General features: G+C 53.0%; 1 protein-coding gene across 3 annotated transcripts; it reads right to left on the bottom strand.

Annotated features, from left to right (window-relative positions):
- Positions 1–37,071: 37,071 nt before the first annotated feature.
- On the bottom strand, positions 37,072–53,384 carry LOC119107670 (galactosylgalactosylxylosylprotein 3-beta-glucuronosyltransferase S). Of its 3 annotated transcripts, none has more exons than XM_037231191.1 (7): positions 53,300–53,384; positions 44,553–44,932; positions 42,279–42,480; positions 41,689–41,854; positions 40,828–40,921; positions 38,886–39,089; positions 37,072–38,203 (listed from the first exon to the last, which is right to left on the bottom strand). In XM_037231191.1, the coding sequence occupies exons 2-7, from the start codon at positions 44,718–44,720 to the stop codon at positions 38,072–38,074; spliced, it is 966 nt and encodes a 321-aa protein (XP_037087086.1). In that variant the 5' UTR covers positions 44,721–44,932; positions 53,300–53,384; the 3' UTR covers positions 37,072–38,071. The 3 variants fall into 3 exon arrangements, with proteins under 3 accessions (XP_037087086.1, XP_037087087.1, XP_037087088.1); XM_037231192.1 differs by lacking the exon at positions 53,300–53,384 and adding an exon at positions 52,932–53,014; XM_037231193.1 differs by lacking the exon at positions 53,300–53,384 and adding an exon at positions 52,175–52,325.
- Positions 53,385–72,089: the final 18,705 nt, after the last annotated feature.

The raw sequence follows: 72,089 nt of genomic DNA on the forward strand, positions 1-72,089 counted from the left end.
CCTTACCACCCCCACGTGTAATGTAGTATGTGGGCCCCTTTCTGTACCTACCTGTTTTAAATTTCACCGACCCATCGCGAACCTGCACAAAAACACTCAGTGCGACTGGCCGCACGGTGATCGTCAAAATGATGTCGATATGGTGAGTCATAATACTTAGTTAATAATAGTTATGGTAGATGGCATTTACATTCATGTAGGTGTGAATGTCATTATCGCCATATAAAACAGCATTGGGCAGTCCCGGCCAAGTTTGACCTCTGTTGGCCCGACCACATGCTCTCGAATGCAATAATGTCTGACATCACTGACGCCAAATTAATTATGGTTATGAAACGGAAAATTAACATGGCCCGATTACAAACAAGGAACCTATAGCAGTGATTAGGCGAGAAACCCAACTGACATGAACGTCAGAAGTAGGTTGCATGTCACCCATTCAGAACAAAATAATGAAAAAATGACGAAAGGGGTAAAGCTGTCAAAGTCAGCGATTTAAACAGCCCGAATTATATCCCAAATGTTTTCAAGCTCCCCAAGAAAACCCCAGGGGAACTTTTAGCGAGTGAGGGCTCACGTTCACCAGAAGCATGATTGTGGCCGAAGACTTTCTCGTGGCTGGGAGCACAGGTTCCTCTGCTCGTGGCATCGCGATTCGGCTGGTAAGGCGCCGTTATGGCAAAGCCGCGCCGCCTGAGAGCCACTCGAGCGATCGTGCGCACCGTCAAGGCGAGGACGTTCTCAAGACATCCCATCACCGAGCGCGCTTCCGAGTGGCAGTGACCTCACTTCAGCAGGGCGCTCGTATTCCAGTACTCTTCCTGCCCACGCTCAGACGTGACAATCTGAACGATCGCCGTGCTAATAGAGGGTGGCCAGTTCCGGTGCTCAAAGAACAAACATGCAATGCGAGCACCATGGCCATTGCAACAGTTTCAGAGCATTCGTGATTTCCTCCCTGGCCACGAAACAACTGCCTGCATCTGCAGACGTACCGTGGCTTTGAAACATATGCTTTGTTCCAGTGCATGTAGATAAACTTCTGGCAACTAGACCCATCATTAAGGTGGCGTAAAAGACGCCGTAGCTGGGTGACCGTAAAAGAGTATGTACCTGTTCTTATTCACGCATTGAACTGACCACGCAATCCCAGAAAGATAAATGCAACCAGACTGAGCCGACAACATTTGCTGCTCACCCAATGCCTTCGAGGATGCACGTCCAGGAAGATGGCTAGCAGGCGCTTCCTTACCACACCACGAGCACGGGGATATCCCGCCCTTGGCATTCCAACGCACGTCGACGGAAGCACAAGTAGTTATGACGGATAGGGCGGGATGCACACAAGGTCAACGATTAGCTCGCACTAACCAAGGGTAGATCTTGACCTAACGGTGAACAATGCGCTGCTTCGTTTGTGCAAGACGCACGTTGTACTGCACCTCACAGAATCACGGACTTCCAGCCGGGCTCACGTTGGATTCCGTATACCAAGTGCGCAAGACCCTTAGCTGTCTCAGGGAGTCATGACAATATCACTTCAATGGTGACTTCAAGTCGATGGCGCCCATTTCAATGACACCTTGCTAGGACTTGGCCCTCGCCTTACGAGAGTTTCTCACCTTTGCCCTACGAAGGGGGGGGGGAGGAGAGGGCACCGGGAGCCGGCCGCCGCAAAATATCTAAAACTGTGCAAGCTAAAGCCATGTAGAAACGATCTTGGAGAGCTGCTGTCAAAGATGATCAAAAAGTGTGCCTGAACGATGATAACTGTGACCTTTGATAGGCGAAACGGGCGAAAGAAATAAAATTAGCATTTCGTAGACCCCTTCTGTTAACTAAAAAACCAAACAAGGAACAACAATGCAGGAAGCTCTGGGAAATGCTTTGCGGAATATGCCAAAATGCCGCAAAATCAATACTGAGGTGGTGATCGTACTTGAAGGGATTGTTTGGGAGCCGTTGAAGGACAGACAGCAAATCAGCGTTGATGGAAAATGAATACAGATTGTGAAGTGCTAATCTTACACATCAACTTCACCAACAGGTCATAGATGTGGTAAACAAAGTTTGTTGTTTCATGTAGACTTTGAGGACTGCCACATCCTTCACTTCATTGACAGCAGATCGAAGCACCAGCATGGTTTGCTGTGCCCTGCGTTCAAAGAAATACAGGACTAAACAGGACAGTCGATTGGGGTGGTCAGCTTGCTGGTGGGCAAACCTCAACACCATATTGGTACCGTCAAAAACACAAACTGGCCCTGACAGCTTTTGCAACGCATGTGCGAGGTGTGTGAGATAGCAGAAGCGAGAATTAAAGATGGAACCGATATTAAATGCCTCTGCGACATACAGCCATGTGTCAACGATCCTAACATATCTATGTCTTGTATTTCGCTGTTCAATGAGTTACCTGCGTGGAGAAATCCGCGCCATCGAGCTCCACAACCGCTCTCTGCGCGGGCGGTCCGCCGTGCTCACACCAGAGATGATGGAGCCGCTATCTTCCTCTCTATCTGGCGCTCTAGAACCCCACGGGGGTCGGCTGCGGTCGTGTCCGATATGGCACGGGTGATACCCGCTCCGGAAGTCTGGGGAGTGCGGGTCCACCGCTGGCACCGACCGCCGCGGCGTCGCCAATGGCCCAGATGGTCCCGCCACGCTCACGCCAGGCATCAGCGCGACTGCCGTTTTTGCTAGCGTTCGCGTGTCAAGTGGCGTAGGGTCTATCCGCCGTTGTTCCGGATCCCACGATGAGAGTTCAGGGACGCGATATCTGATAATGCTTCGGGGTCGCCGTCGACACACCGGGTGCCGCGGTAATGCTGCTGGTGTCCACGGGCCGGTAGCCGCACGTGTGGTGTCGACATACGAGACGCTGCCGAGTCTGCATCGCGTGAGGCGTGATGTGTTGCCCTCCGCTGTCTTCGCCAGTCCCATGTTCACAGAGGGAGGTGCACAGCACGGGCTCTTATCGCGCTCGGATATAATGGCTACGAGTAGGCACCCAGCCAGGTGAGGGCCTGTTTAGCCAGCTTCTTACAAAAGAAATGAATAATTATGAGCACTCAAGACCAGCTACGTATTTACACAATGATAATTATCACGGCAATAAAAGCAATAATGCATTCGATAACGCAAGTTTAAATTTCAGCTAACTGGCAATATAACGATGTCTTGTAGGCTAACGCACGTATAAATCACCTGGCAATGCCATGAGATCCGTGTTTATCAATTTTCTAATGTCGCAGTGCTCTTTAATTTAGCATATTTATCAATCACCCGATAATGTAGTTGCAACAGATACCTTGTCCTTCAACAGGTATGTTTATCAGTTCTTCACGACGTCTGACTTTCTCCAAGATATGCGCAAGCCGCCGGCCGGTCTGTTGCGAGGTGCCACAAACTCCTAAAAAAAACATCGAGGATTCGCGCTCACTTTCCTGCAAACTGGCCATTAAACTTTAATCAAATTACAAACAATTATAAAGCTTGCTGGTAAATAACATCGATAAAACGTCGCACAGAAATTCATATGCTGAACATCGCACATCAAAACAACCATTTTTTTTCTACGAAATTCTAGATTACATGTAACAGAAATTTTAAACAGACAATAGGAAATGGGTCGAACGAACCCAACGATCAGAGAGGTATGAAAATTGTAGGTGTAGGCGTACATTTTTAAGTCTCGTTGTTCTGCGCGCCACCCGCCCGGGACCGGAGGGGTTCCGCGCACAGAGCGTGGGAACGCGAACCAGCCGGCCGTGGTCAAGGGCTTCCCTCTCCCCTCCATCACACTCCCCCCCGAACCACCCCAAGAACCCCGCCGCGCCGGCGCCGCCGTCGCTCCAGATGCTATAGGCGTACATTTTTCAAGTCTCGTTGTTCTGCGCGCCGCCCGCCCGGGACCGGAGGGGTTCCGCGCACAGAGCGTGGGAACGCGAGCCAGCCGGCTGTGATCAAGGGCTCCCCGCTCCCCTCCATCACACTCCCCCCGAACCACTCCAAGAACCCCCGCCGCGCAGGCGCCGCCGTCGCCCCAGATGCCGTTTCGAGAGCCGCGCCACGTGGGAACTGGGCCAGTGGGGGACGCGCAGGGCCCGCCCGAGGCGAGAGCGGGCTGGCCTTGCGTCGTCGCCAGCGACACCACGCCCGAGATCTGGCCTAGGGGCACGTCGAGGGACGGACTCTGGCAGCGGAGCATGCCGGCCCGGCGACGGATTGGACGGAGGAGGCGAGGCGGCAAACCGATTGGGTCACGCAGGGCGACGGGGGCGGGTCGACCCGGTTGAAAGGCATCGGAATCTTATAAATTATCATGCGAGGGCCTCGTGAGAGGGGAGACGGACCGGGCAGTACAGAGTGCGAGGAATACGGACCAAGAGTTGCGACGTTCGACGCGGCGGGCAACAGTCACCGACGACGGCGCACACGATGTGAGTGCCCAGACCGTTGACCCCCCCCCCCCCCCCTCATTCCATCTTACCGGGCCATGGACGGCTGGCGCCCCGAGTGTGCCCTTCCGCCCCGCTTCCCACCGGGCGGCGTAAGCCGCGGTTGCCGCAGAGCCGGGGAAAGGGGGAGGGGCTCGGGGGTGTTAGTGTGGTAGGTGTGTATGTCGCGGTCTATGGGTGATGGTTGGCTTCGTTGTCTTTGCGTATAAATACAGGTATTGGATTGCGTAGCGATGGTTTAGTGAGGGAGCGAGGCTGGACGAGGTCGGTTCGGGCGGCGGGAGGACACGCGGCCCGGCGTTGGGCGGGGTCGTGTCCGGAGCCCGGGACGCATACTTGGGCGCAGCGGCCAGTTCGTTGGTATGCCCCGTAGGCGTCCGGAGTTTATCAATGGCGGAAGCCATGCAGAGGCGCATCGGCTTGTCTGGGCCCTCGTCTGGCCGTCGTCGCGGTCGGACGCGATGTACGGGCCGCGCCGACATGCTATGGCGGCAGGACGTGGGTCAGGCGGACCGTTCGCCGTACATTTCTCGTTTCGTTTCCTTTGTCAATAGTTAGAAGCCGGTTTAGTGTCAATAGTTAGAGGCAATAAGCTGGAACCTCACGGGTTGGATCCAGCGCGCATACTCGGCCTTTCTCGCGTAAGAGGTTAGCGCGGCCTAGCTCCGCGCATGCTGCGCGGATTCCCCCAGCGAGCGCGTGTATTGCCCGGCTTCTATCTCCCTCTGCCTTTCACTAGGTCTGGGTTGCTCTCTGGCCAATTGATGCCCCGCGCTACTGTTTCGTTAGCGAATACCCATCTCGTCCGAGATGGATCCGACACGGACGCCGGGGGTTCGGTATGGGGAGAATGGCGTCGAATTCGCCGAACCGGATGTAACCCCGGTATGTAGGCTAGAGGTCGGAGAGAGACCGCCTGCGCCGGGATGTTAAGGCATAGCGGTGAGGTGTGCCGGGCCCGCGGCATCTCGAAGGGTTTCCCGCAGTTCCGCGAGACCGGAGGTTACTCGCGGGGCGTCGCCCGGGCCGGCGTTCGGGAGGTGACACGGACGCCATCTGTCAGTCGCTATGGGCAATTGCGGTAGAGGGCAGCACCCGACGGTGCGCAATGGCGGCGCGGGCACCCGCGACCGGCCGGCAGATGACTGTCTGCCGCGGTGTGGGTGGACGGAGCAGTCCACCGCTCGTGGCCCGCCAGCAGGTGGGTAGCCCGGCGCGGCCGTGACAAGGACGAGGAGCCAGACGACCGCAGTCCTGCTTTTACGCAGAAAGACGTTTGTGGGTAGCGCGGCACGAGACAGTTTCGTTTTTGTTTTTTTTTTGAGACGGCCGACTCGTTTTGTCGTTCCCCACTTGACCCCAGGCGTGACGGCCTAAGGAGGCGTTGGTCATGAAGTGACCTTGGATCCGTGGGGGCCGCCTGGGATGCTCAATCGTGCAGGGCGGTAGCGGAGTCTATCCGTGGTGTCTCCGCCTTGGGAGAGGGCAGGAGTCAGTCCGCTCTCTTCCGACGTGGTGCACGCCGGGCCTTATGAGCGATTGGTGATGGGATGTTCGGGACGGATAGAGATCCCGTCATCGACGCTCATAGGGAAGGCGACGAGGAGTCAGGTCGTCAGACAGGCCGGTCAGGCCGAGTCTCCAGAGCGTGCCGGCCGGGGAGACCGTAAGGCGTGAACGCGGGTCGCACCGGGCGCTCGTCGTCTGCCGAGAGGCCCCACCGTCCCATGAGCGCGCTGTCTGCCTCCAGGCCTCTGAGGGACGCGCTATGGGCGGTGCCTTGCAAAGCCTGCTCCGGCGGACGGGAGGCGAGGGCGCAGAAGCGCCGGAAGCGACGCCTCCGTGCTGGACGAGGCGCCGTCTAAGGCGCATGCGCGGCAGCGGAAAGCTGCGAGCGGTGGGTGCGGCCGTGTGAGTGCGGAGCCGCCCATCGTGGACGGAACGTGGGAAGCGTCGTCCAAATAGGGAGCCGTCACCCTGGAGGTCAGGCGAGGGAGCGAGTCGCCGTTCAGCTTTGACACTCGTGGTCGGCCCAGCAGCTGCGTCGGTGTCAAGCTGGCAAATCATCGTGATATGTTTGAACGGGGCTTAAACGTGCATTTATGGCAAGACCGAAATGTGATAAGTGAATTAAAATTTAACGAGGACCCATGCAGACGGCCAATTATAATGTCAAGGTGCGGGGAAAAAGGGGGGAGGGGGGGTCCCACCCGTGTGCGTGCCAAGGATGAACGAGATGGTGTGGGCGCCAGCGTATGCGAATGCTTGGAATGAGTGTGATGGGCGCCGAGTGCGTGGAGTCTGCGTGGATTAATTAAGGCGGGGGGGGGGGGGGGGTCCCATGGTCATTACCTAGTAGGCCCTTGTCAATATAGTTCGCCAGTGCGGGGGACCATTGCCGGTAGGCGCGTTAGTATGCACGCATTCCCGTTTTTGCCCCATTTAAATGATATCGCTAGCTAAAGGGTGGAGGTGGATACCGTGGTCAAGGGCGCACAGCCATGGGCGGGGAGACAGCCGTTCATGGTGCCTGACCGGATCCGCCATCCCGCCAATGCCCCGGTCACCCGCTTCATCCTAGCTCTGTGGCTCACATGAGTGTGTGTTGACGTCGGGTGTACCGGAGCCACAACGTGTCGAGCCGTGCGCTAACATCATGGAGCTCGTACGCTGACCAATGGGCTCCTCATTATAAATTTGCTCTCGTGGGTGGATGTGACAGCGGCAACCGGCGGCGTGCGACATCCAGCGGCGGCCAGGAAACCCCGCCCCATCGCACCGCACCACCACCCCAACGGTCAACATACACACCCCCACAGAGCTTGGATGTCGCACGCCGCCGGTTGCCGCTGTCACATCCACCCACGAGAGCAAATTTATAATGAGGAGCCCATTGGTCAGCGTACGAGCTCCATGATGTTAGCGCACGGCTCGACACGTTGTGGCTCCGGTACACCCGACGTCAACACACACTCATGTGAGCCACAGAGCTAGGATGAAGCGGGTGACCGGGGCATTGGCGGGATGGCGGATCCGGTCAGGCACCATGAACGGCTGTCTCCCCGCCCATGGCTGTGCGCCCTTGACCACGGTATCCACCTCCACCCTTTAGCTAGCGATATCATTTAAATGGGGCAAAAACGGGAATGCGTGCATACTAACGCGCCTACCGGCAATGGTCCCCCGCACTGGCGAACTATATTGACAAGGGCCTACTAGGTAATGACCATGGGACCCCCCCCCCCCCCGCCTTAATTAATCCACGCAGACTCCACGCACTCGGCGCCCATCACACTCATTCCAAGCATTCGCATACGCTGGCGCCCACACCATCTCGTTCATCCTTGGCACGCACACGGGTGGGACCCCCCCTCCCCCCTTTTTCCCCGCACCTTGACATTATAATTGGCCGTCTGCATGGGTCCTCGTTAAATTTTAATTCACTTATCACATTTCGGTCTTGCCATAAATGCACGTTTAAGCCCCGTTCAAACATATCACGATGATTTGCCAGCTTGACACCGACGCAGCTGCTGGGCCGACCACGAGTGTCAAAGCTGAACGGCGACTCGCTCCCTCGCCTGACCTCCAGGGTGACGGCTCCCTATTTGGACGACGCTTCCCACGTTCCGTCCACGATGGGCGGCTCCGCACTCACACGGCCGCACCCACCGCTCGCAGCTTTCCGCTGCCGCGCATGCGCCTTAGACGGCGCCTCGTCCAGCACGGAGGCGTCGCTTCCGGCGCTTCTGCGCCCTCGCCTCCCGTCCGCCGGAGCAGGCTTTGCAAGGCACCGCCCATAGCGCGTCCCTCAGAGGCCTGGAGGCAGACAGCGCGCTCATGGGACGGTGGGGCCTCTCGGCAGACGACGAGCGCCCGGTGCGACCCGCGTTCACGCCTTACGGTCTCCCCGGCCGGCACGCTCTGGAGACTCGGCCTGACCGGCCTGTCTGACGACCTGACTCCTCGTCGCCTTCCCTATGAGCGTCGATGACGGGATCTCTATCCGTCCCGAACATCCCATCACCAATCGCTCATAAGGCCCGGCGTGCACCACGTCGGAAGAAAGCGGACTGACTCCTGCCCTCTCCCAAGGCGGAGACACCACGGATAGACTCCGCTACCGCCCTGCACGATCGAGCATCCCAGGCGGCCCCCACGGATCCAAGGTCACTTCATGACCAACGCCTCCTTAGGCCGTCACGCCTGGGGTCAAGTGGGGAACGACAAAACGAGTCGGCCGTCTCAAAAAAAAAAACGAAACTGTCTCGTGCCGCGCTACCCGCAAACGTCTTTCTGCGTAAAAGCAGGACTGCGGTCGTCTGGCTCCTCGTCCTCGTCACAGCCGCGCCGGGCTACCCACCTGCTGACGGGCCACGAGCGGTGGACTGCTCCGTCCACCCACACCGCGGCAGACAGTCATCTGCCGGCCGGTCGCGGGTGCCCGCGCCGCCATTGCGCACCGTCGGGTGCTGCCCTCTACCGCAATTGCCCATAGCGACTGACAGATGGCGTCCGTGTCACCTCCCGAACGCCGGCCCGGGCGACGCCCCGCGAGTAACCTCCGGTCTCGCGGAACTGCGGGAAACCCTTCGAGATGCCGCGGGCCCGGCACACCTCACCGCTATGCCTTAACATCCCGGCGCAGGCGGTCTCTCTCCGACCTCTAGCCTACATACCGGGGTTACATCCGGTTCGGCGAATTCGACGCCATTCTCCCCATACCGAACCCCCGGCGTCCGTGTCGGATCCATCTCGGACGAGATGGGTATTCGCTAACGAAACAGTAGCGCGGGGCATCAATTGGCCAGAGAGCAACCCAGACCTAGTGAAAGGCAGAGGGAGATAGAAGCCGGGCAATACACGCGCTCGCTGGGGGAATCCGCGCAGCATGCGCGGAGCTAGGCCGCGCTAACCTCTTACGCGAGAAAGGCCGAGTATGCGCGCTGGATCCAACCCGTGAGGTTCCAGCTTATTGCCTCTAACTATTGACACTAAACCGGCTTCTAACTATTGACAAAGGAAACGAAACGAGAAATGTACGGCGAACGGTCCGCCTGACCCACGTCCTGCCGCCATAGCATGTCGGCGCGGCCCGTACATCGCGTCCGACCGCGACGACGGCCAGACGAGGGCCCAGACAAGCCGATGCGCCTCTGCATGGCTTCCGCCATTGATAAACTCCGGACGCCTACGGGGCATACCAACGAACTGGCCGCTGCGCCCAAGTATGCGTCCCGGGCTCCGGACACGACCCCGCCCAACGCCGGGCCGCGTGTCCTCCCGCCGCCCGAACCGACCTCGTCCAGCCTCGCTCCCTCACTAAACCATCGCTACGCAATCCAATACCTGTATTTATACGCAAAGACAACGAAGCCAACCATCACCCATAGACCGCGACATACACACCTACCACACTAACACCCCCGAGCCCCTCCCCCTTTCCCCGGCTCTGCGGCAACCGCGGCTTACGCCGCCCGGTGGGAAGCGGGGCGGAAGGGCACACTCGGGGCGCCAGCCGTCCATGGCCCGGTAAGATGGAATGAGGGGGGGGGGGGGGGTCAACGGTCTGGGCACTCACATCGTGTGCGCCGTCGTCGGTGACTGTTGCCCGCCGCGTCGAACGTCGCAACTCTTGGTCCGTATTCCTCGCACTCTGTACTGCCCGGTCCGTCTCCCCTCTCACGAGGCCCTCGCATGATAATTTATAAGATTCCGATGCCTTTCAACCGGGTCGACCCGCCCCCGTCGCCCTGCGTGACCCAATCGGTTTGCCGCCTCGCCTCCTCCGTCCAATCCGTCGCCGGGCCGGCATGCTCCGCTGCCAGAGTCCGTCCCTCGACGTGCCCCTAGGCCAGATCTCGGGCGTGGTGTCGCTGGCGACGACGCAAGGCCAGCCCGCTCTCGCCTCGGGCGGGCCCTGCGCGTCCCCCACTGGCCCAGTTCCCACGTGGCGCGGCTCTCGAAACGGCATCTGGGGCGACGGCGGCGCCTGCGCGGCGGGGGTTCTTGGAGTGGTTCGGGGGGAGTGTGATGGAGGGGAGCGGGGAGCCCTTGATCACAGCCGGCTGGCTCGCGTTCCCACGCTCTGTGCGCGGAACCCCTCCGGTCCCGGGCGGGCGGCGCGCAGAACAACGAGACTTGAAAAATGTACGCCTATAGCATCTGGAGCGACGGCGGCGCCGGCGCGGCGGGGTTCTTGGGGTGGTTCGGGGGGGAGTGTGATGGAGGGGAGAGGGAAGCCCTTGACCACGGCCGGCTGGTTCGCGTTCCCACGCTCTGTGCGCGGAACCCCTCCGGTCCCGGGCGGGTGGCGCGCAGAACAACGAGACTTAAAAATGTACGCCTACATTAACGAACCTCCCTTAATTTCACGTCCCCGTGAAAAGTTCGTGACCACTTCTTATCCTAGGCCTCTTTCCCGCTTAGCTCTGTCGGGAAAGCCTCCCTATGCGCACTGCAGACTCTCATGGGTCCGAACACCATACACCGCAGACAACGGCACACCGTCGCTATGTACCTCACGGGCAATCGCACGCCACCACTACGTTCACCGCGGGCAAGCGTCACCACGCGCGCGAGAGACGCCTCGCTCCGGTGCACACGCCTCTCTGTCGAGTCCTCTCGCGTCGTCGTTCGAACTAGAATCTGCCGGCACCGCGCTATGTAGGCGCCGCGCTATACTCGCCTCTTCACCTCCTTCGCCTCCCGCGTCGTCCTTCGCGTTCTGCTGACCCGGGGTGACCTCGCCGACCCCTTTGCTTCTTCGCCCTTCCGTCCGGGTCCCTTTTTGTTCCTCCTTCCCTGTTCGGCTTGGTTTAGCTCTTGCTCTTAGATAGTCGCGACCCCGCTCCGCCGACACAACGGGATGTCCTAGCTGCTACATGAACTTTCTGAGGTTTTCCAGTTCACGTTCCTGGCGGCTCAGCCTTTCTTCCAGTCGCGACACCTTGCTTAAGGTCTCGTCGAACCTCGTCGTGTAGTCCTCCTGGACCGATCGCAGGGCGGTCGCTCCCTCACCTCGCGACTCCCGTCGGCACCTCTCGCGGCCGCAGAGGAACAGGGTCACCAGGATCAAGCCGATCACCCCCACGGATCCGAGCGTCATTGGCCCGTGCTCGGCGATGATGGCTCGCCAGCCATCCTGGTCGCGGTCGCCATTCATTAGCAGCCTCCCTCTCTTTAGCCCCTCGGAGATGTCCGCCAGGGTCCCGTTGAGGACGGCCTCGTCCGGTACTTCCGCGAGCCTTTCCAACAGCGTGGAACTCGGCGGAGGGCCGCTGGCGTCAGCTTGCGAAAGCAGGTCTTGCAGGCTCACGGTGGCGTTGTACACCTGCATTTCGTCCACCGATGGGTTTTCTATGACAGTTGACCCTCCTCGCAGGTGCGCTGGGACCACGAAGTTGTCGCCCACCGCCGCACAGGCTGGCGGTAGTACGAATACTCCGGCCCCTTGCAGGTGGAATCCGGACGATGGCGCGCCAGAAGCCTTCCGGCATTGGAGCGCAAAAGTCTCTGTCCGGGGCAACGCGTACGCCCAGCGATCTTGGCCGACGTTTCGAAGGGAGGCCCGAAGTGGGATGACCCTCTGGGTGCAAGACCTCCGAACGCCGTCCACGTCGCCTCGAAATGAGTGATACGCGCATCCTTCGCCGTCCGACTTGATGACTGGCGTAGCTTCCTCGCATAACGTAAGGGACGCTGTCTGCTTGCATTTGCTCATCTCCTCTCCGGTTAGCTCCACGTGTAGTCTCCGATCGGACGAAAGCGCAAAGAACTCCGCTTGGATTTCGGCCAAGACGGCTGCGGAGCGGCCTGCAATCCATGAAGGAATGGGGATGACCTGATAAAGATAGAACTGCCCATAATCCGTCTGACGTAGCGGTAGCTTGATGTGCACCTCCCACCCGTCGGCCAGCGGGACCGCCGAGGTGGTGAGCTCTCGGTAGAGGTCCCAAGGGCTGGCTGATTCTGGGGGGGCCAGGGTCCATCCTGACGGAAGGGCTTGCCGTATAGAAGAGAGAGCTCGCACCAGTTCTCGCGGAGGGATGATGTTTGCCGATAGGCGGCCCTCTTGCACTGCAGCCATCTCTTGAACCAGCTCGTCCGTTTCGTGGCGAAAGGTGGAGACGCTGGCGCCGGCCGCCCTGATGGCCGCACTCACGGCGCGGACGATGTCTATTTCTCGTCGGACATTGAGGACTGCCCCTCGGTCGCGGTTCCCGATCCGTTCCAACATTTGGATGACCGCATTGGTTTTGCTGACGAGCGCCTGTATGTTTTTGTGGTCAGCCCTTTCTCTTTTCACCAGTTTCCCCATCAAGGAGGCCTGCAATTCCTGAACGTGCTGGAGCTCTCCCGTTTCGGCCTGGAGGTGTTGCAGCCCCTTATGCAAATTTCTCGTTTCTTCTTCCGTTGCCGTGCCGAACAAGAAGCTGAGGCCCTTGCCGACGAAAGGCAGTACGCTCCTGGTACGGCGTGCTTGGCTCAGTTCTCTCCGTACGTTTCTCACCTTTGCTTGTGCAGCCGCCAGTTCCCGGTCCATCCACGTCCTCTCTTGCCCCCAAGCGCTGCTCATCGTGACCAGGAAATGTTCAAGCCGCTTTTGTTCCTCTGTGCTATTTCGGCCTTGACCCCCTCGCGTTACTTTACCTAGGCTGGTCGCCAAAACATCCGTGATGTCCTCGATTCTATCTTCGATTCGCATGCGTTGCGAATGAATCCGACTTGCCTGGGTCCTGAGGACCAGGGTCCATCGCCCTGTGGCGAACAGTAGCTGCCCTCTCGGCTCAAACAGCAGGCCGGCTGGCTGCGGCTCCAACGTCCGAATTCCGTCGCCGGTGGCGGGCGCTGAGTAGGACGCCGCCGCGCACAGTGCAAGCAGTCCGATGCGTGCCAACCTGGAATAGAGTGGTGGCCTTAGTCGGGTTCCACCGCCATGGACAGACCGGTCGGCCCGCGGGCCATGTGCTAGAGCCGGGATGATTTAGGGGCGATGGGGGAGTAGGTTAGGCCTTCCTTTCACTTGACGTTCCCTTTCTTGATCGTCATTGGGGGTTCGTCCACGCCCTGGCCGCCTCCACCCGGGCCCTGACGCGAGCCGACCTCCGCGGCGGCCTCTCCCGGTCATCGCGACCACTTCCCGCGCTTCCGCCAGCTGCGCTCGTCCCTCGGAGGGACGCCTGTCCGGGCGCTTGCGTTTCCCTGGCGACGTCCGGAGTCGGGGCTGGGGTGACTTGTCGGGCTTCGCTTTCGGGTGATCCTGGGACGGCGCTCTGGCCGCAGCCCGGGTCCAGCGGCTGATCTTCCTCCCACAGCCACGCCTCGTCCCGATCATCTCGCCTGAGGGGTTTGTGGCGAGCGCGCTCCTCCCGCAGCCATGCTTCCAGGACGCCCGATGGATCCCGTGCGGGGCTCGGGTCGGGAGTCCTCGGCGCCCATTTCGGCTCTTCCCGGGGCCAGACGAGTGCGGGCCGCGTCTCCTTCAGGCGGTCAACGTGCACCCGGAGTAGCCTGCCTCGGCGCTCGGGATGCTCCACGACGTAGTTGAGTGGCCCTCTCCGCGCCAGGACTCGGTAGCCCGGTTTCCAGGGGCGGTGCAGCTTCCTGGACTCGCCCTCGCCGACCCGCTCATCCAGAAGGTGCACTTCATCACCCACTTTAAATTGCCGGTCGACCGCCTTCCCGTCGTGCCACGCCTTCTGCTTACGGTGGGCTTCCGCTAGTCTCCGCTGCACGACCTGGAACGCGCGGTGCAAGCGGCGCACAGCTTCGGGCTTCGTTCGCTCGATCTCCTTGCCCGTCGTCGCATCGCCGTATCCTCTGGGAGGATCTTGCAGCATGATATCGAGGGGAGCCCTGCAAGGCCTTCCGAACATCAGAAAGAAAGGAGTCTCTCCCGTTGACTCTTGAACCGCAGCTCGGTAAGCGTGGGCCACATATGGTAGATATGTGTCCCAATCCCGCTGGTGGTCGGCCACAAACGCTCGCAGCATGGCGGCCAGTGTGCGGTTGAAACGCTCGCACAGGCCGTCAAACTGCGGGTGGTACGGCGTTGTGAATAGCTGGGATACTTTGAGCTGTCGGCAGATCTCCTTGACCAGGTTAGACCTGAAATTGCTGCCGTTGTCGGTGATGAGCCTCGCTGGGAGCCCGTACTCCAGAAACTTTTCCAGCAGAACCCTGGCGGTCGTTTCGGCCGTCTGGTTTGGAACGGCCACGGCTAAAACGTAGCGAGTCAGGTAGTCGGTGATCACGATGATGTACTTGTTCCCCCTGCGCGTTTGCGGGAGGGGACCGAGCACGTCTACTGCCACCGTGTGCCACGCCCCGAGTGGCTCCGGCAGGCGTCCCAAGGGGGCGCGCTTCTTCGGGCCTCGGTCCTTTATCTGGCAAATTTCACAGCCCTCCGCATACTCGTGCACCCGGGAGTACATGTGGCGGAAGAAATACCTCTTTCTGAGGGTGGCGAGCATCTTCTTTGTTTTGAAATGCCCTGCGTGGGCGTCTCGTATGGCGGCTGGGATCAGAGACGCCGGCAAAACGGGTCTGGCTGCGTTCTCCTCCGTCTCGTCGCATGTGACGTCCTCCAATACCCCATCGTCGGCGACACGGAACGCGTGGTCCTGGCCCCACAGGGGCATCGGGGTTTGCCCCGCCATCGAGTCCATCAGTTGCTGACAGTCCCCGTCCCGCGCCTGTTCTTGTTTCAGGTTTGTCCTTCCGAATTCCAGCGACGATGTGGCTGGCAGCCCGCCATCCTCTCCTCCGACGTCCTTTTCCGCGGGCCGTCTCCGGGTCCTCGTTGGATTCCTCGGTTTCTGGCTTCCTCTCGGCGTGCTGACGTGAGCCTTACTCTTCGCCACGGCGGCTACCTGCCGCGCTCCGATTCCTTGTTCGTGCAGTCCAGCTAGGGTGCCGTCCCCACGGGAGCGGTCTCCGTCGTCGACTTCTGTTGGAGTTGCTAGCTCAGCAAGTGATACCGTGAGTCTCTCGCCGACGTCTTCTTGGATCCTCGACAGAAAGTCCGCGTTTCTGTGGATTTTGCCCGCTCTGTGCACCACGGCCAGGTCATATTCCTGCAAAGCCAAGCGCCATCGTTGCAAGCGGGGATTCGGTGCCTTCAGAGACAGGAGCCACCGGAGGGCCCAATGATCCGTCACCACCTCCGTCTTCCGGCCTACCAGATAATCGCGGAAATGCTTCACCGCCCATACCAAGGCCAGGCTCTCCAGCTCGCAGGCCGAATAAGACGTCTCGGGGCCGGTCGTCTTTCGCGACGCATAGGCGATGACATTCTCCCGCCGCGCGTTGCCTCGCTGCCCCAGCACCGCTCCTAAGCCTTTGGCGCTGCCGTCCGTCATCAAGATGAATGGGCGGGTGTAGTCTGGCAGCGCCAGCACCGGCTCAGAGACCAGGGCTGCCCTCAAGTCTTCGAACGCCGCCTGCTGCTCTTCCTTCCATAAAAATGGCACGCCCTTCTTCGTCAGGCCCGTGAGGGGCGCTGCCCGCTTGCTGAAGTCTTGGATGAACGTTCGGTAGTACGACGCCATCCCCACGAACGACCGGACTTCGCGGAGCGTGCGCGGCGCGGGAAGGTCTTGAATAACCCGCACGTTCTCAGGGTCTGGTCTGATCTCCCCGGCCGATATACGGTGACCCAAATACGTGACCTGGGCGCGCGCGAAGGCGCACTTTGAGGGCTTCAGCCTTAGGTCAGCCCTCCGAAGGCGCTCGAAGACGAGGCGGAGATGGGCCTTGTGCTCCTCGAAGTTCTTGGAGAACACCACCACGTCGTCGATGAAGCAGTGGCAGAAGACCCCCGTGTATCCGGACAGTATGTGCGACATGAGGCGCTGGTAGGTGGCGCCACTGTTGCGGAGGCCGAACGGCATCCGTACGAACTGGTAGAGCCCCAGGAAGCACCGGAACGCCGTTTTCGGACGGTCCGCGGGAGCCACTTCCACTTGCCAGTAACCCTGTTGACAGTCAAGCGTGCTAAAAATGGTGGCTTCCCCCATGGTGTCCAATATGTCGCTCCTGGTGAGAGGCAGGGGATAATGGTCGGGCCTGGTTACTTCGTTGATGCCCCGATAATCCACGCAGAAGCGGGTCTCGCCGTTTTTCTTGGGGACCAGCACGACTCCGGCGGCGTATTCTGAAATGGATGGCTCGATGACTCCCCTTTGTAGCATTTCGCGTACTTCACGTTCGATGGTCGCTCGCTCTGCCTGAGCTACTCGGTAAGCTGGTCTCCGGACGGGCTTCGGTGAAGCCAGTTCTATGCGGTGTTGGATCAGCTGGCATTTCCCCAAACTGCCATCCCACGAAAAACAGCTTTCGTAGTCCTTCAGGAGCCATGTCAAGTCCTGTTTTTCCTCAGGGCTCAACTCCCCGATTTCCACGTCACCGACGTCCCACTGACGACTTTGCCGACTCGCCGGCTGGTTGTCGTTCGCCCTGGCTGCAGTGTCTTCTCGCACGCTCGCTCCGGACGCGTGCGCTGGCGACTGCGGGACCTTCACCCGGGATCCGGCGGCCAGTTCCATTGTCCCGGGCCCCAGGTTGAAGAGCTCTACGGCCAGAGTCTCGCCATCTTGCCTCCCTTCGTCGGAGACCGATATCACCACGCCTTCACCCTGCGCCTCTGGAGAGCTTCCGCGGGACTCACGCAGGTCTGACCCGCTTGCCTCTTGTCTGTTTGCTTGCACCGTCATCCCGGTCCGTGCCGGCACCGAAACTGCTTCCACGAGCTCCAGGTAGGCTTCCTCCTCTCGCGTCACCCGTTCTGGCCCGTCCGGTTTCGGAGTCGGCTCTATCCCGGTAACGCCGACTGCTGGCGCCCCCTCTCCCGTCATGACGCCTAGTGGCGTTTTGACGTGGCGCCGGTTGGACATGGTCCTGCTGGCGCCGTCGATGGTCAGCCCGTGTGCTTGGATGAAGTCGAAGCCGATGATCGCCTCATGGGGCAGTTCTCTGCAGACGTACGACCAGTGGAGGATGGATTCTCCGCACACCGTGAACCTGACACGCTTCAAGCACTGGACGTCGATTGTGTGGCCGGACGCGGACTTCAAGACTATTAGCGGTGCGCGTTGGTCGCCTCCCGTCCATCCGTCTTCGAGGGCGGAGCTCCGGACCAGTGTAGCTACTGCTCCCGTATCGATGAGGGCGGTATAAATACGGTCTTCGATGTGCACAGTGCATGTGCACACCGCTGGAGGCGGCGTCAGCGGCGCGCTCTGCTCTTGCCACGCCTCTTGACCTTTATGCCGAGTCGGCGGCGCTTCCCGGCTCCGTTCAGGTGATATCCCCGTCCGTTCGTATCTCTTCCGTGTCTCTTCATTTCCCAGCTTCGTCCGGTTCGCCCTCGGCCGATCCTGTTTGACGGAGAAGGCCTCGCCGCTCTGCAGGGCCGGTGACCCGTCACGACGCCGAACGTTCTGGTCAGCCTGATCTTGATATTTATTTGCCACGCGTGAGGGCCTTTCGTTACCGCTCGTCGGCTGGCCCCCTAATGCAGCCGACTCCTCCCGTTTCCCCTCCGCTGGGACTTCTCGGGGCAGCGGCGGGCGTAGTGTCCAGGCCGGTGGCAGAAGAAGCAGTTTCCCTCTCTGAAATCTTGTGCCTCCTCTTCGCTCCATCTGCCCTGGCTCGGTCGCCACTCTTCATCCCCGCCGTGCTCCAGGTGCGATCGCCAGTGCACGGACTTTGTCCGCCTGCCCCTTCCGGCGTGGCCGCCGTGGTATGCTCCCTGATACTGGTTCACTTCTCGTCGCCCGCGGGGCAGCGGCAGCTGGTCCTGGTAGGGATGGGAGTCGCCTTCTCGCCGTGATGGCCGCTGCAGCTCGGGGTCCCTCCTGGGACCCCGATGCTGCTCGTCCTCTTCCCTGTCGCGTTGGCTGCTCCTTCCTCCCACCGGTGATGTCTCCATCCTCTTTCTTCTTTCGTCTCGGATTTCCATCGCGGAGACGAGGGTTTCGATCAGGTTTACGGCTTCTGGCCCGCCCCTGTACGTATTGAGGACTTCTCCCTCTCTGTGAGTCGCTTCCAGCGCCTCCTCTTCTGCCGCGACCGTCACCGCTTCATCAAACGTAGCGCACCGCTTACGCCAAACCATCCGACGGAGGGTGGGGCGCAGTCCTCGTACGAAGTTAATACGCCTGATATAGTCCAGCAGCGGGTTCCGTCGCCCTGCGGACTGTGCCAGGCTGTCGCCGTATCCTTCGCGGTCGCTGCTCCCTGTGCCGCTGGGCGGCCCGCATTCCAATCCCACGCGCTTGTCTTCTGGGCTCAGGGAAGATAGCGATAGTTTCCTCACCACTTGGGCCCATTCGTGTACGGTCTTCCCCTCTTGCTGGCCGGTGTGGAGCAGGAACTGGTTCCACTGTTCACGCCCGGCCGTCTGGTACCTTTCCTTCAGGGCACGTTTGAGCGATGGCCAGGTCTTCGCTTTCCCTTCCTCTTGCAAATGGTCGATGAATTCGCTTGCATCTCCCTTGAGCCTGATTAGTGCCACCTTCAACATGGTGTCTTCTCCCCAGCTCGCGAAGTCGCTAGCCCGCTCCAGCTCCCTGATCCATTCCGCGACGTTCTGCGTCCCGTCATATTCGTCCACGGCGTGGAAGACGAATTTTTCCATCTGGAACACATCAGTCTTGTCAGCGGGCGGCCCCGTTTCCATCTTGCTTTAGGTGCCTCTCTCCCGCCCTGCCGTGCTCGTCCTGGGTTCGGCGACGTGAGTCGGTTTGCGGGGTTGTGGCTCCGTAACGCTGCCAATGAAAGCCCCACGTTGGGCGCCAGCTCTGTGGGGGTGTGTATGTTGACCGTTGGGGTGGTGGTGCGGTGCGATGGGGCGGGGTTTCCTGGCCGCCGCTGGATGTCGCACGCCGCCGGTTGCCGCTGTCACATCCACCCACGAGAGCAAATTTATAATGAGGAGCCCATTGGTCAGCGTACGAGCTCCATGATGTTAGCGCACGGCTCGACACGTTGTGGCTCCGGTACACCCGACGTCAACACACACTCATGTGAGCCACAGAGCTAGGATGAAGCGGGTGACCGGGGCATTGGCGGGATGGCGGATCCGGTCAGGCACCATGAACGGCTGTCTCCCCGCCCATGGCTGTGCGCCCTTGACCACGGTATCCACCTCCACCCTTTAGCTAGCGATATCATTTAAATGGGGCAAAAACGGGAATGCGTGCATACTAACGCGCCTACCGGCAATGGTCCCCCGCACTGGCGAACTATATTGACAAGGGCCCTACTAGGTAATGACCATGGGACCCCCCCCCCCCCCCGCCTTAATTAATCCACGCAGACTCCACGCACTCGGCGCCCATCACACTCATTCCAAGCATTCGCATACGCTGGCGCCCACACCATCTCGTTCATCCTTGGCACGCACACGGGTGGGACCCCCCCTCCCCCCTTTTTCCCCGCACCTTGACATTATAATTGGCCGTCTGCATGGGTCCTCGTTAAATTTTAATTCACTTATCACATTTCGGTCTTGCCATAAATGCACGTTTAAGCCCCGTTCAAACATATCACGATGATTTGCCAGCTTGACACCGACGCAGCTGCTGGGCCGACCACGAGTGTCAAAGCTGAACGGCGACTCGCTCCCTCGCCTGACCTCCAGGGTGACGGCTCCCTATTTGGACGACGCTTCCCACGTTCCGTCCACGATGGGCGGCTCCGCACTCACACGGCCGCACCCACCGCTCGCAGCTTTCCGCTGCCGCGCATGCGCCTTAGACGGCGCCTCGTCCAGCACGGAGGCGTCGCTTCCGGCGCTTCTGCGCCCTCGCCTCCCGTCCGCCGGAGCAGGCTTTGCAAGGCACCGCCCATAGCGCGTCCCTCAGAGGCCTGGAGGCAGACAGCGCGCTCATGGGACGGTGGGGCCTCTCGGCAGACGACGAGCGCCCGGTGCGACCCGCGTTCACGCCTTACGGTCTCCCCGGCCGGCACGCTCTGGAGACTCGGCCTGACCGGCCTGTCTGACGACCTGACTCCTCGTCGCCTTCCCTATGAGCGTCGATGACGGGATCTCTATCCGTCCCGAACATCCCATCACCAATCGCTCATAAGGCCCGGCGTGCACCACGTCGGAAGAGAGCGGACTGACTCCTGCCCTCTCCCAAGGCGGAGACACCACGGATAGACTCCGCTACCGCCCTGCACGATTGAGCATCCCAGGCGGCCCCCACGGATCCAAGGTCACTTCATGACCAACGCCTCCTTAGGCCGTCACGCCTGGGGTCAAGTGGGGAACGACAAAACGAGTCGGCCGTCTCAAAAAAAAAACAAAAACGAAACTGTCTCGTGCCGCGCTACCCACAAACGTCTTTCTGCGTAAAAGCAGGACTGCGGTCGTCTGGCTCCTCGTCCTTGTCACGGCCGCGCCGGGCTACCCACCTGCTGGCGGGCCACGAGCGGTGGACTGCTCCGTCCACCCACACCGCGGCAGACAGTCATCTGCCGGCCGGTCGCGGGTGCCCGCGCCGCCATTGCGCACCGTCGGGTGCTGCCCTCTACCGCAATTGCCCATAGCGACTGACAGATGGCGTCCGTGTCACCTCCCGAACGCCGGCCCGGGCGACGCCCCGCGAGTAACCTCCGGTCTCGCGGAACTGCGGGAAACCCTTCGAGATGCCGCGGGCCCGGCACACCTCACCGCTATGCCTTAACATCCCGGCGCAGGCGGTCTCTCTCCGACCTCTAGCCTACATACCGGGGTTACATCCGGTTCGGCGAATTCGACGCCATTCTCCCCATACCGAACCCCCGGCGTCCGTGTCGGATCCATCTCGGACGAGATGGGTATTCGCTAACGAAACAGTAGCGCGGGGCATCAATTGGCCAGAGAGCAACCCAGACCTAGTGAAAGGCAGAGGGAGATAGAAGCCGGGCAATACACGCGCTCGCTGGGGGAATCCGCGCAGCATGCGCGGAGCTAGGCCGCGCTAACCTCTTACGCGAGAAAGGCCGAGTATGCGCGCTGGATCCAACCCGTGAGGTTCCAGCTTATTGCCTCTAACTATTGACACTAAACCGGCTTCTAACTATTGACAAAGGAAACGAAACGAGAAATGTACGGCGAACGGTCCACCTGACCCACGTCCTGCCGCCATAGCATGTCGGCGCGGCCCGTACATCGCGTCCGACCGCGACGACGGCCAGACGAGGGCCCAGACAAGCCGATGCGCCTCTGCATGGCTTCCGCCATTGATAAACTCCGGACGCCTACGGGGCATACCAACGAACTGGCCGCTGCGCCCAAGTATGCGTCCCGGGCTCCGGACACGACCCCGCCCAACGCCGGGCCGCGTGTCCTCCCGCCGCCCGAACCGACCTCGTCCAGCCTCGCTCCCTCACTAAACCATCGCTACGCAATCCAATACCTGTATTTATACGCAAAGACAACGAAGCCAACCATCACCCATAGACCGCGACATACACACCTACCACACTAACACCCCCGAGCCCCTCCCCCTTTCCCCGGCTCTGCGGCAACCGCGGCTTACGCCGCCCGGTGGGAAGCGGGGCGGAAGGGCACACTCGGGGCGCCAGCCGTCCATGGCCCGGTAAGATGGAATGAGGGGGGGGGGGGGGGTCAACGGTCTGGGCACTCACATCGTGTGCGCCGTCGTCGGTGACTGTTGCCCGCCGCGTCGAACGTCGCAACTCTTGGTCCGTATTCCTCGCACTCTGTACTGCCCGGTCCGTCTCCCCTCTCACGAGGCCCTCGCATGATAATTTATAAGATTCCGATGCCTTTCAACCGGGTCGACCCGCCCCCGTCGCCCTGCGTGACCCAATCGGTTTGCCGCCTCGCCTCCTCCGTCCAATCCGTCGCCGGGCCGGCATGCTCCGCTGCCAGAGTCCGTCCCTCGACGTGCCCCTAGGCCAGATCTCGGGCGTGGTGTCGCTGGCGACGACGCAAGGCCAGCCCGCTCTCGCCTCGGGCGGGCCCTGCGCGTCCCCCACTGGCCCAGTTCCCACGTGGCGCGGCTCTCGAAACGGCATCTGGGGCGACGGCGGCGCCTGCGCGGCGGGGGTTCTTGGAGTGGTTCGGGGGGAGTGTGATGGAGGGGAGCGGGGAGCCCTTGATCACAGCCGGCTGGCTCGCGTTCCCACGCTCTGTGCGCGGAACCCCTCCGGTCCCGGGCGGGCGGCGCGCAGAACAACGAGACTTGAAAAATGTACGCCTATAGCATCTGGAGCGACGGCGGCGCCGGCGCGGCGGGGTTCTTGGGGTGGTTCGGGGGGGAGTGTGATGGAGGGGAGAGGGAAGCCCTTGACCACGGCCGGCTGGTTCGCGTTCCCACGCTCTGTGCGCGGAACCCCTCCGGTCCCGGGCGGGTGGCGCGCAGAACAACGAGACTTAAAAATGTACGCCTACATAGGAAAGGGTAATTGCTGGATATGCCACCGGCGAATGAAGACAAAATATCGGTGCGCACAGGTAACCTCTGAGCAGCACTGCTCTGGTGACGTTTTGCCGGATCCTGTTCCTCTGCAAGCGTACGTTGTGAAACTTTGCCTGGTGAAGAAGATACACCCGTTGGTAGGGGGCCACCAGCACCCTGATCGGCTCGGCGTGGTGGTTTCCAAACCGTCCTGAGTTTCCAGGAGGTGGCGGCCGGGATCTCACACGTCATCGGTACCGATGCAGCACACCACCGCGCTCTTCAGCATCCGCCAGGACACCGCATGGTAAGCCGCGTCCAGCTGCACAATGTAGCGGCGGAACTCCTCCTTAATACTCAGAGCCATCTCTTGACTGCGTCTACGGAAAGATTCATCAGCCAATCGCGATTGTTCAGCCACTGACGGTGATATAAGGATGTGGTGTTGTCGAACTTTTGACGGCTCTCCAGTGCTTCTTGCCGGGTGGCGCAGCCTCCTCTGTCCAGTGCCCTTCGGACGACGAATGCAGCGATATAGCGAACGGCATTGACAACCACGAAGGACAGCTGCGGTCGGTAGTCGTGGTCGCTCAGTACATCGAGCACCTCGGTGCTGTCGTCGTCATCCGTGCCGCTGGTACCCCGCTGACTGGGACTGGGACCCACCGCCAGGGTGGATGTGGGACCCAGCCATCCGTGCCGCTGGTACCCCGCTGACTGGGACTGGGACCCACAGCCAGGGTGGATGTGGGACCCAGCCATCCGTGCCGCTGGTACCCCGCTGACTGGGACTGGGACCCACAGCCAGGGTGGATGTGGGGCCTGGCCCGGTGATGTTCCTGCTGCGTCCCGTGCACCGCCTGAATGTAGCGGCGAACTGGCTGGCGTTCAGGCTGCTGTCCCACCCACCCAAGATAAATGGATGGTAACGGATGCAGGAGAAACGTCAAACTTGAGACCCGACTTTGGGGTTGTTTTCTGGGCTTGAAAACGCTGACACTTGTGCTGAAACAGACAGAGAAGATGGTGTGGATGTCCTGTTCTCAAACAGGTGAAAGCAGTCTGCAAAATAAAAAGCACAATCAATGCAATGGCCATGGATCACCATCTGAAGTGACTCTACCTTGGTGTAATGGTTATGTGTAGCTTTACAGTTTTGTTACATGTGTTGTTCACAGCAATATTTCTGGATGAAAGCAGGGGAAAATGCTGCATGAAACACTAAAATGGTAGTTTTGCTGGATGCTATTTAAAGCATTTATCCATCTCACGCGTATCAATATCTATGGAAACAATGCACAACATGGCTGACCAAATTATCTCTTAGGGGATTTGAACGTGAATACAGACCTGATTAGATCACATTCGACTATTTCAAAAGACATTCAAACCTAACATCACTTTTATTTGCAATGATAAATCCACAGTTCCAACATTCATGCTCAAATGATTGAAACAGTCCAAATGTCCAGATGATTGAAGCGGACCAAGTGCTCCAATGATCCGAGCAGACGTTTGAAACCTGGACTCATCATTGTAAACGGGCGCCGTTGCGAAGGCGTTGCGGAGACGGTACGCAGTCTGTGTGAACAGGACTTTATTCCGGAAAACCTTGAGTGGCTTCTCAGCCCCCTCCAGCGCTTTAGGGCAGGCACTAAAACGCTGCCCATAGGCTACGCATATGCCGCTGCAAGAAATATGTGTTTTGATAATAATGCAAGGCGAAGCTGGTATTTTCACTACTAGCGCGTGCGTACGCATTCTCTTGTTAGTAGCATCCGCGTGCGTATGTATTCTTTCGTACTACATCTCCTCCGCTCCCTGGTTACAATCCTTACTCGGCATAACAACTGGAACACTGTCTATAAGCCAGCCAGCCAGCGACAACTGAGCAGGCCGGGCAAGGCGTCTGCGCGCGCAGGCCGTGCCGGAAGAGCAGATGAGGGCCCCGTCAAAAACAAGATCATGTAGGGGCGAGACACTTGGGTGGAAGTAGGTGGAAGTAGGTAGTAGAGGGTGGCGCGGCAAGACTGCGTCTCACGCCCAAGTGCTATGGATATGCCCGGAGAAAAAAAAAACAAACCTGAGAGGGAGGTACCCGGCGGAATCGCGTCCCACGCCGCTCAGGTTTGCACCGCGCCAGGGCCAGCGGGCCGCCAGAGGACGGCCGTGAAGAGCGACCCATGCAGATTAGATATATGTTCGATTGCAAAGTAAACCAACATTCGTGTGCAATTAGGAGATGATTTGGCATTTGACATTGACTCGTGATGGACTCAACCGGAAACAGAAATTGTGCCTTATCGATAGATATAGCATAAGTCGCATCTAGGGCACACTAGCTTCCCTGAGTGGTTTAAAGGGAATGCTCCACATTTAGAGGTATTTAGGCAGGCATTGGCTACGATATATTAAGCTCACTTATAACTATTGGCTTTTAAATGGAAAAGACTGCTCTAGAGAACACAATGTGTCTTTTTAGTAACTACGCTCTTCAACATGTCATTGCTTGATCATGTCATTGTACCTTGCACAACATAGATTGAGGGCCAAATGACGACCGTCATATCTGGAGATCGTACTCACGAACGCCTGATCTGAACAAATCGACAGCTATATTTTGCTTGGCCTTGATCGCCACATGCCGAATGGAATGGAAAGATTTCAATGACGTCATTATGGCGTCGTGGATTCCTGGGTAACCTTGCTATAGTCTTCCTGAAGTAGTCTGCATATCCTTGCAGACGTGCAGCCAAAACTGGAGGGCTTAGGCCTTAAGAAGGACCGGGCTGTGAACTGCCACGAAAAATCTTTAAGGTGGCTTTTTCAGTTCAAAACCCTACCTAAATGTGAAGCACTCCCTATAACCTATGGAGAACGGTATTTAAGGGATTATTGCACATCTGCTTGATATTTTGAACTGAAAAAGCCGTCTTGAGGGTCATTCGGTGCAGTACACGATTTTTTGTTCCCACAACTCTGTATTACCCTGTAACTACCTGTTTTCCAAACGCACTACAGATAGGCAAAACGAAAAAGATCTTACCTCATCACGCGCCCGGGTGGCCGGTTGGATACCCTTCGCCCGGTTCGGGGTCAATTTAAACCCCTCCGATATCTTAAAAACTGATAAAGCTTGAAGTATCAAATTTGCAGGGTGGGCTGGCACGCATGTGAACTCACCTGTGTCAAAATTTGAGTTTTCTATATTATGGCATACGGTTCGAATCTTCGAAATCAAAGAAGTTCAAACCCTAGATTGGTGTCTCAAGTACCCAAAGCCTTCTCATGCAACCGCCGTGAAGCCATATCCCTGTTCTAAGCAAAATGTCAGTGGTTTTCAATTAAGGTCAGTGACCTTGCTCGACATTTTTAAGGTCAAGGTCACCACATACTTGTGAAATTGCCCCCTTTTTGTCATTCGAATAGGCGTCAGGGATTACGCAACGCGGTATATTCCTTTTTAAAAATGCTGACGCTGGTCATTTCAGATGAGTGATCTGCTCTGACGTTTAAAAGTCCATGGAACATGTCTGTTGCGGTCCCTGTCATTAACCAATTCGAAATGAGCACCATAACCTTCCTCGTAACTCAAACTCTCCAGAAAAAAGCAGGTGAGCTCTGACTGGTCTGACTTTCAAACCTGACCCTAGGTGGACAAAATCGGTTGTAACTCTAAATTGAACTGTCTTATTGCCTAAGAAACCTTTTCAGGTATGTGTAGCTTCTTCTAACGTTCTGTTGTCGCATCACATTGAACACTTCCCAAGAAATGGCCTCCGCCAACATCCAAGGTCTGACTTGGGCCTGCCATAGGTCAGTGACCTGATAAGGTGCCTCTAATATTGTCATATCAAGAGGTCCGCTATTCAGTTCTCTATGCCCATGCAAAGGCCGCGCCGTTCAGAAATCCTCCTGGAAAAACCTTCCGGTTTTGGGTCAAATTGACACCCACCCGAGAGCGTGTGCAGGTGCAGGTGTATGCCAGTAAGCAATGAAGTAAAAAGCCAACATTGATCACTTTTGGAAGTGTGCATATCATACGACGGGACCTGGGAGATTGAGCGTAGACGAAGACATCAGATAGTAATAAGTCACTGGTCTCAAACGAACGATGCTATGGCCTTTCAGAATTCCATACAGATCTTCGAAATTTGTCTCCTTGACCTAATTGATTAAAACTCCATAATTAGGGCAGTTACGGGCGGTAACCACAAGGTGGCGTTCATATCTTACTTTTCTTGATCAAAGTATGACATTCTGACCTACTGCCACCCTATAGTTCTGCTTCTTCCTCGTAAATTCCTCCGCTGCTCTACCCCTCCCAGATAAAAATGTGCATGCTCTGCGTGGATACTTTTCTGTGAGCAGCACTTAGAACACGGGGCTTGCTGCGCTGCTCCCAATTCTACCCCACCAAATAGACTTATCCGATTCATCATATAATCTTCCCCCCGCCATCTCCTTGCCAGGCAGGGCTGCGGATGGTTTTATATGCAGCGCAATACCCGACACAGCCTCGCGGGTCAGCATGATAGCGTTTGGCCAGCTGCCAAGAGACCATTCTTCGACGGTCGCGCAAACGATGCACCAGCTCCGGGACACATACCCAGCATCGCCGTATCGCGAGCCAAGCATCCTTTTGTAGGACCGCTGGAGGTGCCAGCTTCGAGCTCATAGTCATGCTCGCGTTGCGCCACAATTTCTGCACACCTATTGACATTGCATGCGAAGACTAGACAGATAGTGCAGTCTGCACATTTGCTAAAAGTTGGAAGAGTTATATGAGAATAAATGACGGAATGTATTGACGCAAAATACACCTGTGCAATGTTCGATTGCAATCCAAGCGACACACCATCGCTATAAACAGGAGGTATCGCATGCAAACAAAGCACACAACGGTCGCACCAGCAGTCAAAAAGTCTAGAACCCCTCACAGAGCCAAGCAAGTGAGTGCTATGTATCAACTAAAGTTTAATTAATTTATCCAGACTTAGCTCAGCTGGCTATTAATTCCATGTCATTGAGACGAGAAATTCCGTCCGTAGGCACCCGCAGCAAACAAACCTGTCTTGGGCAGCGCCAGGTGAAGTTGGTATATGCGCTATCCGCAGTCTGAGGGCCGCGCTAGGGGACGTTAGTATATGCCCGATCCATTAGCTCAGGGCTGCGCTAGGAGATGTTGGTACAGTCCCTTTTAATAGTCTAAGACGGCTGATGTTGGTATAGTCCCTACCCATAGTCTAAGATGGCTGTTGTTGGTATGGTCCCTACCGATAGTATGAGGCATGGATGGAGGCCAGAGACCTACATTCACCAAAAACAACATCCACCACAGACAACATCCACCACAGACAACATCCACCACAGACAACATCCACCACAGACAACATCCACCAAAAACAGCATCCACCACAGACAACATCCACCAAAACAACATCCACCACAGACAACATCCACGACCCATGCATCAATTAATTTTTGTCGACAGACTGCTTCTCCAGACTCATTCACGCAGCATTCCCCCCCCCCCCCCCCCACCACACACACACCATCGTGGGTGATTATTCACAGCGGAACTAAGGTACTCCGTAGCGAATGTGGATAAAAAAGATCGTCCTTGTCTCGAAGTTTCCGTTAGGCCGCCTGTTGTTTAGACAGTTAATACATTTCGTATTGCACATGCATGTGTAGTTTTACCCTAATCGACGTGTCCTAACGCATGTGGTGTTTTGCAGTACTTTAGTACTTACATAGTTAACCAGATTTCATTGCCCAAATAAAACAATACATGCACCATCTGGTGTAACTTTCGGAACAGTTCACAGTAGTTTAGAGCTTTGAACACTGGGATTTTGTAGGCTTAAACCAGAATGACAAATTTTTAAATGATCAAACATATAGCCAGATCAATTAGGGGGTAACGTTTTCAGTGTCATCTGTTATCATTCAGGATAGAAATTAACTCCTTTATTAAGTAACGGACGAGACGGTTTAAAATAATAGTACAGAATGGCTCGGAATAATATGAGGAATAAAATGGTTACTAAAAAGTTAACATTACATTATTAATGTTTGCAAGCTCAAACTAAGAAGCTCCGGAGCCCGGACCTGTTCCAGACGACCCGCTGACAGCCCGTCCCACACGACCAGAAAAACACGTGCCGCCGCCCCTGGTGGTCATCACCTGTATACTGCATTTCCAGCTAAGCTGGGTACCAGAGTGGCATCACCGAGGTGGCCGCCTACAGAAGCTTTTGCTAAGGAGGCGGCCATATCCCCCCCCCCTCAAGAACTTTAATGATTTTCACCACGCCGGTAGGGAGCCCCAGGTGACGGAGACGTAACATTCCGCCAAATAAAACGCAGGGCCCTCAAGAAAAACACGGGAGACAATATATTTATTTCTAATACATATATTATTTTATTTGTAGCAGACCCAAATTGCCAACATCAGGTCTCTAAAGCCGCGAGGAGGCCCAGGTGATCCAAAAAGGCACCATCACGTGCACGAGAGGCCCTATGAAATAGGACCACATAAAGCCCCATTAGCTCAAGTGGAGGTTCATCAGAACAATGGGCGGCCCATGAGGTGAAGAAGAGCTATTCAATAATTACAGACATTATATATATATATATATATATATATATATATATATATATATATATATATATATATATATATATATATGTGTGTGTGTGTGTGTGTGTGTGTGTGTGTGTGTGTGTGTGTGTGTGTGTGTGTGTGTGTGTGCATATGATATTTGGTACGTCCCGTATGTATTGTATGAAATGTGTTTAAGATAACCTTCTCAAAAAGGGGCGAAATTTGAGTGAAAAGGTTTTGATCGGAGTTGGAACAGAAAGCCACCCGATCCTCCTGGGAGGCCCTAGATTTGCTTCCCCCCCCCCCCCTCCGTCTTGGAAAAAGTCGGTGGCGCCGCCTCTGCGTGGGTTACGCATGTTTTTGCGCGGCGTTTTTAACGAAACAGAAAACTCACAGCGAGAATATCCTTAAATATCCTAGAGCAAACTTATGAAGTGGATCCTGGCTCCCAGCTGATCCCTAAAATGGATCCCAAATACCGGAAGTTCCGGGATCCAGGACTCAGTGATGCGCCCCTGGGACTCATTCCGAGAATCCAGACACATATATGTTGTCCAGTCAGCGATGGATAGCAGGCGTGCCCACCACCTCGCTTGGTTGGTGGACGGACGGCCAGCTGGGTCCGGCGCCGGCCCGCGTCGCCACACAAGCTGGCAGGCGCGCCGCCCGAGCTCTGATCGGCAGCCCCGCTGGCGCAGCGCCAGCTCTGCCAGACGCTGTCAACACGGCGCTGGCGGCGCACCCGCTCGCTGCACAGTCCACTGAGCTGGATTGTGGGCAAAACTCGCGAGTATTTGTGAATTAGAATATGTTTACGATTCCACGCTGCTTGCCTATGATAGCAATTCGGCTTTCAACACACAAAAGGTCGCGTTCGAAATTTCTTAGCCCATTGGAGCTCTGCAGTTCTACACTAACAGACGTAGTGCAGATAAAATGCCCGACTATTACTGAACAAATACGCTGATGCGAACATCGTAATATGAATTATATAAGTTAAACAACATAGCATGGCACTGCAAATCCACTAAGATTTACTCAGAATGTCACCACTTATTTGTGTTGCAGGTACATGTGAATTTTCCTGAAGCTCACAAGTTACCCAGGAACATTTTCTTAATGTATACAGATACGGAGCTGTGGAACTGTTTTGCTACTGCGCTCGATCTCATTGCGTTCCATTCAGCCAAAAAGAGTGTCATGTACATAACGCCATGAGCCTGAGTTCAGGGAGGCTCTCGATATGCGTTGCACGTTACGCATTGTTTTGAAATCAAAATAACTAAATGAACTAAAAACTACGCATTATTATGTCAGGTCCCTGACGTTTCTTCATCCCATAGGGCCACTCATTCCACTGATGTCATCAGCTCCTGTCCAATCTTACGGCTCCTGCGCACCTCGTGACGCAGTTTGCAAGGCAACATTATCGGGGGGAACGATGACGTCACGGCACCACTTCACTTAGCGGTCAAATTGCCAATGACCGTACCTTATATACAGAGCCTTGACTCTGTGCAACACTTCTAAAAACACTCAGACTGAACTGGAAACGCTTTTAGAAGTGTAGATGATCAATATGAACTTATTTACGGTATGCAAAAAATGTGCGCCTAATCAGGAAATCAATCAGTTCAACATAACTATCAGATCATGGCAGATCCTTCATTTTCCCGTGGCTCCGGATATGCTGCTGCTTTGGCGTCGGATATTGGTCACCAGCAAGCATATGGATATTGACCAACACTGCCATAGCCAGCGAAGCGCTAGCAGAACGATCTTAGCCACTGGAGGGCAACATCGGAAACAACAAGCAGTTCTTCCTTTATTTCTATCCCTTCATCCAATTAATCACCAAATGGCCGCTGTGTAAGGCGGGCGCACGGGGACACGCCCAGGGCCGCCACGAGAGGCCGGTCCGTCAGGCGCAGACCGCGAGTGAGCGTCACCGCCAGGCCGAGTGACGGCGAGGGCAAGACCTGCACCGGCAGATGAATTAACCCGCAGTATCCAGCCAAACGGGACAGCCAGTATCTGGACCGGCTCAGGGACACTTCAGGCTCCCCTAAGCCTTTATTTTTAAGCACCATCAACTTATCCGCGGTTTATATATTTATATAGATACGGCTGGGTCATCAGCGTCAGTTGCTTGACCCCAGTTTCTTCCGTCACAGCTCAGGCAATAGAGTTGGCGAATCTCTGGCCATGTCTCGTACTTTTCTAATACCTCCTCTTGAACAGCAGTTGTTGAGTTGCAAAACGCTGCTGAAAATGAATTCATCAGGACCAGCATCAGGAGAAATGGAGCTACAACCGTTTGCGCACAACTGAGGCACGATTACCCGTCCGATCGTTCGCCGCTGAGCAGAGAACACTATCGTTCTGATCCACACAGCCATCCCAGGTCAGGCCATCATTAAATTACCTTGTTTATAAAGCATGTTGCCTGTTTCTGTTCAAACGACCGTTGATGTTAACTAAACACAATGCTGAAAGCCCCAGCTCAAAAACAATTTCAGAATCGCATTATGCTTTTTGTAGAATCAGATCTATATCACAATTTGAATAACGTTTACATCAGCGGAGAGCAGCAGCAGATTGATGGCCTTGGCAGTGACGTCACCGTAGCCCTGAGAGATGTAGCCCCTGGTTGAATAACTGATCGTCTCTTGTTTTGCGCTGATATTAGGTGATTTTGTCACCGGCCCCTGTAAGCAGATTCTCATAGGATTTATGGACTGCGTACGATTTTTGTCGGTCAGGGGTTCTGTCCAGTTCAGCCTTCTGGTGTATAACCAAATCACGTAATTTCTCAACGCTTTGACAGATGCCGAGACGATGCCGGCCGGATGCCGCGGAAATGTCGTTGTTCATGCTCTCATTGCGATTGATGGTGAAATTTAACTCAAAATTCCTTTTTGCCCCGCGACACAAATCCATTTGGCCACGCACGCCTCGAGGTGGCGGGAGGAGCAGCTCGGCATCGGTAACATGAACCAAACCGGCTTTTCGGTATTTTTTTTTTTAGAATATCATGCTGCTCAGATGTGCCAATTAGCATATCACTAAGCTTACGCTCAATGTTGCGCCTATAATCAGAACGGTAGATGAAATCGTATGTGCTGGCTATCTTCTAGTAAAGGTTCCGAGCAAATCTGTTGAGCGGTTTCTGAGTTCGGACTTAGCTGCAATGCCTCGTAGTTGTTTCAGCGGTTTTTGAAGATAAAAATGGTGACCTGAGGCCACCGAGTCAGATCGGCTGATGAAATTGCATAAGCTCTATCTGTTGGAAAATATTCTGAGAAAATTAAACGAACGGTTTTTGAGTTTGGACTTAGCTGGAGGGATAGCGCCCTCAACTTGAAGGGCTGATGGAGGGCCCATTCTGGTATGTAAGGGTTCCATTCTGAGCTGTAATGGACTATATGAGCGTGCAAAAGCTCATTCTGACCTGTCGAGGGTTTATTCTGGCCTGCAGATGACTTATGCCGGTCTGTAGAGGGCTCGTTCTGACATGTAGAGGGCATATTGTTGACTATGGAGGGCCCATTCTGGCCAGTACATGGGCTCATTTAGGCCTGCAGGCCCATTCCGGCCAGTAAAGAGTCCGTTACAGCCTATCAAGGGTTCTTTCTTATTTTTAGTGCATAGTGGGCCAATCTGACCAGGAGAAGGGCCATTGTTAACTTTGGAGGGCCTATTTTATTCTCCAGAGGGCCATTCTGACCCGTATTGTGACATCCTGACCTTAAGAGGGCCCATTTTTGACTGGAGAACCCATTTTGGCTTGTAGAGGACAATTATTAGTTGCAGTGTTACCATTCTGAACTGTAGAAGTTCTAGTCTGGCCTGTTGAGGGCTCATTCTGACCTTTAGAGGGTTCATCATCGGTTGCGAAGAGCACACTTTGGTACGCAGAAGGCGAATTCTGGCCTAGGACCCATTCCGGCTTGGAGAGGGCCCATTGGGTAGGTTAGTAACCCGTCTGTACTTTACGTCCCGTCCACCCAAGCGCGCAGCCAGAGCCTTGGCAAGGGAGAGGGGGAGGGGTTCACAGGGTTGACAAAGATAGTCCCCTGATAATAACAGGTCCCCAGAAATCAATGCATACGGCCCATCTGTTAATGGGCGCGTATTTTTCTTAGATATGTTTTTATTCTTACCACCTATAACTGAAATAAAAGCCGGAAGCCACCACGGGATCAATTCTGCCTGAATATTATAATTATCAAGTGAGGGGTGGACGTTGAACGGCCGCATGCAGTAAATCGCCGGCGCTCTTTATTTCACAACGGCCAGTGGACTCTTTCTAAGCCAACATAACTCAGAAGCTCTGTTAGAATCTTGACCTAAGCTGTACAGAAATATTAAGTCCGCGAATGTAGAGCGGAATGAGTCAGCAGTTCATACCACCATGGTCAAGCCATGCTTGATCGGAAATGTTCAACATGCAGCCAGAATTTATTAGTGATACGAACTATGTAACGCAGTCTTGAGCACGCGCGCTCGCAAATCTAAGCAGCAAAAACCTCGATGCCAGGCGTTGCAGCCTCTATAGACCAGGCAGCATCGGCCCTGCGGCTGACATTAAGCCGTGGCTAACGAATGGATGAAAATGATTACACATTTGAAAGAAGTACCTTTGAACGCTTTAGAAGATACAATCGTACATTTCTAGGGAAGTTCGGGCGTATATTTCGCCTGCGCAATTTTTAGATCGATGATAGGAACGGATTAACCTTTACAGTACCACAAAGTGCTATCGGAACCCGATGGTGGAACTGGAAGAGTGGAAATAGTATTTCTATTTTTGTTTTGCTGTAACAGTTCACCTATCCAAAGGACAAGCACAAAGCTGCAACAAAGATGCATCCAGTCTCATCTTCAAACGGCGCGAATTAGCTTTGAAAATTATTCGAAGCCATTAGCTTGCAACGGTTGTTCTCGCACGCACGGCACCCGCCGCCTAGCGTTACCAGCAGTGGCCGGCGCCGCTCGGTTTTACGGAAACTGCAACGCAGGTCGTCGCTATCCTTGCGCCCGAGGTTGTGGGCGCGCAGGCTTAAGCCTTGTGATGTAATTTATGTCACGAGTTGATTCTGCAAAAGAATCTACCTTCTCACACAAACAAGGGATGGCTTCGTTCGTTTTTTTTAATTCATTTCGACACATTCCATTCTACACGAGGAATAAGGCTATTGGTATTTACACTCTCTCATCGATACGCCATTGTTGTATTACGTCACCGTACCTTGCATGACGTTGATTGAGAGCTTATTGACGGCCGTTTTATCTGGAAATCGTGCTTATGAACGCTAGATATGAACGACTCGATTATTACATTTTTAACGCCCTTGATCGCCGGATGGCTCATGCAATGGCAGGATTTGAGCGACGTCATTATAACGTCAAGAACGGCAAGGTGACCTTGAAATACTATACCTGAAAAACTCTCCCCGTCTTCGCGGGCGTGTAGCTCAGAGTCTGGAGGGTTTAAAATCTCAAACCGTGAAATGCACCAAATGATCTTCAAGATGGGTATTTCAGTTCAAAATCCCATAGAACCCCCTGCCCCCATGCACCCAAACCCATGCCGCCACTGCGTTGGAGTGCTCGCCGTTCGGTATTGGGGACTCTAATTGGCACAGGACCTTTCCATTGCCTCAATGTGAGCAATCATAATAAGTTATCATATTTATTCTTATTGTCAGTGGAGCTCCGTTTAACTCAAGGGGCCCTCTGTCGTTCGGGGTACCGTCCCCGCCTCTGTTGAGCAGATCTTCCCCTGACTGACTCGAGGCCCGTTGTTGACACAGAATACCCTTTTAGGCACTGCGGGGCCCTAACGATATAGGAGCACCGTTTTGTTCCAGGGGCCCTGACCAATGAAAATCGCGTGCTTGGTCTTGCCCCTGGTTGGGAAATGGACTCCAGAGCTCAGACCAACACGGAGCCGACTGTTCGGTGTTGGTGATCTCTGGCCTAAACAGAGGAACGCTCTGACTCAGGGATTTCCAATCGGTGCAAAAGGCCCTGTTACTGATATTTAAGATCACGGTCCTACGAGCGGAGTCCTTTGTGACCTGCAGCCAGCTTTTTGGGCCCTTCAGCCTTCCAGCCGAGCTTATGTAGCGAAATGCATTTGCGAGAAACATTATGCATATAGATCACACTGAGCTTATAGCATTATTCCTCAAAGAATGACCAGAAGAATGAAGAGATAGATGGATTAATATTTTGGCTACACGACGTTATCAAAACGAATATCAGTACCAATTTCTAAACTGGCTACCGATCCTACTCCATCTTTCACGTCTGCTTTTTAAACAGCGAGCCGCAATTTTCACAGGTCACCAACATTCAGGGATAAGACAAGTAGCAGTTGCCAGTCATTACTACGATACAGCACATATCTAAGCAAAATTACAATACGTGAATTAAACAAATGCGGGTCGGGGCCCCTGAATACGAATTCCGGTCGGCCTTCCAGGTCCTCAAATCAGGCCTTTAATCGTTGGTCCCGAGGCCACAAAGGGCCTCTAGGGGCTTTTCGGAACATAGGGGGCACGTGCCCCTTGTGTCCCCTCTCTGCCTGCACTGCTGTCCTCACCCACCAAAAAGGTGCACGTCACCGTCCCTGTTTTGCACTGAATCTGACTTAGAACACGATTTTTGACTAGTCGTTCTAAGCACTGCCTGTGTTCTGAAGTACCACTTTGTCTACTTCTGCTCTTGCCTAACCCCTAGGCATATCTGACCAGGAACACCACTGGTAGACTTGACCTGGTGTACCACTGGTCGACCTGGACCAAATGGGTGTCGTTTAATTCGCTGATCTCTCAGTGTCCCCTGCCTTGCGTGCACGTCTGTAACCCAGTTAGGGTTTAGTGGCGGAAGGCGCAGGCCTCCTGGGCTCAAATGCTGCTAACTATAGCTCACGCCCGGCGAGCGCACCAATGTGAGATGAAGTCCCTACGCTTGTGCACTCCAGCTTCCCCGTTATCATCCCCACAGTAATCCTACGCAGCACGGTCACGCAGGCTGAGATCAGCACGACTCGTTAGTAAGCAGCATCACGGCGCTAGTAAAAATTGTTATGCAAATAATGTCGTTACTCGTGCAAGCACGCCCAACTTTCTACATTTTCCCAACAGAAGCCAATTTATGGAAGGCCGTATGACGATTACGGAAAGCCGCGACGTGGTTATTGGATTTACAGGCGACTCAACAGAAACTGGAGTACCTTTATCGTGCTCAACGATCAGAATGCTCGGCATGATGTCCTACTAACTCATCTACAAGCCATGGAACACAATGGTGCCTTCTGCACTTTCATCGGGAAGGCACACTCTCGCTGGAGGTTCGTGTTTGCCTGCATGCCTACGTGACCCGCGAGGTACCTGTCTTACGGAACCCGGTCCATTGTCGGGCCTGCGTGGTTCTGTCGCCTGTCGCGTGACGCGAGAGGCGCCCTCCCACTGCATCCGTCTGCGTTCCGCTCCAGAGACGAGGCACTGCCGGGCCGACGCGACAATGCGACGGAGACGATTGCCGCGGGGAGACCAGTGTATCCGGGCACGTCATATAGTATATTCGTCAGTATATTTGAGCACGTCATGGGGCTATCTCTGTCTGAGCACTGCTGCTGGGGTGGATATTCAAAACGCAGCTGCCTTTCACCTCCCTGCAGGCAGCTCAGCGCTCCCTCTGCCCGTCACAGCGGGCTGCGAGGCACTGCCGCGACCTGGCGGGACGACCTGCGCCGACGCCTGCACGCCGCCGGCACGACTCGGTCGAAGTCGCTACCGCTGATGCTCACACTTGACGGCCGTCGAGGCGAGTCAACGCCCCCAAGCTGCCCCGCTGCGATATCAAGGCGAGCCTGATGGCCTATTTGCCGCCAGTCCCAACATGTTCGTACATTTGCACACACACCTTAATCCTCATTGGAAATTCCTTCAGCTCCGTGGTCCAACTGTGTTAGTAAAAGCAGCGGGCGCTGGAGTAGTTCAAAAACGCTATATTATGACCTCGAAGGCTAAACTTGTATGTGGCACCAATGTAGTTACACTCCCCAGCAGCACAAGGCAACGTTTCTTTTACGCAGCATCGGGTATGGAGTACTAGTGACGCACAGCCGAGGCCATGAGCACAAGCACGTTGCCTTCGCAAACAGAAGTATCAACAACACACAAAAGTATCGATTTCGTCCAAATGGAAGTACGATTGGAGTATATCTTCATGCTTTGATACAACCAGCGTCAAATTGCATGTCCAGCCATACACATGTGCAATAGATGCTCGCCTTCAACTAAGCAACTGACGTTTGCGATAAGCTCTACGTGGGAAGACAGAGACATTCACCGCAAGACATTTCCAGAAATGAGCAAGCTCAAGACAGTCACATGGACTAGATTCGCATCACCCTGTCACCATGACAGTCCTTCACGTGCGCTCTGGTTCGCTCCGTTGCACCAGTATGTTCGTCCAGTGACCCCGCCGCGGAGGGTTGGCGCCGTCCGATGCGGGCAGCGCCACGCCTCCCCGAGTCAGCCGACCCCTCGCGGAGTCTCGCGAACACCACCTCACGCGACTGCCATCGCCGTCGCCTGCATATGTTCGTACAATGATCCGATGTTGCTGTTTTCGTATCTTCTCACTTCAGCAAGCAGATTGGTGGGCTTGTGTTTCTTCGTCTTTGTGTGCCAGACCAGCACCTGACAGGCACGTAAAGCGTCAAACGGGAGCTAGTTCAGGGCAGCGGTAAACACACCACAAATGCACTAGAGGGCCAGCGAAGTACGCCAGCCAAGAACGCGTTACGGCGGTGGCTATGCCACATTTCATTACCGGCCCCGTGCGCTGAGAGTCGAAACACGTCATCCGTGCCACTTAGGTAATGCCACATAGCTCCGAGCCAATTAGGCGTTTAAGAAGTGCATCGATTCCATCGGTCTACAAGAATATTGTATGACATTTCCGTTCACCATTTCGAGTAGTCAACAAAAACTCTATCCTCATTACAAAGCAGCTCTTTGTGAGAAGAGCTGGTATTGGCTCTGCACAGACATCGAGGTATTCATCGGGGTCATTACCTAACGTCCGGTCATTTCCCAACGGACAACCCCGTCTCGTCCACGGCACCTAGGGCTGCTACGCCCCGCCCGCAACACCCAGAGTTGCCCCGTCCGCCCAGGGCACCCCGGGCTGCCACGTCCCGCCCACGGCACCCCGGGCTGCCCCACCCCGCCCACGGCACCCCGGGTGGCCCCGTCCCGCCCACAACACTCCGGGTTGCCCCGCCCCGCCCACGGCACCCCGGACTGCCCCGTCCCGCCCACGGCACCCCGTGCTGCCCCATCCCGCCCACAGCACGCCAGGCTGCCCCGGGCAGCGCACCTCCGTGCACAGGTTGGCCAGTGGTTCGATGTCGTGTACATTGACGTTGAGGTTCTGCAGCAGCTTGTCCTCTTCATAGCCGGGGTGGTAGGGCATGGTGCCGCTGCTGGCGAGCACAACACGCAGATTCAGGGCGAAGCCGGCCATGTCCACCGCGAACTGGCGGCCGGCTGGCCAGCTGTCGAAGAAGCCCGTCACTTTGCCCTGCCGAAGAGGAGGCGAGCAGGCGTCATCCGTCTGATCCTCCACTGAGCAGGCCAGCCCAGAGTCAATATCACCGGTAACAGCCGCCGCCTGGTCCTCCACTGAGCCGGCCAGCCAGTCATCATCACCCGTAACAACCGCCGCCTGATACTCCTCTGAGTCGGAGAGCCAGTCATCATCACCAGTAACAACCGTCACCTGGTCCCGATGGTTATCTGGTTGCACTCAGCTATGAGCTGTCCATCCATGTCCATATATTTCGTAACTTTCCACAAGATCCAGCGGCTTTTAGAAGTTACACGTCATCATTGATAAAAACGGGCATAAAAGAGACAATGTGAAACCTAATAAAAATAGCCTAACACATCACACATCGGTCAAGGGATCATCTCGGTGAATCACATTACTGCATTCATATCGTAGTATCACACACAATAGAATTCACACACGCACCCACTCATGTGCCAACATTCGCCTCACTCAGTAGCAACTCCATAAGTTGGCGCTTGAAGCGGCCTAGACTCTGAACATTGCGCAAGTCGGGCGGCAGGCAGTTAAACAAATCCGATGCTCTGTGGCTAAATCGGCGAGTGCCAGAGGTGCTCACCGCTCGGGGGCGCCTCAGCTGGTTAGCCTGTCGCGTTTCATGAGTGTGCTCAGCGCGTGTGAACATCGCGGCCATATCTGGTGGCTGACCCGTGAGTAAGACTTTTTTGAGCACAGCATCCATCCATCATCCACCATCAGCACAGCACAGGGCCACACCCACCTACCTCCACCCCTGCCGCCCCCACCCAAATCCCGGTGTGGTACAGGTGTGGCTCGCAGGCACTAGGTGACGCTCTGGACGGCGTTATTACCGGTCTCCTCTGACATGTAAGCCTTCAACAATCGGCTTCCTCTGCCATCACAATGGCTAACACTAGAGTAAGTTACGATCCAACCCGGTGTTTAACAGAGCGTGTGTATCTCAGGTTTCAAAACCATCTTGTACAATGTATATCCCCCATGTGCACTCATAAAACCTGCTGCGACGCCCGTTCATTCCCGAAAGCCAGAGATGATTACTGTCCCTGGGGCGTCAAACCCCAATGATGCTCGAGTTCTGCCAACACGCGTGAAGGATTCATCCACGAGCGGGACGGGTGAGTGCCGATCGTGCCTTATCCGGCTGCAAGGGTCGGTAAAGGACACATCGACAGTGAACAACATTAGCAACACAAGCCTTAGTGTAGTCCAAACACAGAGACAACCGCTCAAGCCGTTATACAAGCCATCGGAGCTGCCTACTGCAGTCACGCGAGAGGCGGCGCTCTCTGTAGACCGTCTCCCCGGGCGGACGCACGGCGGCCACACGGGACTGCGCCCCCTGTGGACTGTCCCCCCCCCCCCCCTCCCCCGGCAAACACACTGCAGTCACGCGAGAGGCGGCGCTCTCTGTAGACCGTCTCCCCGGGCGGACGCACGGCGGCCACACGGGACTGCGCCCTCTGTGGACTGTCCCCCCCCCCCTCGGCAAACGCACTGCAGTCACACTAGAGACTGCGTCCTCAGTAGACTGTCCCCCCCCCCCCCAGCAAACGCACTGCAGTCACACTAGAGACTGCGTCCTCAGTAGACTGTCCCCCCCCCCCCCAGGCAGACGCACGGCAGCTCGTGGCTGGCCGGGCGGCGCCGTGCGCGGCCGCTGGTCAGCAGCCGACCCCGCGCTCGGTCAGACGGGGGCGGCAGATCTCACCTCTCGGATGACAGGCGAACTGACCAGAAACTGCTCCATCAGGCCCACCGGGAACATGGACACCTTCTGCGTGTGGCGAATTTGCTCAAACAGCCTGCGGACGGGGGGGGGGGGGGGCAGGTCAGCCGACCGGACCGGACGCCGGCCTCCCGCACACTTCAGCTGCTCAGACCCCGACACACTCCCAGGCTGCTCTTATCGTGGCAGAACAGTGACTAATACGGGGCTCATACGGCGGCCAATACGGTACCTAATACAGCGGCACGGTGGCTGTCGCAGAGCCTGATAGCATGAGATACATTCGATGCGGCGACCGACATGTGCAACCATCAATGCAGTCATGCAATCGACAAATGTGTGCAATGTGTGCAATGAAATCACCTAAGGACCCATAACCCAATGATGGATGCATTGATTTGGGATTCGTTGAGTCACGAAACAGTAAATGTGTCGGAATGGGCGTAAAACGTTATGTTGCTAACAAATTACTATTACAATTATGATTATATTACGATAAAAATACTAATTAAAATTATGCTCAGAACCCCTAAGATCACTACTTGGAAAAGCGCCTTCCGAAGTCAATCCCATTATGCAGGAGGCAGTATGGCAAGTGCAATCGAAGGCATCAAACACGCCAAGTTAGTCCACGAACGCGCAGCAGTCCGCTAGCGAAGAGGCCAGACTGAAAACATGGTCCCTCGCGCCCACCTCTCCTACATCGACGGCGCGCAGGTGCAAGCCACGCGTGCATTCCATGCCGGCATCAGTCCAAGCCTCCCGGACGAGCACACCTCGCACCAGTGACCTGGCAAGGCCTGAGAAGAGGACCAATCAGCCGTCGGCCCTCGCACGCCTCACCGGATGTCGACGGTGTTGTCGTCGTCCAGGAAGTACATCACGCCGAGGGGTGAGGCGGCGCGCAGCCACTTGAGCGCCGCCCGTCGGTTGGACACGCCTCGTGGCAGGATGCTGAGCCCTCGGTACCGGGCCGGCATGGCGCTGGCCAGATGCACGTACGGTATGCCTGCGGCACGGGGAGGCGGTGCAGCACACTCTCCTCATGGGGCCGCAGCGGCGCAGGTCGGGAGCGTCCGACGTCCCGCCCCTGGGCTGGGAAGGTGCCGAGATGCGCCGGGAACCACAGAACGAACACAAAAGTTGCTCTCCAAGGCCCCTATGGGGTCTGTGATCCGCCCTGGAATTCGGCCACATGCGCACAGGTGAGACTGCATGACTCTCTGAAGCCGGATCGCCCTGGCTTGTCCCAATGCTGTCACTACGCGACGAGCACAGACGCCTGCAAACGAAACGTTCAGCTCTGAGGCCGTTTGTAAACGTGCCACGGCTGGGGACTCAAGCAACTACCCGGGGCACGCAGAAGCCGGCACCACAACACGCGCGCGCGCAGGCTGTCCAAAGGCGTCGCGCCCGGCTGCGTGTCGACCTACCGAACCTGTCGAGCAGGGCGGCCACCACCGGCGAGCATGCGTCAGCGTCCTCGACCACCATCCAGACGATGTCGGGCACGGTCAGCAGCGTCTGCCCCTGGCGCGTCAGCTCGGCCACCTGCTCCACGCGCCGGTAGGTCGGCGTTACCACGTAGATGGTGCTGGTGTCGGCGGCCGCGGGGGGCACCACATGACGCCGGTCCTGCCGGCCCCGCGCCGGCCCGTCAGCAAGCGCTTGCATCCATCACGCACGTGGCGGACAATGGACAATGATTGGACGGAAAAATTCCAACCATGGTGACCAATGTGGTTGTAATGGCAGCCAGCTGCCCCAATTTCAGCGACTCTTCTACAGCATCAAAGCGTTTGCTGCAGCTAACATTCAGGATCATAAAACAGCAACCTTAACTATTCATAGTCCACAAGCATTTATTCGGATTTACATGGGAGAAGCCGAGTGCCAACCTCGGCGTTTCATGGCATTCTGCAATATAGGGGCGGATGGTTATGGATGGGCTGAGGAAATTCCCCTTCGGGATCCACATCATATGTGCTAAAGCAAACTAAAACCAGGAACAGCGATCCCATGCCTAATCTTATTTTACATTTAGGTTATGATACGCTATGTTCTTCAGGAGACCCCCCCCCCCCTTAACTGGGTCAAACGAGGCCAAGTCACATGCTTGCCATAGTTGCAAAGCTACATAGAAGGGGGAAGACTTGTTGAAGCGTCATTTTGGCCGTGATATGACGGCTTTCTGGGCTAAATCGACATTAAAATCAATCCTTGACCCCGTGTGATCTCGGTCTCAAATGAAGTACGCAAAGGCCAAGAATGGCATACGTTGTACTAAATCATCGATTACAACGTTAACAGACAGCAGAATACCGAGCGTACAATGCTGACAACGCGTCGCGCAGCGCCAAGTTTCAACCTTTTCGCCGCACAGACATTTGAGACATGAAGAAGTATGCTTGACATCTGAGATACGAAATATTGGTTTGATGTACCATGTATGGATTTTGAGAAACTCCTCTTAATTTTTCAGCATCCCCTGAATTTCAGAGATACAACACATCTCCGGCGGCGCTGTCAGTGGTCTATTCAAGGTTCAAAGTTAAAGGAAGTGTTTGACATTTATAAAGGGTTTTGGGCTGAAACGGCCATCTTGAAGATCATTTGGTGCAGTTCACAGCCCTGTCCTTAAGGCCTAAAGAGCTCTAGTTTTTTAGCTACACACCTACTAGCATGTGCACATTATTTCACGCACATTATTTCAGGTTTACTGAAGCATCCATGACCTCACCATGACACCACTCAAATCCTGCCGTTTCACTGGCCAGACAGGATTCAAGGTTAATAAAGGACACTTTTGAAGTGGTCAATCCTAACTTGGTTGCCACAAAAACATTGATATTTTAGGGCAGGTGAAGAGCATGTTTTCACAAATGGTTTGTACATTTTTTGTTTCCATTGCAAGATAGCCATGATGGCAGATGTGTATCACGTTTTATGACAGGCAATACACTGCTACATAACATGTGGCTGGCAAATGCCATCCTAGCAATCAGCTGATGGGTTTTCAGAGCAAGCAGACATAATGAACAGGACTGATTGGAGTATAGCCACATAAAATAGCTTAATGAGCAAGTACAAATGACCTTCTTCCCACTGGCGCTGTTATCAGCAGCCTCTTGGGTGATTTTTACTTCTTGTTAAGGTCCAGGAAAACTTGGGAAGTGATGCTCCCTCACGACCTGAAAACAACTCGACCCATAGACAGTGCTGCTGCGGGTGCTTGCCCCATCACTTACTTGTTATGTAACTTATGCAATATCCTTGAGTACATTTTGGCAAGGCATTTTTGGGGAAACTGGGTGTGACCTATTCCAAGTGAAAATATGGACATCCTGCTTGCTGCTAAAAGGGGCAGCATTGCATAGGACAGTATTGGAAGCATGTTGTTGCTTTGGATACAATTCATAGGGAAACGGAAAGCATGACTTAAGCTATTCTTAGGCATTTGCTGCCACATCTAGTATGTTTGGCTCACACAGGTCACCAGACATGCTTACTGATATTTCTCTATTCCACCATGCTGGCCGACTAGGATTATATACTGGGACTGCAGCAGGAATCTACTGTTTGGATATAAGCAAGGAAAAAAGGAGGAAATGACATTTACAAACCTAGCACTAATCAGATACAGCCAAGGTGAATAATGCAACATTATGTGAGTTGACCAAACCCATCACCACTGGTAATAAACTCACCACAAGGTTTGACTTGCAATGTACAGTAGTTTCAATATCTCCAGGTTCATACTCAGGGGTCTTCAAGAAGCTCTTGTTTTGCAAGAGCAAAAATGAAGAAACGCCACCAAAACACAGCAGCAGCAAAATGTATCTTTTTTTGGGCATGGCCATGAGATGACTCACCATGTTTGTGATACAAAATATATGGTATTATGGGCAATAGGATGCCAACAACAAAAATTGATACTCAACTAATCTTGGCTCTACATTCATATAGCTAACTCAGCTCTTTAATCTAAACAACAAAGGCAGCCTTTTACATGACTTGGGCCATGAACACAATTCACAGGTCGTTTCTTTACAGAAAAAAAAATGGAGCTTGAGAAGCTGCCTTCTACCTGCAACAAACAGGACAGTTAAGTTAGACCTTTCACTCACTCTGCTCATGGTATGAACTACAACATTGTCCCTGGGCACAGCAATAATGTCAGTACCTGTTATTGCACTGCCCCTCTGTAGAAGCCACAATAAAGCAAACCCTTTTCAGATACAATCGCATAACAGTGGCACCCGACAGCAATACCCAAACAATATCAGACAAGAGATAGTGTGCATTTGCTATGAGTATAACTTAACACGCGCCCGGGTGGCCAGCTGGATACCCTTCGCTCGGGCGTGGGTCCATTTGACCCCTTTGAGATCTCGGGAAATAAGAGAGCTAGATACACCAAATTCGCAGGGCGTGTTGACCTGTGCGCGAATCTACTTAGGTCAAAGTTTGAGGTTCCTAGGTCATAATCTTCAGGACAGATAAGGTCAAACAAGGTCAAATTCCAGATTGGCCTTCAAAGAACCCCTAGAATCTAGGCAACTGTTCTAAGCAAAAAGTCACCCGCTCAATTAATGTCAGTGACCTTGTTTGACCTTCTTAAGGTTATGGTGATCAAAATGATATGACTGCTTTGAGGTTTTGCATTTGAATAACAACAAAGATTACGCTAGGCAGTGTGTTCTAAAAACAAAATGTTGACCAGGGCCCCTGCTATCAATATATTCGAAACAATTACCAGAAACCAGCCCATACAGCAAGCCTGAGAGTATAAAATAGGTTGGTTTTGATGTTGGTCTGAGATTTACACCTGCCCCCGGTCAATCTTATTTGTTTACTCAATTTTTGTGTCGCCTACGAAAGTATCGTAGAGATGTATCACTTCGTCCAACACTCCGTCTATCACTTCGTCCGTTGTTTGATCGGATTGAACGATTCCCTAGGACTTGACTTCGCTGAAACCCTGGCCTGACTTTGACCCTCCATAGGTCAGCGACCTTACACGGTACATCTAAATTTTTGATGCCAGACGATCCGCTATTCAATTGTCTAGAGCGACGCAGAATTTGGCGCAGCTACTCCGCGCCGTTCGGAAACCTTTCTGGGAAAACCTTCGGGGGGCAAATTTGACCCCCTACCCGAGCGCGTGTTAACTAGCAAAAGTGGGATACATTGATGGTCACTTCTCGGCCTAGGCTTCATGAATTCTCACATGATTCTAACATGATGGCTTTGGCCCGAAGTACACACAATGGCTTCCACGCAACTACATACCTTCGCCAACTTTGATTAACCCGCACCAGGCACGGTTAAAAAATCCAGCATATGACACAGACACACATGTTCTCCGAAATGGCTAGCCCGATCGCCTTGGAATCTTCCCCAAATGATTCGGTGCAATGAGATGAGCCATGGAGAGGTAATACCGAGTCACCAAAGTTGGAACTGTCACCAAATTTCATCAGAGCCGCCGACAAATTTGGAACTGCAGGAGAGATTAGGTGTGGCACACCCAGTGGTAAATGCAAAGATCAAATTCTGATTGGAAGGATCGGCCACTGGGGGCTTCAGTTATTGTTTTCAGCGACCGCGCGCGGACCTCCTGCCATCTAGCGGGAGATTTATCGCAGTAAGGAGCGGAGCGCACGCGGACATCTGTCATCAGTGCTTCATGGCGGCTCAATTAATACTTTATTAATGATAAATTGTTGTGTTATGTTGTGTTATGGCTATGGTTGTACCAGGCAGCTGGCTAGCCTAAGGTGGTGGGAGGACACAGTTTTGTGCGCTAGCATGCATTTCTCTTTTGACCCCATCCAGCCCACATTTTACCTAAGACACCTACCCTGGTCCACTTATGATCCCAGCATGTGGGGAAGGGAGTGTGATATGCTCCTCCTGCTGAGCTCCCCCACCCTCAGGTTCACTCCCTGATGCAGTGTTGGAAAGTTTGGTGTTTCCTGGTATAATGTACACCAGGAGGTTTGTACTTTATGACTATGATTAAGTAAAATGAAATGTTTTGTACTTCATGATACAACAAAGTTTTTGGAAAACCTCATTGTATTTCCCTGTTTCAGGACAAAATTAAACCAGAGATTTAATTAAACAAAATTAAACCAGTGCAACAGCTTGAGACTTGCTGCTTCCATCATGAGCCGCTTATTGCTATCTGCAAGAGCACGAATCTTGCACCTACCAGATTAAGATGCCCAATAGCAAGCAGTCTGTGTTACCACCTAGGCATATGATGAATGTGAAAAATAAAGTGTTGCTGTTGTTGTTTATTGGAGTTTTAGGGCGTGCTGACTACTGTGGTCATTTTGAGCCCATAACAGCTAAGTGACTACCTAAGAGGGTAAATGGCTAAAAATGTTTATAGGTCAGAAATGGAAAAGGCTGAGTTGTGGCAGGAACATGCCATCAATGATGTCTGAATATGTGAACCCATTATACCATATTGATAATAAATTTTTGGCAACCTAAAAACTTCCTACATGCGGTATGAACTATTCAGGCAAGTGTATATAAAGTGCAGAACTTAACATGCGATAGAAACCTGAGGGTATGTTTGATACATAGTGAGCTGTCACATAGTAAATCAGAGAACGTCAGGGATGGCGCTGCCAGGCCAAAGTACCTCAGATGCTCGACGCATAGTATGGGGACAGCATGCAAGCACATGTTCTATAGTGTGTATGTATAGTTGCAATGCAAATCATTCACATTCCCCTGTATTGCCGTACCCTCCCGGGCGACCATACGAAATGAACCCCATGGACTTTGGAATAACACAGAACTTCCCCACCGATCGTTACCACGCATTTCATTGTTTGCACTGAACCAGACAATACACGAGCTGATCCAGCTCCATGAACACCACATTTGGCGACGAGGTATTTTTCGAACTCGCCGGAGAGCTTACAGTACCCCAGAACTCTGTACCTAATCTATACGGCAAGTTATCTGCGTATCGAGGTGAGCCGAGATCCGCGTCTCAAAAATGGGGCTTTCTTAGTGTTTTAGCCGCAAGAGATTTTGTTCTCCACGAATAGACACTGGAAAGAATGTAAAAAACTTGTCTCAGTAAGCGGCGTCAGATGAAGGCAGCCTGTTCCTGCAACTTCAACAGCATCACGCACAGCACTCACCACTGAACAAGCAACACTGCTTCCGGGTTACAGCCGAATATCTTCACCATATCACAAACAATCTTTCCTTGCAATGCATTCGGTGCTCAGGCCTGTTGCTGATCACCAGCACATGTTTAACCCACCTACCGTCCAATAACGACACCAACGCGCTCACACACCGGGCCCGAGCCCGCACCCAAAACAACAGCGTCTCTTGACGGACCAGGGAGAAGCGCAGAAAATATTTCGTACACCGCGCGATTCAGCGTTTCTGGATGGCACGTAGAAATAATAGTAACACAAGAAAAACTTATGTGAAAGTATATGATGTCATATGTACATGTACCTCTAAATATGGGGTGAAATACTTATATATTGATGAGTAGATCATTTTTCATCCTTTTATATAGCACTTTTATCAAAGTTGTATTTGAAACTATCAAAAATGGGTACCATAAAGAACATATGACGATGATGATTTGGGCTTTGGGGCGCACCAACTACGTTGGTCATATGGCGCCCATAAAGAACGTATAATGATGACGTCAAAACACCATCACAAACACTACCTTGGGCACGTGGAAAATCACGGCCCTGCGAGTCTCCAGCCCTTGGGGAGGACTTAACATTGGAGAAGGCATATTCTCCACCAAGAAATCCGAGCTGGATGCGTGATGAAAATGCATAAAAGGGTCATTACACAAAAATATGGAATGTTTTCTATCAATTTACAGAAAGTCGCCACAGAATCATGACCTGAGTATAAAGCTAAAGCAGGGTTTCTTGTTCTCTGTTGACCATAACTTTTACTGATGCATTTATATCATTATTGACATTTTTTATCTACCTTTCATTTCAGTATGGGAAAACCTCCATTTTCTGGTGGATGTGGCACCACGAAATTTTGCACTCCAGGCTCTTGACTGGTAAGAATGATAATTTTTGTACTCCAGACAAACGCTGCAGTCGCCCCACAAAGCAGACACCATTGCAAATGTATGAGCCTGAGTATAAGTACCAAGGCAGACAGTTTTGCTTTCTTGATAGCCAGGAGGGTGCATGAACTTTGCTTTCATAAAGTGAGTTATACCTTTTATTTGATTTCCAGGGACAAAACATACGGAGCACCAAGAAATGGATACAAGCATCTGCAATCCTGCAGGAGCTGGCCAATCCCGGGCATTCATGTCAATGTCCTTCATCATTGTATTACATGGGTTAGATGCACTTGAACAAGCCTATGCAACTCCTGAATGGTGATGCCAACTCATGTGAATTACTTCTGTGGGAATGGAATAAACTGAAATATGAAATGTGCTTGTTTTAGGCACCTACCGCTGCCACATACCTCGCATGTCATTACCTGTGGGGAAAATATATGGCGCACCTGAGTAAGTAAGACCGCATTCTCCACGACGCACGCACCTACCGATACCTTTCAAGAAACGGACAAACATCACGGCTCTGGCTCCCACCGCGCGACGAACCCATCGCCTCCCGTACCCGAAACCAACGGCACCCCAGCCTCCTGCAACTGACGAGTGCATTTTCGAGCAGTGAAGGTCCGCGTCGCGACAGACACCTACAACAATATTCGTTCCACCAGAAAACCACTAGCAGCACCAAAATCATCGATGGCACATCTTTTTAAACTAGGTCATTCAAAGACTCGCCGAGCAAGAAGTCCAGCATGCCAACTATGCTCTTAACTTACCTCATATTAAGATAACATGTTAGCGATTTTACCAAAGGACGTGCATCTTGCAAACAGTTTGGTGGGAAAATTTCAAAGATTGCAGCATTGCACATCCTTTTCAAAGCGCCTGTTTCATTCCTGCTCCTGCCATACGAGCCACCAATCACCATCCAACTTGCAATTAAACTCAAAATCATAGCATTCAAACACACCACATATCGGCACTTTTGAGATAGAATCATGACCTTAAATGGCACCCGAATATCACTTTGTAGGCGGCACTTTTGGTGGTAACGGCTCCTTTTGGGTTCTTAAATGTCATCGGGAATTACGTTCCCAAAATGGGAGTTTGTGACATGCAGCATTCCAAAACTTATTACTATTGTATAAATGATAGTACATCAACCACTTTTTCAGGAATCGGTAAATGTCAGTCTTTGAAGATTCGAGGATATCTTACTTATTTAACAACGGTATCGTCTCCAGGCTCAACCAGTACCTATACTTGTAAGATAGAGATGGTCCATAACCCAGTGGGAAAAATCGCAGTACTTGGTTGCCCTTCTCACAATGGGGCCTATGGGGAGACCCGGGGAGAACAAGCCAGAGTACAAGCCGGAGAACAGCAAGTTTTTAGCAAAGTTAGCCAAATTTAATCGAAAAATTTATGTGTTTTGGTATCGCCCAGATACGGGCCTTCCTCAGAGGGTATTGAAATGGCATGATATGCCTTAGAATGAGAAATATCTATAGATTTGTAGTACAGGTACTGCATTATCTCGGCGTTGTCTTGCGCCACCAGAAGATAATATATATTTGTAGGTGGAAAATAGCAACTTGAAATGCATGAATGTAAAGCTCTATGATTTTTCTACCACAAACTTAACAATTTTTGTTGGTGCAACTGCATAAATGGCTTTTCTTAGACTATTCATCACAGCCTGTCATTTCAGGACCGTCCCGTGGTACTTGTACTTGGTTGCCCCATTGACGAGTGCTAGAATGCCATCACAATGTCTGTGAATGCGCCAGAACTCCTGTGCATGGTTTGGTTGTCTTGATGTGGTGGGAGTGAGGAGGGCGAAGGGTGAGTGAAGCTGCTTGGGGTTATGTGCATCGTAGCTGCGGGTTTGAGGTATTCAGTGAGGCCAAGTGGAATTGGTTGTCTTCAATTTTCACACAGCATGCATCCACACTTCTAAAGTTACTTGGGATTTAGCTTTGGACCGCTATTAAGTCATTCCAAAAAAGGTAAATAAATACCGGGGGACTCATCTATAAATGTTTACTGCTGCAGGCTGGTACAGAATCACCTTGGTATAACCTACTCTACCTACAGCATGGTGGGTAGGTACATAGGTACTAAGATATCTATATACAACATTAATGCTAGGCTCAGGTTTCCCATGTGGGATCAAATATGAGGCTGGCCTCTTTTCAGCCTGCGGTTATAATTGCTGTAAACTGACAGGTGGCAATGCTGCCATGTTCCTTGCTGTCAGGCATAAGGTCTTGCAGTGACACTATTAAAATTGTCCCTACATAGGATCATAGGGAACTTGGAGAAGAGGAGAGGGATAACAGGAGCTGCAGGAAGAGAGGAGGAGCAGAAGTGCAGGAGGAGTGGAAGGAGAAGAGTGACAGAAAGAGAAGGTGAGGAACTGAAAGAGGAGAAGAGCAGAAAGAGAAGGATAGGAAGAGGAACATTTTTGGTATGTTTATATTAATTATGTAAAGGCCAAAAGGACAACATGTTAGTGATGTCACATACATAAGGCTTTCATAGCCAGTTGCAGCTGCCTAAGACTCATTCAAAAACCAGGGTGTGATGCGCAGCAGTTGTCCACAATTCAGTTTGTCAGTAAGCAGAGGATGCACCTGATTTATCATTTTGATATTGTGTAAGTTTGCATGTAGATAGGTAATGATAAGTAACTAAGCTTTGCATGATGCACCTGTAAATGCATATGTATAAAGCTTTGTTGTTAACCCCTCTAACTGTATATTTCTTATCAACATGTACCATTACTCGATCTTTGCATGTATAGGTGAGCTAGTAGCACTAAAGGGATATGGATGGGATCATTGTGGCACCCTCACTCACAAGAAGTGCTCTGTTCCACTGAAATGCAAAATTGCATGCTGACACTAATTTTTGCCAGAAAAACATCGGGAAAATGTTGACCCATTAAAGGCAGTATGTGATGTACTCCAAGCAAGGCCCATTGTGCAGACACTCATTCCACATTAGACAGACCTCTGCTTGCAGGCAAGTTTGTACTCCGACCACAAAAATTTGTACTCCGCCACCAGCAAAAAAAAACTAATTTCCCACCCTGTAATTCATTTTAGTCAAGTTTTGCCCACCAGTATTTTTTACCAGATCACTAAGATCCTAAAAAGCAATATAAAAACCAATAACCTGCAGTGGCTGTCGTTGAAGACTGCTATTGCGTGCACATCAGTTATGTAGCCAACTGACCTTGTTTTGGAGTAGCTGTACCAGGATAGGTGATGGCCCACTGATTGGTATTATAGACACAGGCAATATATAGATTTAGCTCAGTGTCATACACTGAGAAAACTATTGTTTCAGACTCAAAGCTGGTGAGTAGATTTAGTGATGCTAACTTTATGTGGCTGGATTGCTCTGTGAGGAGGAAATAATTCCTCTGCCCCTGCTGCATTGGCCTCTGAGACCTGATCATGCAGCAGCCTGATGTTCCAGGTGGTGTAGTTTTGCACATAACTTTGTGGGGGGGGGGGGGAGGGGGGGGGGAGGGGGAGCAAGCAGAGAAATATTTTATCCCAAACACATGGTACAAACCATGTCCTCCCCAACTTTGACTGGGCTTTTTTCTCGAAGTTGGCAAGGGGCTAGCATCCTATCCAACGAAATAGGGAACTATGCACTTGTTCCCAACTTAAGTACATCTAGGTCAGTAAAAGCCTAGGGTTAGGAAGATTGCACCTTGGCTAGAACATAGCTGCAATAACTACTATGCCCCAGATGCTCCTATTTATATTGTGGCTTGCATGACAGTTCAATCACAAGCCTAGCATTATGTGCTCTGGGGAATGGTGTGACTGGTGTATGACATTTTAAGTATCTGCTTCCACCAGCCTTTATTGAGACTGACACTTTTATGACAGAACTATCAATATCAGCAAATTTCTATCAGCTCCATAGCTTAAAAATACAGTAGGTGCAAGCATAGAATTAGGAAGGAAGGACTTACCTATGAAGCTAGACAATTTATGAATTGCAAGCAGCCAATTTCTAATGGTCTTTGGCAACCACTGACATCAGCAGGAGTATGGTGTTAACTATCATCTGCTCCCAAAGAATGTCCTTCAGTGCCAGCTGTGAATGCAGTGCAAATTCACCTGGGTTTTTTGTTCTCACTACAAGCCGCGATTTTAATACTTTTGTTTCTCCCCCAAGATCCAAAACCAAATTTCAGATGCTGCCAATACGGCGACCGCCATATTGCCGCCCGCATTACCGCCGTTCGACCCCATCGAACAATCCGTGGGTCCGCGATGGACCAAATGGTTACCCTGCTTTGATAACTACCTGATCGCCGCAAATATCACTTATACTAACCGAAAAAGGCCCTGCCACCGCATTACGCAGAAGCTGCGCGCAACATATTTGACGCGCCACCGACGACTTCCGACAAAAACAGGACGGATTTATATGGCAGCACATAAGACGCTTTGATGTCGCACTTCAGCCCGAAGATAAACTTCCAGTTTGAAGTGTATACGTTCCAATCTGCGTACTAGGAGAATGGAGAGACTCTGGATCAGTTTGCAACCCGTCTGTGAATGCTCGCGAAGTGGTGTGAGTTCACCGATGTAGATCACGAAATTAAGACTCGCATTATTCAAGCCTGCAAATTGACCAGGCTTAGACGTCGCGCACTGCGCGAAACAATGACCCTCACCGAGCTGCTGGCCATCTGAAGAGCGTTGGACATTTCGGAAGCACAGGCTGCAAATATCGAGCGCGGTGCTGATATGGCAATTAACCTTGTCCAAACCTACCGTCCCCGGCACCATCAAGCGCCTACCAATCGACACAAATCCACGTCGACGCCGCAGCCCTCGACCACATGTGGGTTGTGCGGGGGAACCTACCCGCACGACGGTGGTCCCACCAAGTGTCCTGCACACAGAAAGACACTCCTCAGAAGTGAACCAGCCATCACGAGACTTCCTTTTAGCGACTCAGAGAAGCTCTGAGTAGCTCTGGAAGGATGTCCTACTTCGATCAGAAGAAGGATACGTGCCCTATCGTAGACGCCAGTCCGCACGGACTCGGTGCCATCCTGTGCCAGACCACACCTGAAAATCCTGAGGACATCAAGGTAATCGCATACGGAAGTCGTGCGCTGACCAGCGTGGAAATCCGGTATTCGCAAACCGAGCGAGAAGACCTCGCCATCGTCTGGGGATGCGAACACTTCCACCTGTACATACACGGCCAGAAGGTGAAAGTTGTAACGGACCACAAGCCCGTGCAACTCATCTGGAGCAACCCCGCGTCGAAGCCTCCAGCAAGGGTCGAGAGCTGGGGTCTGCGCCTGCAACCGTACGATCTCGAAATCGTCTAATGGCTCTCGAGGAAATCCAGACCTACACCGCAAGAGATGGAACTCTCCAGGTCCTCAAGCTGGTGAAGTCGAACCAGTGACACACCGTCACTCACCGATCTCAAGAAACCGGTCGAGACGACGTCGACTACAACGCCCTGAAATGCTTCGCGGCCATCCATGGAGATCTGACTTTAGAAGACAACACCGTCATCCTTCGTGGAAATCGACTGGTCATCCCCGCTGCGCTGCAAAGCAAGACCATCGCCCTGGCCCATCAAGGACACCAAGGCATCGTCAAGACGAAGAGAGTCCTGAGATAGGAAGTGTGGTTCCCACGCATCGATACACAGGTGGAAGCCACCGTCAAGACCTGTGCTGCATGCCAAGCCACCGATCCAGTTCGACAGAAGGAATCTCTTCAGATGTCACTGCTCCCAACTGGACCATAGAAAGAGTTGCCTGCTGACTTCTGTGGACCCTTGCCATCGGGCGAATATATCTTTGTTGTAATCGACGACTACTCGAGATTGACTAATACCAGTTGATAGACGAATACCAGTTGTTCGTACGACAAAATCAACCTCTGCTCGTACCATCATCCCCCATTCTGGACGACATCTCCTCGATGTTCGGGATTCCCGATATCATGAGAACAGACAACAGACATCCGTTTAATGGACATGAGTTCGCTCAGTTCGCGAACTACATCGGCTTCAAGTACCGCAAGATCACCCCGTTGCGGCCAAGAGCTAACGGAGAAGCAAAACATTTCATAAGAACGCTATCAAAAGCTGTGAAAGCTGCTGTCGTCGAGCAACGCCCGATTAAGATGAATGCACCAGTGTCTATGAAACTACCGGTCAACACCGCATACCACTACTCAAAAGAGCCCGGATGAACTACTGTACGGTCGCATAGTGAAGACCATGCTGCCGTCTCCGATGACGACACATCCGGATGATGGAAAACTCCGCGAGACGGACGCAGCCGCGAAGAAGAAGATGAAAGAACAAGCTGACCGTGGAGCCAAGACGACGAATCTTCAAATCGGAGACCAAGTTCTGATCCCCGAATTCGAGAAGCGAAAGCTGACACCTCGGTTTTGCCCAGCGCCGTACGGAGTGACCGGAATCCAAGGCACCATGGTCACCGCATCACGTGAATGTCACGGGGTGACGAGAAACGCGTCGCTATTCAAAGCGTGCCCGTACCTCCATGGACAGGATACTGATCACTCCGAAGAGGAGGACGAAGAACAGGCGATGGATGACATCCTCGAGTCCATGCGGCGCCACACTCCTACTCTCCGCGCCGCTCCTGCGTCCTCCCACGCCACGACCTTGTCCCCGGCGCCAGTGTGTTCCCCGACCATGCGTCACCGCGCGCGGCGCCAGCCCGCGTGGATTAAGGACTATGTGTAAGCAATCATCTGGAGAAGGGGAGGGATGCGGTGTCTATGTACCGTTGCAATGGAAATCATTCACATTCCCCTGTATTGTCATACCCTTCCGGGCTACCATATAAAATGAACCCCTGTTGACCTTGGAATAATAAAGAACCCCCTCACGGACCGTTACCACGCGTTTCATTGTTCGCACCAAACCAGACAGCGCACGAGCTGATTCAGCTCCATAAACACCACATGTTCCACTGTGAGCGTGGCGTTGCAATGGCAACATCGTGGTAGTTCGTCGCGACATAGTAAGTATCGATCTGCAGCATAAGTGTGGCCAGTCCCCAAGCGACACAGGATAACTTCCTCCCGTCTAGACCTTCGATAGCATGACTGCCATTCCTGAACAATCGGCTTAATGCCTTTCAATTTACTGGTGCCCATCGCATCCCATGTGCTCTGCCATTTCCCGCGCAAAAAGGTAGAGATGGCTGAGTATAGGTCTGTAGCGAGTATTGGAAACGATCTGCGACAGGGACGAAGAGTAGCGCGCTTTGCGGCAGCGTCAGCCAGCCCACTTCCCGCAATGCCAACGTGGCTCGGAATCCAGCAAAGTACTATGGTCTTGCCAACCTGGTACAGAGTGTCGAGACGCATAAAACATCCTGTGTAAGGGGATTTACCGGATAAAGACGCCTTAATGCCGAAAGGGCACTTAGGAAATCCGACAAAATCACGTGGAGACTGTTTTCGACCACCTCTACAAAGCAAAACGCCTTAATGATGGCCACGACCTCTGCAGTATGCACGGACGCATGGGGTGGCGGTGTAAAGGATCGAGTATCGCGGCCACACACGAAGGCGGAACCAACACCCGCATCCGTTTTGGAGCCGTTTGTATACATAATTGTGAACCCCCGATACGCTTCGATATGTTTCAGAGCTGTTGATCTGGCAACACAAAGAACCATATTTTCCTTCCGAACCTCCGACAAAGCGACGTCGACAGTTGGCGATACTATCACCTACGGAGCGGTTGGCAGGCTACGTGGGCGTGCCACACCCCGAAAACTAAGGGTCTCCAGTTCCAAACAGTGGACCGTCCAGCCCAATCGCAGAATGGGTCCCTTAAGCCGAGCTGGGATCTATGTGCCAATCATTTGACCATCTGCGGCGACCAGGGATGTTGTCGCGTCAATGGCGTTTCATACGTTGATCCGGGGTCAACTGCGCGGGTCAGAAGGCCTCCCGCGTCAGGGAGCGGACCAATGTGATGTGATATACCCCTCTATGTGGCTGCGGATCGTCCAAGGGATCAGGCAACAGCAACCATCGCAAAGTGATGTTTTGGATTTCTTCCAAAATCAGGTCGTACGGTTCAAGGCTTACACCGAGCGAATATGTTTTTACAACTTTGTCGCTGTTCTCTGGATAGCTTAACAGTTACAACATCACGAAAATAGACATTTTAGCCTTACTCTTCCAGTTCCACAAAGGATTCCAGGACCACTTCGCGGTGCTGGTCAGGCCCATTTGTTATTATCATCAATAAAAATCGGATATGTGAAATATACATCCAGAATATCTCGACCTGTAGGATTTGTGCCCTTATGCGGTCAAAGGCACTTCTTTCGAACGCATCGTCATTTTCGTCCACCTGTTGGGCTACGGCCTAGTGTTGGCCGCGGGGCCGACGCTGCGCGGCTTCCGGAGAATGCAACGCTTGGCGTCGAGGTTTTTGTCGCCGAGATATGCGAGCGTGCTTGCCCAAAATTACGTCACATGAATTACATCACCAATCATTATTCCGGCTGAATGTTGAACATGTCCAGACAAACATGGCTTGGTCATTTTGATGCAATTTTTGGAAACATTTTGGTCTCCGAGCTATATTTTTGCGAGGGTCTTGATATCCCTGCACAACCCAGATACAGATTTTGACAGTGTTTGCGTTCTATATCGGTTTAAGAAGAGTCCACTGGATTATTGTAAAATGAAGAGCGCCATCGATTTATTTCATGCAGTCATTTAACGCATGACCTTCAGTTCACTGACCATATAACTCCAGGTAGCATTGATTTCGCGGTAGCGCCCGGCCTCCACTCCTCCATTTCAGTTATACAGGGTAAAAATGTGTTGTGTATGCATACATACATACACATTTATAACATTATATATATATATATATATATATATATATACATATATATTATATGAACAGCATGGCTCCACTAACAAATGGGCCATACCCGACGATTTTTTGTGTGGCCTTCGTCACCCCTGTGCCCCCATTGCCAAGGCTCTGGCTGCACTCCTGTGGTACTCCCTGATACCGTAGACACAAATAAGACAGAACGGGACCAAAGTGAGCCAGGACTTCATAAATAAACAACGCGAGTTGATTTTGAACAACACCTTCGGCCGCCGGGGCATACGCCACCTCCTGAGGAGGGAGATGGCACCCAAAGAGAAAGGGCGCACGCGGTAGCGAGAGGGGGGGGGGCGGTAGGGGCAACTCCCCCAACTTGAAAGCTGTCGGTGCGGGGGAGTGCATGCGAAACTTCATCATGGCCTGTCGAGGGCTCAGTCTGGGCCAAGTACGGTCCCTTTTTATAAAAAGAGCATTTCTTAGTATAATGAGGAGCCATTCTGATCTGTAGATGGCCCGTTATGACCTGTAGAAGGTCCATTGTTTATTGTCGAAAGTTCAACTCCATTCTGACTTCTAGAGGTCCCATGCTGGCCTGTAGGGACCCACTATCTAATCTTAGACGGTCCATTTCTGCACTTTGAATTCCCCAACCTGAACATGGTTCCCGCGCCCCTGCAACCAAATCCCCCTTGAATACACGGCCGTCAGTTGCGTGCGTAACGTGCTCAGTGCGGCGCTAGGTAGTGCATCACAGGGCTGGGCTGTGGCTACGGCTGCGTCTACGGCTGGGCCTAGGCCTGGGAATGCGGCTGGGCGTGGGCGTGGGCCTGGGCCTGGGACTGCGGCTGGGCCCGGGCCTGAGGCTGCGGCTCGGCGTGGGCCTGGACCTGGGTGTGGGCCTGAGCCTGGGCCTGGGCCTGAGACTGAGACTGGGACTGGGCCTGGACCTGGGTCTGCGGATGGGGACTGGGGTTGGGCCTGGGTCTAGGCCTGGAGCTGGGCCTGGGATTGGGCCTAAGCCTGAGATTGCGGATGGGGACTGGGATTGGAGCTAGCACTGAGTCTGGGCTGGGGCTGGGACTGCGACTGCGGCTGAGACTACGGCTGCGACTGCGACTGCGGCTGCGAGTGTGACTGCAACTGCGACTGGGGCTGGGGCTGGTGCTGGTGCTGGTGCTGGTGCTGGTGCTGGTGCTGGGGCTGGGGTTTGGCATAATATGGCCAGGGGCGATGGATTTGGAGAGGTCAGGTTGCAGTCACCCCTGCCAAATCCGGGTAAAGTTTAATCACAGCAGGGGCAAGCTACAACGGCTTTCCCTAGCCTCCACAGAGGGTTCACCACAAGAGGGCATGGCACGACAGGGCAAAAGACAGGACCGCGGGACAGGAGGCAGTAAAGCGGCACAGAACAGGTCAAGACAAATCAGCGGGTGGGGCAGAGTGGAAATGCACATCGCAGGAGAGTGCAGGGCAGGAGACAGCAGGATGAGACGGGACAGGAGATAATGGCACAAGGCAGGGGAGAAGATGAGAACACAGGACTGGAGGCTACAGGAAGGTAGTACCGAGGGAGGGCCAAGGGGTAGGAGGGCTGAGTTAGTTAAGGAGTTTGCCCTATAAGATAAGCTATCGGTACACGAGACAGATTCTGGAGAAAACAGACTAGATCGAAACGGAGACAACAGGGGGAAGGAGAGCACACCATAGTACAGCACAGCACGGAATGTGGCAGAGCCAAGCTGACATTGTCAAAATAAAAGAAGATTCAGCTGAAAGACAATTTCAGAACATGTTATCTTCACTCCTAACGCAATTGCATGCATGAAACTCGTCTCTTGGGCGCCTTCGCTCGGCTTAAGGTGCGCTTGGATAGGGGGTCAGATTGATGCCCCGAAGGTTTTCCGGAGTGGTTTCCGAACGGTGCGGCGTCACAAGGCCAAATTTTGATCGCCGTGGACAATTGAGTCGCAATTTACGTGCACCTTGTCAGGTCGCTGACCTAAAGCAGGTCAAAATCAGGCCGTGGAGTAAGCGAAGTCAATTGCTAGGAAATCGTTCAATCACATGCAACAACGAAGTGACGAAGGTATATGTCTCTGATCTGCTTTAATTGAATGAGCAAATTGCATTGACCTAGGATCAGGTATGAAGGTTACGCTATGGTCAAAACCAACCTGTTTTATTCCTGTAGAACCTGCTGAAAGCGGTAGTTTCTGGTGCTCATTTCGAATTTATTGATAACAGTAACCGCACAATGCATCTTCCATGCACTTTTTAAGGATCAGAATGGGCCAGTGATCTAAAATGTCCCGGTTCAGCATTTTGCTTTTTAAGAACGTTTTGCCCAGTGTAATATTTGTCGCCTATTGAAATGCAAAGCTGGAGGCAGTATTGTATGATTTGGGTAACATTGACCTTCAAAAGGTCTAACAAGGTCACTGACCCTAAATGGGCGTTTAACCTTTTGCTTAGAACATGTATCTAGGTACTAATGGCACTTTGGAGACCAGCCTGGAGTTTGATCTTGTTTACCTTATTTGACTCGAAGGTCATGACCTAGGACCCTCACTTGGACGGAAGAGAGTTCAAGCACAGATAAACACACTCAGCGAATGATGTGTCTCTAGCTCACTTAGTTTTTTAGATCTCAGGGAGGTAAACTGGCCGCCCACCCGAGCGAACGGTATCCAACCGGCCACCGGTGTGCGTGTTAACGACGTTTGCATACCATGCTGTTCGAGTCACTGGTCATTTTAAGGCGAACATAATGCATACGTACCTAACTAATGTCCGCGATTGGCTGCATCAAGTGAAATCACCAATGTTTGGAATCGCGCCTTTTCAGATTTACAACCTCGTGCACAGGACGCCATGCGTCGTGGTAACACGGAACCTAAACAGGCGTGTTTCTTGTTCAATTCTGAGAGCATTGGTTTATAGTTTTACGTGTTTTGACCACATGTTTATGATATATGGCTTCTTTAATGTAACGATGTTAAATGTTAATACGCGCCCGGATGGCCAGTCCGATACCCATCGCTCGGGCGGGGGTCAATCAGACCCTTCGAGATCTCAGGAACTAAGCGAGCTAAAAACACCAAATTTATTTGGTGTGTTGGCCTGCATCTGAACTCACTTAGGTCAGATTTCGAGGCCCCTAGGTCATGATCTTTGGGTTAAGGTCAAATAAGGTCAATCTCCAGGTTGGTCTGTAAAGTGTCCTGCAGAACCTAGATACCTGTTCTAAGCCAAAGGTCACATGATCATTCAAGGCCAGTGAGTTTGTTGGACCTTTCGAAGGTTATGTTGACCAAAATCATACAAGACTGCTTTAAGTTTTGCATTTGAATAAGCGACAAAGATTACGCTTGGAAGTATGCTTTTGAAAACAAAATGTTGAAGCGGGTCATTTTAGGCTAGCGACCTGTTCTGACCTTTGAAAAGTGCATGGAGGATGTATAATGTGATGCCTGTCAGAAATAAATTCGAAATGAACGCCAGAAGCTGCCCCATACAGCAAGCCCTAGGGTAATAAAACAGATCGGATTTGACCTTGATCTGACTTAAAAACTGGCGTTAGGTTGATGGAATTTGTTCATTCAGTTATTGCGTTGCCTAAGAAAGTATCTCAGAGATGTATGGTCTCGTCCAACACTCCGTTGTTGCACCAGATTGAACGATTCCCTAGAAATTGACGTCGCAGAATCCATGGCCTGGTTTTGACCTGCCATAAGTCCGTGACCTTACAAGGTTCATCTAAATATTTAATGCCAAGCGACCCGCTATTCAACTGCCTACACCTATGCAAAATTTGGTGCGGCTGCGCCGCGCTGTTCGGAAACCATTTTAGAAAAAGCTTCGGGGGGGGGCGATATGACCCCCACCCGACCGTGTGTTGATGTAAATGTGATGTGGTCCCGCCGCGCGCGTTTCGCGGCATCGCCGGTTGATGCCCCTCCCCCGTCCCCCACCCGGCCGGCCGTAGATCGCCGTGCATTGTTCATAAAATTCTACCCCTGCCCCAAACCACAAAAGCTAGGGATGCGTTTTGTTGTGTCAAAACACACGCAACAGATGCCTCATAGCTTACCGAAAACTTGGGCGCGATTGCACGACGTCCCGAAGAGGTACCTTCAGGAAACTTCAGAGGGTCGCATCGACCCCCTATCAGGGCGAGGGGTAGAGCACCAAGAGGAACTAACATTTGGGAACGCCCTGTCCCACTCCACAATTTCAGAGACATCATTATCCCTACGTTTACCATATTAACATGGTCAATTAGTCAGGGTCAAATTTGTGTCAGACCAGGGCTTGGTCACAACTTAGCCACAAATCAGGACAAGTCGGAATCAAACCAGAAACCCGCACTCCATCGGACTTGAAAGAGTGACTCAACAAAGTTTGCTCAGTGCCCTGCATCGTTGCGACCTTTTGACTACTTCATGTCCGCTTGAAAAACGACACCACGCGGGCTGAGCGTGTGCAGCCTCATCTGTTGATGTGTCTGGGCGTTGTGAGCGTGTGTTCGGTATTCCGCGCGCGGGTAAGAAAGCTTATTCCGTGGTTTTAGAGTGCATTTCTACTAGGAGTGGAATCTTCGTATATGCTAGAATAAATACGGAACTAGCACCTTGCCATCTATTGCATTGTTGTTCGTTATCTATGGTGGTATGCATATTTTCAAGGTCATGTCAGTTCGTAGTTTTTCTAAAGCCTCCGGAAAGGTAAACTGACATCAGAGCGAGGGTCATGTCAAGGCCCTGGTCAAACCTACCCTTAAGTTTCACTGAGGCCTCATAAGCTAGGCCCGCTATGGAACCCTCTTCGCACCGTCTACCAACAGGTGCCGGGCGGCCGCCCGCCCGGCAATGCGGCGGCAAGGTGCACCTGAGCAGGCGGAGGCGGCTGGCGACCGACTGGACAATAATGACACGCGACCGGGTGGCCGGTTGGATGCCCCTCGCTCTGGTCAGGGAGGGAGAGGGGGGGGGGTCAAGTTGACCCTTCCTGAGATCTCAGTAACTAAGAGAGCTAGACCAAATTCACAGGGTGTGTTTGCCTACACGTGACCCCACTTGGATCACACTTTCTGGTCCTTGGGTCATCACCTTCGGGTCAAATATGGTCAGACAAGGTCAAACTACGGGTTAGTGTCAAACTGCCAGGGTGGTCCAAAGTTCCCCAAGGCCCTAGACACCTATTCTGGGCAAAAGGTCACATGCTCCTTTAAGGTCAGTAACCATGTTTGACACTCTGAAGGTTATGGTGACCGGACTCATACAAGACTGCTTCGGGTTTTGCATTTGAATAAGCCACAAAGATTACTCTAGGCAGTATGTTTTGAAAACGAAATGTTGAATGTAGGATATTGACTTAAATGTTGACCGTGGGTCAGTGACTCTTAGGCTAGTGACCTGTTCTCACACTTGAAAACTCCATGAAGGATGCTTAACGCGGCTCCTGTTATCAATACATTCGAAATGAGCACCAAAAACTACCCCATACAGCAAGCCCTAGAGTAATAAAACAGGCTGGTTTTGACCTTAGTGTGACCTTCATACCTGGCCCTGGGTCAATGGCGTTTGTTCATTGAATTATTGTGCCACTTCTCTATACTGTGCTACCTAAGTATCTCAGTGTTGTATGGTTTCTTTACCTCGCCGTTGCATCCGATTGAGCCATTCCTGGATATTGACTTCGCGGAAACCATGGCCTGATTTTGACTTGTCGTAGGTCAGTGACCTTGCAAGGTACATCTAAATTTGTAATATCAAACGATTAGCTATTTCATTTTCTACACCTATGCAAAACGTGGAGAAGTTACGTTGCGCCGTTCGGAAACCATTCCGGAAAAACCTGGAGGTCACATTAAGCCCACCACACCCGACCGCGTGATAATTGCCAGGTTCAACAATGGACCTCCCGGCAAGTTAGGTGCAAGACCGTCCGATTTGGTGCAAACCTAGCACGCGTGCCTATATGTTTAAAAAGCAGAGCTGTAACGACCGTCTCATCGCTGTCTGGTCCATCCTCACGCATTACGAGGCATCACATTGCTCCAAGTCAATGAACGGCTGCCCTGCAGGATGGGTGCAGGACTGGCCAAAATGGTACAAACGTGGCACGCGTGCACGCGTGTGTCATATGGAGGCAGGGGTCGGCCTTTTCATGCCTTTAGAGATTGGCATTGTTACGTTTTTCTTTTAAAACTGCTCTGAGGGACAGGCGGCCGCCCGGCCGAAAACTTTTCCCAGTCCAACAACGGAGCTCTCCACAAGTTAGGTGAATGACCACCCAAACTGGCACAAATGTAGCATGTTTGCGCGTAGATATCAAATGTCAGAACTGAAGCGACTGTGTCATCGTTTTCGTGTCCATGCTGCAGAATTATGAGAGGTAACTTCAGCTGAATTGCTCGAGTCCAGTAAGAGACCTACCAGCAGGCTAGATGCATAACCGGCCTTAACTTCACAAACGATGTATGTGTGCGCGTATATGAAATGTGGAGTTATGTTTCGACCATTTTATCGATAGAATAGCATTGGCATATTTCCATTTAAAAAGTTATCTGAGTGACAGATGGCCACCAGATCGAGGCTAGCCGCATATCCAGTAACGCATCTTCCTAAAGGTTAGATGCGAGACCGCCAAAATTCAGGCAAGGAAGGTTTCTGGCCCACCCACCCACCCACCCATCCCGTAATGAGTGACAAATTGGTCAAATCCGAGGTGACACACGGTGGTTGCTACCAGGGGCTTGTAGTTTTCAGAATCATTCGCGATTCAACCTCCGAACCTTTATTGCGAAATGGACTCTCAGTACGCCCCTGTAGGTTATTAGAGAAAGCTGTCCCCCTTTTATCACACACTGAGATTTCATCACCGCCTCTAGCTCTAGCCGAGTTGGATGGAATCCGTCCCCTCTTTGCCCCCTCCCCCCCCCCACACACACATTTTTCTCAGCAGTGTGTGGGGAGGCCTTTCCGGTCTCCGAGGCGCTGCCGCCGGCGCACCGCGCACCCGAACGGCACGTTCGGCCAAGGTCACCACCGGCTGACACTGGGGTCGTTGGCTAGCCGCAGGGGTGGGACTTATCAAGATCGGGTTGGGGGGGGGGAGCCCGTAAAATTGACCTGACCTGCCCCAAACACCTCATTTTTCCCGCATTTCAGTTAAATTGGCTCTCCCGACGTTGAGGGGCAATATTGTATCCCCCGATATGACCATTACGGAAAAATGACTTCCCATTTCAAGTCAAGGAGCATTTGCGGTTTTGTGACAAGTTTATAATCGGGTGTAGTTCAGAGGAAACATCTTTGTGAGATTGTTCGATATCCAGAAAAAGGCCTCGTTTACTGTTTATGTGCGGTTGTCCGGGCGCAACCAGACTGTGCTTTGCTAAATGGTTTTGACAATGACATGTTCTGTCACCAGAGCGGCAGAATGGTCGACAAATGTCTCCTTCTGCACGCGCCCCACATTTGTACCGTCTTGGCCCGTCTCGCGTCTAGCCTGCACGGGAGGTCCTTCACTGTACCTGGGATGCTTCCCTGCCGCGTAACCGCATGTTGCTGAGACCGCTTTGACAAAAAACCTTACAATTTCAGTCCCGAGATCCAAAGAATACCTAGTACATGTCCAGGGACGGAGGTCCATTGTTGGACTTCCAGCCGAAGTGGCGCCTCCTCAATAGTGAGAAAGGACCCGATTACGATGATACGGTCTTTAAAGCTCCGTCACTTAACCACACACGCGCACGTGCTATGCTCGTACTAGTTTTGGTGGTCTTCCACCTAACTTGCCGGCAGGTCCGTCGTTGGACTTGGCAATATCCGGCGGCCGGCCGCCAGTCACCAAGGCCACTCGTACAACGGCACTTTCAGTCCCCAGCACAACACAACTGTGCCGTTTCAGCACAACTGTGCCGTTTTAGCCGTTCTGGCGTCTCGCCTGCAGGGGGTTTGTTACTGGGGGTTTGTTTGTTTGTTACAGGGGGGTTTGTGACTCGGAACAATCCAGCAGAAGTGGCGCTTCCAATGCGTGAGAATGGACCCAAAAGCGGGGAAGGAATCGTTACAGCTCGGCCAATTTCACACACGTACATACGTGCTACCTTTGTACAAGTTTGGGTGGGCTAATTTGCCGAGAGGTCCGTTGTTGGACTTGACAATGATCGGCCAGCCGGCCGCCAGCCGCTCCTGCGTCTGCTCGAGTGCACCCTGCCGCTGCACCGCCCGCTACCTGGTGATGACGAGAAGGAGGTGCCCCTATCTACACAGATGGCACACGTGCGCCGCAAATATGATAACGATCCTGTTGGTGTCCGGTGATCTGTTTGCATATTGCTAAGGCTGCCTTGGACGCCATTGGGACACTTAACGCCTCCGCTGGTCCTCTAAAGCAGAGGTGGAAACGCTTCCAGAAAGCAAAGTCCCGGCAACCGACACTGCCGGCAGAAGAACAAGCAAATTCTCTGACTAGACTTGTTGCATCTTGACCTAAATTACATGTAAGTGCGGAGCCGGTACCAGCCTTTTTCGGCACCAATAGTATTTTCTCGACACAGTGCTAGGACCCCGAAAGCTGTCATCATTCTCTCCTCAAAAGAGCCTTTAAAATGGCGCCGATATCAACTGGCTGCAGCGTCTCAGCTATGAACACGGTTCAACGTCAGGCCACTGACCGATACATGGCCGCGGCGTCACCTCTCGTATACTTCGAAATGCCTTCAACATTTGTTGGGCGACGAGATGCTTTCATAAGGTATCCGTATGGGCTATGTCCCACATCATATGTGCCAGCGGTGCATAAAGTACATGTCCATACCATGACCTCACTTTTGGCTTTGGTGATGCGTCACGGAGTGGAAGCTGCAAAAAAACCTGCGTTTTAGTTGGGTAATGATCCCTCTGTGAAAAATGAGTGTCCCAAAGTGTTCTTTGGAAACGTTATGAACGGAAAGACTGTGAGATTACGGGGTCAACACATGACGAAAGGGGTCGTGTTTATATTTTGTGGATGCATCCAGTAGGGCCTAACAGGGGGCCCTGTGTTGCTGAGGGGCCTGAGTCGGCTAGAGGCAGTGTTCGAGGAGGCCCGAAGAGCCTGGAGGGCAAACAGAACCGACGATCAAGAGCCCGATTGAAGGGCTTACGGGCGCGATGAGGTGGTCGGGTCTTATTCAGGGCCTCCAGTCTGCGGGGACCTCCAATGACAGTCAGAGGGCCTTTTACGCCGATCGGGGACCCCTCGTGTCGACATCGGCCTATATGTCGGTCAGGCACCACGAGCACCGCACAGTCGGCTTCGTGTCAGCGTGAGCCTGCGGGCCTACTTTCCAGACAGCTGCGAAGCTGAGGTCAGCAATTTACACTGATCGTTGCCTTGCCGTTGCCGTTTACACTGACCTTCATATTAATACGCACTCACCTCCCTCTGCTCCAATTACCCCGGCCGCGACGCCTCACATAAGGGGGGGGGGGGGGGGGGGGCAACCGGCTGCGCCGTTGTGCCGCGTGCCCAGTCTTCATGCGCTACACGTGGTTCGTCGGCGCAGGAACCACGTCTTTCCCAGTAGATAACCACACTTTTTGTAACGAGGAATAAGCTACGCTCTTTCACACACGAATGAGAAAAAGATCATTGTCACATGCGAAAGTTGTTCTTTGTGTCTTGCAAACGTTCAAAATGTCCATGGTTAGTGCTTGCGCAATGACGATTTCAAGAGTGACATGCACGTCTTCAGGGCAGTTTTCTGATCATTCTGACATGTGGGTTTACCAAATTATCTTTCAAGCAAGGGTTAGAAATTTGCACCGAAGGTAGCTCTGCAGCAACGCAACTGAAAATGGCCGAAGGCTTTAACTTTGAAACGGTGCAACTCTCAAATTTAAAAGTGTCACCGGTGGCTTAAGCGTTGATGACAATCTCTATGACCCAATTTGATTAAAATGCGAGGGATGAGGGTGTAAGGCACTCGTCAATTTGTCGTGAAAAGTCCCAAATGTTCCCTGCAGTGTAAATTACGAGTTTGGGGTCTGTAGATGCTTTAGCAGAAACTTAAAGCCTCCTGCCGACATGCCATTTTCTACTGACACAGCTTTTTGTCGTTTGTCCCAGCTCGCTCAGCGAACCTCTATCTCTTTTCCGAACTTTCCGGGCTTGACCGGATGGCATATTGGCCGTGTGGTCGCGCTCCAAGACGGGGACTGCCAGCCGAGCCTGGGGGAGCGTCCCACCCGGCAGTCCCCGCGGATGGCATATTGGCCATGTGGGCGCGCTCCAAGAAGGGGACTGCCAGCCGAGCCTGGGGGAGCGTCCCACCCGGCAGTCCCCGCGGATGGCATATTGGACATGTGGTCGCGCTCCAAGAAGGGGACTGCCAGCCGAGCCTGGGGGAGCGTCCCACCCGGCAGTCCCCGCGGATGGCATATTGGCCATGTGGGCGAGCTCCAAGACGGGGACTGCCAGCCGAGCCTGGGGGAGCGTCCCACCCGGCAGTCCCCGCGGATGGCATATTGGCCATGTGGGCGAGCTCCAAGACGGGGACTGCCAGCCGAGCCTGGGGGAGCGTCCCACCCGGCAGTCCCCGCGGATGGCATATTGGCCATGTGGGCGAGCTCCAAGACGGGGACTGCCAGCCGAGCCTGGGGGAGCGTCCCACCCGGCAGTCCCCGCGGATGGCATATTGGCCATGTGGGCGCGCTCCAAGACGGGGACTGCCAGCCGAGACCGGGGGGAGCGTCCCACCCGGCAGTCCCCGCGGATGGCATATTGGCCATGTGGGCGCGCTCCAAGACGGGGACTGCCAGCCGAGACCGGGGGAGCGTCCCACCCGGCAGTCCACAATGAGTCATGCATCGAACGGCTCATTGCCTCGAATCAAAAAGTTCGGAAACCCCAATTTGCAAGTAATCGTTACACAAGAACAGCTGCCGAGGACTCGGCTTCCTTGGTATGTGCATGCAATGCACGGCATGATACCTTCAGATAATGTAACGCGTCAGGGGAAAACTTGACCTTCATGCGTCCGCCAAGAGAAGAATGAATAAAGTATTTGATGGCAGGATGAATGTCAAATACGTGTGTGTGTTTCTTGATATCACATACCGTCGAGTCAATAGCTTAGACCCGGTCTATTTTGTGCACAATGCTATAGCTGGGCAATGTTTTTAGAACGGGAACCGACAGGAAGCCCGGTATATAAACGCTCAACAGTTCAAAAAGGACATCGTGGAGTGTGCGAACATCCGCATTCACTGAGCAGTGTTATCGTGTTTGCGCCAATTTTTCTGACGTTTTTACTTCAGTTTTATCGCTACCATTCAGTGTCTATTGAGTCGAACGACACTATACTTAATTGCTGTTCAACGACAAGGCATAACAATGATAAAATAATAAGTAAAGAAATTATTTTATAAAATAAAATAATTTATTTACGGCTATGCCCTTTTCTCAAAAATCTGCAAACATGACGTCACTCTGACGTGGCTCATTTGTGATCTAATATGGCTCCATAGCTTTCATTTATCTGCTAGGCAAATAACTGATCGATTAACATGTACGAAAATTGCCGCACTGATACCTCAGGATCTGTTTGAATCATGGCCAATATTCGACAGGGGACAGATTTGACGCCCCCATCCCCACCCCTGCTCCCAGTCAATGCCGGGTTCAACAGTGAAATCCGTGGTATCGATGCAAGCATGGTTGGAATCTTGCCTCGCTGCAAGAGTTCATAGCCGTCTGAGCTATATATATATATATATATATATATATATATATATATATATATATATATATATTGAACACTAATTAGCGTAAGCCTAATGCCGACCATTTTTAATCCAAACATGGTCCGGTTCGAAGAATCCCCAGTCCCCAGAATATTTCAGCTCGGCGTCCAGTGAAACAACATTTAACCCAAATTGCCCGCATACAGTGTCGACATCAGCTTTTCGCCGAGTCCTTGTTAAAGCGAGGAATTTGCAAAAACTCTGCTGTGGAAAGGGCGAACTGCTAATAAAATTAATATAACGAATCAATGAGCAATGCAGCAACTTCCTACGCATACAACGCAAACGTGACCCAGTAGGTGGGCTCAGTCCCTCGGACGGAACTACTTCCCTGTCTCTCTCACCGACACGTCAACAGGCAGCTTTTCCGTGAGGTAGCCGAGCATAGACGAAGCGGAGGTGGTGTTGGTGACAGCACCGAACCAAGCGAAACGCAAGCACGTAAGCCTCCCACTCTGGCCCGCTGAGTAGTGCCGAGTAACGCCACGCCACTGAGAGCCCGCGGTGAACGCCAGCGGTGGTGTCAAGCGCTGCAGCGCCAGATTACAAGAGATAAGTCACTGTGTGTTGTTTTTATGCACGCTGCCGGGCAACAAAAACCGGGTGCAACGTCGTGAGCCGCCGGGTGCAAAACAGAGCCAGCGGCCGCCGAGTGGTCGCCAGGCCGGAGTTCGCCTTGTCAGAGCCCGAGTCAGCACCAAGCCGGGACAAGCCAGACCGCACTCAGCCAAAGCGCTGTGGAACGATCACAGGCTGGGCAAAGCAATGCATGCCCGAAGACACTGAGCCGCGACTCGGCTCACGCAGACATTGCAGACACAGCAGTGTCGCCAGTGGACACAGGCGGGAACTTCGGAGGCGTCGAGTAAATGCTTTGAAAAATTGCACAATGCGACCAACTCGGTTTCTTTAAGTCATGATTTGCTACTTTTGCATCAATATTGCAATCATCGAGGCCAAATAAGTGGGTCCAGCAGCAAAACCTTCATTATCCCCTCACTGTTTAGAACTAAAATCGTGGAAACCGGCATAGGCATGAGCTACAAGCCAGGGGTCGATAAGAAATGGCTGGCACGCGAGCACGGCCAAGGCCCAACGAGTTGCAGGTGCACTCAGCAAACAAAGCCCCGACCGTGAAGGTCTCTGCAGCGCAGTAATGATGACGCGCACGTCCCGTGTTTGAACCAGGCTCAGCCGTGTCAAAGGAAGGAACCAGGCTCAGCCGTGCCGAGATTTTTCACAGCTATCGAGGGACGAGAGCTATGCCTTGACTGGCGAAACTAACATAGGTGGGGGGGGGGGGGAGGGGAGAGGGAACACCGTCGAGCCAAGTCACCATTAATCAAACCAATTTGAATCGACACTTGTCATGAATAAGGGATGTGCAATGGCGGGCATAGCCACAGCAAACCAGAAACTTAAGCACATTAACTTAACACTAGCATTTAATGTCATAATATAAACGTATTAATAACATAACGTTAGCATATCAGTAACAACAAAGGCACCACACATGGTGGAGTTTGGGAAAACAAAGACACAAAATCCTGCTTTATTGCATTTCCAAATTTAATGCAGAATGTTAGTGACTTCCTGCCGGTTGTGGGTAATGGAATCATAGACAGAGTACAGACAGATACAGATACAGTCATTTATTAAGGTCATCCGTAACAGGCTTGCGTCTACTGGTCGTCTGAATGCAAAACATGGGAAATATGCCGTTATGACAGCATACACAACCTGCAGTTATTCCGTAGCAAACAGGTCACAATCCTGAACAACCGAGCATAGTTAGCAAGACATCGTCGGTCTGGAGCAGACGACGCGTCCGAGAGATGTCGCCAGAGTTGGAGATTAAGCAAAGGCGCAAAAACCCGCAACAAAGCACAGCTGACCGAAAATGTGTGAACGATCCTGCCGTGGCCTGTATGGTCGACCAATATTTCACAGCTAAACCCATGATTTTGTGGAGAAAAATGGGTTCTCGTATGACGAGGGTCACCAAATCGCTCTACATTCATACATGACCACGACCCAAAACCGGTTGCATCGCTCTTAAAATCTGCAATGCACAATTGATTGGACAACTGTGCATCGTCTATCAACTGACTTATTGGTACATCAAGTAAATTTACGGAGCCAGTGCCTGTTGCTGGTCGCTAAAATAAGCTCCCAATACTGTGGGCCCGGCGCTTCGATGCAGAATGGTATCAGGGCTGTAAGAAAAACCAAGTTTCCATTGGATGCAGAACGTCTGTCGACAATACATTGCGTCATCAAACCACTCCACTGCAGTCTCAGGGAAGACATGACCGCGAGGCCCTTCTCGTAACAACGAAGTCTTGCGAAAGCTGTTCGACTAGGAGCCGGTAATGCGGGGTTTCGTGTCATCTGCGCACAATGCTTAATGCGACGCTGGCTTTGTGAGTGCACGGGCTGCTGAATATATGGATGGC

This window comes from Pollicipes pollicipes, unplaced genomic scaffold (genome assembly GCF_011947565.3).
Source record: "Pollicipes pollicipes isolate AB1234 unplaced genomic scaffold, Ppol_2.1 Scaffold_6686;HRSCAF=7923_pilon_pilon_pilon, whole genome shotgun sequence".
Classification (NCBI taxonomy): domain Eukaryota; kingdom Metazoa; phylum Arthropoda; class Thecostraca; order Pollicipedomorpha; family Pollicipedidae; genus Pollicipes; species Pollicipes pollicipes.

Excerpts from the sequence above, each read along its gene's own strand:
- LOC119107670 (XM_037231191.1), bottom strand. The coding sequence starts at position 44,720 with ATGGTGAGTCATCTCATGGCCATGCCCAAAAAAAGATACATTTTGCTG. Across the intron at positions 42,481-44,552 it reads ATTGCAAGTCAAACCTTGTG|GACCGGCGTCATGTGGTGCC; the intron begins GTGAGTTTATTA and ends CGGGGCCGGCAG. Across the intron at positions 41,855-42,278 it reads CGCCCTGCTCGACAGGTTCG|GCATACCGTACGTGCATCTG; the intron begins GTAGGTCGACAC and ends CCCGTGCCGCAG.